The following is a 56,502-nucleotide window of genomic DNA, read 5'->3' as shown; positions in this document are numbered from 1 at the left end:
TTTCTTCCAGAACTGGCATGTTTTGCTTTCCCCTTTGTTTAATTGGACATTTTCCATTTTTTGCTCTTCTAATGGTTGCCCTCACTACCTTAGCACTGATCTGCTTCATCACACCGCTCCAGCAGAACCTGCAAGAGAACTTCAAATCTCAGCATGCTTCAGCTTTTAGAGTATGCTAGCCTCTAACTGAATTTAGAATATACCTCATTGAGTGGCAGACAGGCAAAGTCTTGGGGCTTTGGACATACTCTGGACCTGAGGTTCATTGATGAAGTAGGGCAGGAAGGATGTCACTGGCTATAAAACTCCAGAAGATGTTAGAGGATGTAAGTGAAAGTATTTGAGGGGCAGGCTGCAGGTCAACTATAGCAAAGAATGTAGCAAGACTGACTGATCAGTTTTTTTCAAAACACTGGCTTTCCCTTTTATAGTTACAAAGTGTAATTAGGAAATAATGTATCTTTTCTAGAAATGGAAAGGAACTAGAAGATGAGTAAGTTTAATGTCCTTATTAAAGCAGAACTGCCATTATGTAGAGCAGAAGATATTAACTATTGACTTTTGCCAAAAGACAAAGGAAAAAAAGTCTTTGAATTGCTGCAATTATTTCCGTATTTTACTGTGCTTTTTTCAATTGCCTCAAGGTTTAATTCTTTACTAGTAGTTGTTGCACATGGGTAGTTGGTGATTACTGAAACAGGGTACAGATCTATCACTGATTTATCATCTGAGAAAAAGTACTACAGAGTGAATATGAAGTACACTGTGTAATAATACTGACATGGAATTGCTTCAGTTATCACTGAGTGAATAAACTATAGAACTTTTAAATCAAAGCTATACGGTTATTTTCAATTACCCTGCCATACAAGAAACCTTCTGAATTGTTACTACTTCAGAACTGACTATAAAAGATTTGAATTACCTGAATATTTTGTTTACTCTGACTCGGTTGCTTATTTTGAATCAAAGTATATCTCACCAATATTTGGTCACCAGACAGGAGGGCAACAGTTCTTCAATACAGGTATCCTGAGCAAATGAAAAGACCAAGTTACATTTACATATTAACTTGATAAACCAGAAGCACTATCCAGATATCACTTTTCTGGTCATCGGCCAGGGTTAACACAGTGGAACAGAGGTATTCCACCTTGGGCTGCCACAGTCTGTCACCACAAGCACTAGTACAAAATATTATAGCATTAGTTATGTTTATTTGCAAATGTATTTCTGAATTAACTTAACTTGCATACCAGCTTTCCAATTGCTTGGGTAATAGCTTCCACAAAGCCATCACTTAGAGGTTATTTATTCTTAAAGCTTTAATGGTGATTTTTAGCATAGAAAGATTAAGGCATGACCAGTGGTACTCATTACCTTTTATGGTGACTTTTAAAAGAGATGTATCTTTTGGACAGAAAACAGACCAAAAGAATGCTGTACTGAGACTTTTTTCTTCCTTATCTGTATTTCTAAAATTCCATTTTGAACACTGAATATGTTTATGACTGATTAAAATAACTAATATTTAAAATTTAATATTAACATTTTAACTACCTTCCCTCTAAGTTCCTCAAAGCAGAGGGACATGGAATTACAACACAGACTGCTGTTAGGTGTTTATCTCTCTCTTCCATCTAGTGTTTGCTATCAAATATCTTAGAAAGAGATAAGCATAAACTTAGGTTATAGAATAACCTACCCAGAGACCAAGCTTCTTAATCTTGTCTTAGTGCATTTTGAAAAATAATTGAATGTCATAGTGAGAGACAGTCTCCTGATGCACAGGAGTGTGAGAAGTCTTAAAATACCACCAGGAAGTGTTAATATCATTATATTACTGGAATAGAAGTTGTGCAAAAGGTGTTGAAGGACCCACCCAGAGTCATATAACTATTCTGCAACAGGGCTGGGCACTGATTTGTTTGGCTTCTTAGCCTGTATCCACCTGAGCTCAAGTTTTCTTTCTTTTGGGTACACACAGGGAAAATTGCCTGCTTTTTGCCGAATGTCATGAATAGTCTTTCATTTCCCTTCTGGATGTATGAAATCACTAATACCTTCTTCCTTTCTTTCCTTGTATGTTTATTTGGGATACCAAATAAACACTCATGCTGCATTGTTCCAGAGACAGGAATTCAAAAATCCTGTCCAAAAAGCAGCAGTAATACAAGAGGCTCAAGGTTGCCAAGCCTCACTGAACTGAGCATTGACTTCACATCAAAATCTTCCTCTGAGCCACCAGGCTCGGTGAGCTGATTTCCAGGAGTGCAGAGAAGCTGGCAGCAGGGGACAGTTGGTCACACAGTGCCCACATGTCCTCCATGGCCAGGCATCTGGCCGGGGCAGCCTGGCAATGCCCTGCGCCCAGCCGGGCATCTGGGTTAGCAGACAGCTTACCCAACAGCAGGCAAGAACAAGAGATTAAAGTCTGTGCTGCGAATTGCATTGGTCATGATTTTGCGCAACAGCTCACATGATGTTTGCAATCATGGCAGCAAACACCAGGTGGCAGGAGGAAATCTCCAATGGTCCCGTTAGAGTAGGCTGCTTCCAAGGCTGGGGGACATAATTGCAAGTGATAATCACTGTCCAAAATCACTAAGGTTTCAGCATGACCTCTACATTAAAAAGCAATCCAAATAAGACTGGAGATAATTTAGTGCTGTAGAGAGAGAGAGAGCCAGAAGGTATTACTAAATGGTATCCCTGACAGGCAGACATAGCTGTGACCTTCAGGAAAGTGTATCATTCAAATGAAATAGAAAAGGATGTATATTCCATGCAGCAATTAGGGACTCCTGTTCAATCCCCACCTTCTCCTTGTGCTTCTCATCCTCTTTGCATGAAGATAGATCATGATGGCACAGCAATGCCAAACAGTGAATAAAATGTAGTCTCTCCAGATGAGGTTTGGTTCTTTATTTTCCCAGTGTGTCATCACGAGCCCACTTCCTAAAAAGAAGCCCACAGGAGTGATGCAAATTGCTGTCACGGTGATGAGTAAGACTAGGAGAGAAAGCACAAAGCTGAATATTATTGGTAGAATTGTAAGGGCTGGGTAAACAGATCCAAGCTTGCAGTCCTTACTAAGCCAAACTCATGCAGGGTAATAAAAGACCTACCATATGCTGTAAACAGCCTCCTTTTAACATTTCCAATGAATTATGAAAAAATCAGACTATATTCATCAAATGCTATTGACTGACTGCAAATACCATGGTGGAGAAAGGTTGCTCTGAGTGACCTTTCATGCTTTGCAGTTTTGGGGCCTTGCGCCAGCCCTTCAGGTTGCTGGCATTGATTATTTGCATGGCGAGCTGCCAGGCTCCCAAAAGAACCTGCAGAGCAGCTGGGGTACAGGCACGCTGCCTGTGTGCAGGCGCTGTGCTGCTGGGCAATCCTCAGGGCAGCTTGCTGTCCAAGGAGGGGAGCAAAGCTGGCCCAATGCCACAGGGGGTAGGGTCACTTGCTCTGTCTGTACATGGCCTTGGTGACCTCCTAAGCCCACAGTGGCCTGGGAGTTGAAAGGCTGGGATTTACTGCAATGTCATGTTTGCAGTATCATGGTAACTTATCCAAGATTTAGCCACTCAGGCAGCAATTGTGGCAGTAACACTCAGGTCATTACACTTGTAATTTGCCAGGCCCTCAATTCAGCTTTTGTTGTAGAAAATAAAATGCAAGCTGTTGCCTCGAGTACTACAGAGCAAGCTGAAAAACAGTGGCTGGCTAGAGATGGCCCAGAAACTTGATTTTTAAGATGGCTAGTAACACTGTGATGTTGTTTCCATTCTGTGCTGACATTCAGTCCTGCCTGATATCAAAGCTGCAAACTACAAGCTTAGGGTAGAGTAGCCTGACATCATCTCCTTATGCCCCTCTGCTTTCTGCTGTGGAGTGTATTGCTCTGCCTCTGCCAACTAGCCCATCTCTGTCCTCGTGAACAACTATTTCTCAGCTGTTTATTGAGTTTGGAATTGCTGTCCTTGTTGATGGCCTGAAGTATAAGCTCATGAGTTGCAGTATATGCCTCCACATATTCTTACTAAGTAGAGGTATTTTTCTTTCAGGAAGGTGTTGCTGGCTGGGAAAATGGACTCATTTTGGGCTTTGCAAGTACCTCTGAACTGTAGCACTGATAGAGCAATAAGACAGGGACGTCCTGAGAGTAAACCCTGCCACAAACCACTAAACCAGATAGTCTCCGATCTTTGTTTTCGCACTTTTCCTTCACCAAATATTCAAGGTGAGAAGTAGCAACCTCTGTGTTGTTACTCACTGCTCCTGTTCCTATATTTCTCATTTATTTCATTAAAAAGTGACTGATAAAATGAAAGCCGAGTGCCGGGAGTCACAGCTCAGCGTGGTATGGTCTGGGTCTGCCCTGGTTATTTGAAGGCAGCCGGCAAATGAGATTTAGGAAAACCCTTCAACTCAGAGCACTTCAGGAAGTCTCTGGGGTATCAGCATCTGCACAAGACTCCGGGAGAAATAAAACCATGGCTTAGGTCACCTCCACCCCACTGCACATCGGGTGATACATCTTCCAACCTTTCAACCCACAGGGGAGCTCATCCAGGTGAATATCCCACCACGGCCCCTCCACAAGAGCGCTATTGGCAGGAGACTGAGGAGGGAGCCCCAAACTGGCCCCACATCGCCCTCAGCATGTCCCACTCTCCTTTGGGCTGGTGCTGCGTGCAGAAAAGACACATCTACTGTATTCCCCACTGGTCAGTCTGGAGAGCCACATGGTGGCTTGTAACAGCACCCCTCCTCTCGTCCCTTGGGGCCTATCTTTTTTCTTACTTTTTTCATCTTGCGATGTCATCCTCTGGGGCAATTGCAATTTTATATTTCACTTCCTACCTTTTGTTTGGTGGGTGTTACCACCCACAAAAAAGGCTGGAAAAGGAGAAAGTCACAGGAGGCAGGGATGAATATTTTCCTGCTACTGGTCATTGGAGGCATAGTAAGAAGTCTAGCTGTACCTTTTTTAGTACAGGAGCTTAGCAGAAGAACCTTCTGAAATGTGAATAGTTTAGTAGCACTAGAATTGTCTTTGGCACATGTCTCCGTAAACTACACCCATGCATTTTTGGTGTCGCTCAGAAGAAACTGGAGCTGGATACGTGCTCTCTGTGACTTGGAGCAGATGGTCGGCAACATGGAAGGAAGCGGTGTCAGGGCTGGTGGCTGGTGGAGTGTGTTTGTTCAGAGGCCAAATCACTGCGCAGCTCTGCTCACAAGCTGCAAAAACAACCAACAAGCCTATTATTACTGTTATTATTGGAGAGGTTAAGAAAATGGGATGCATCCATTTCAGAGCTTAAAAGCCTTAACAATCTCCATAATTTACCTCGCTGCTTTTGCTGACACGATTAGTTTTCAAAGGAGTCTGTATGATTGCCAGATTTTGAAAATATCAGAAATTATTTCCCAGAAGCTTTCCTTTTCAAAACTGGTTAGTTAAAGGTTGCATAAATTATATGCCCATTGCTTTAGTAAACAATCCAGGCTACTAACAGGCATTGTGATATCATGGTAATACTTTAGATAGAGATTCAATTTATGATTATGCAGTACTGTTTTACAATGACCTGAAATTGTGTCTTGAACAGGAACATATACTGTTTTAATTACCTTCGTGACAGTCCGCTTTATAAAACTTGTTACAGCTTCACCTATTCGGAGCCAGGTATAATTCATATCAGGCACAAGAAAATTACTTAAAAATACAATGACACCATTAATAATCATTGCCCAATTGTTCCTTAAATGAAATAAAATGATCATGTAATGTTTCAGATTTTCAATACCGGAAGATTAGTCTTTTCCAAAGTGGGTAGAGCAGCTCTGTACACTTCTCCCATGCCTCTATTCATACATTTCAACACCAGCAAGTCCAGTTCTGTGGGTGACATGTTAGCCTCCAAACCTGGTGCACGCAATCTTCTTTGTCTGCCTATACAGGGACATGGTATAAGGATAAGTGCTGGGATTGTGCATCCAGTTTAGCTAATAACTGAGAGAGACTAATAAATCTCCCTCTCTGGAGGCTCTGAGAAGAGCTGAGACACCTGCCGATAGTAGTATAGATCGTCTTTGGACATGGGTGACTTCTGGGAGTCCTGCCCCTCTTCATATTCTATGATACTGTAATCATTTTTATTGCACTTGAACACCTATTTGTCCAGTAGACACAGACTGTCAAGAGTTTTACTGGGGATCTGACTTTTTGAGTCTTTAGTATGAGCCAGTTTTAGTTAGAAACCAAGCTGTAATGTTCTATGATTCATTTGTACCCCTAGTTTTACTCGCCTGAAGCTGTGCCTGAGTATTGCCTTCCGAGGCCCTACCTGCAGGCTTTCATTTCTCCAGTCATTCTTTTTCTCTGTTGTCATACCTGTGCATATGGAAGCTAGCATGCAAACACTCACTGTACTATAGTCACAATATTGTATACAAATAAATCAGTTTAAGCTATACTGCACTGCAGCTAAGAATTTCCAAAGCACACCTGGAACACAAGAATAATATAATTTGAATGGCATTGAATAGGGCTGTTATTCAAAAGATGGATACCAGGGATAACAACAATCACAACAGCAAAGCTCCAGTCTCCTGAATCTTAAAGTATATTTATGGCTTTAATGGATGTTCTTCTGAATACATATCAAATAAAAGGTGTGCCTGTTGTTGCATTTCTTTCTGTGCTACATGCCTCACATCATCTTCTCATTCTCTTTGGCTTTTGCCCTCTTTTTATGAGTTTGTTTCATGCTCCCATATTATGCTAGTTCATGATAGTTCACCCTTAACAATTCCAGTTTTTATTTACCTCATGTAGCTTTCTTATTATATCCTATCAGAATGTACTGTACATTTCTGACTCCAGAGTAGTACACAATGTTCAGAACACCTGGGTAACAAAGTTTGTGCATGTATCTGGGATTACACACACACACACACATGCATGCATATATGCACACAAAATTACAGGATTCTTTTAATGTATGCTTATACACCAAACTAGTGAAGTGAGTATTTTACTTATTTCTTCTGTTTTTTAAACTAAATAATTGTGATGGTGAATAATGCTACATTGCTGCTTGTGTTCATTGCAGTACTGTTTTCTAGTGAAATCCAACCTTGAATTATTGCATTTGCCCATTTATTGAATCCCTTGAAGTTTCACTTGGTGATTCCCTCCCTGATCTACAGCTCAGGACATGTCATCTTGTTTTGTTCAGTAGGAAATAAATATTGCTCCTATATAGAAAGTATATAGGGTATATAGAAAAAATCATACCTTTTTATGGGGTATGGTCCTATATGGTTTGTGGGATCCTAACTGTATTTTGGGTTCCTTCGGGATAGAGGAACCAAGGAACAAATAAAATATATTGCAGATTTATAATAAATACGGTGTTGCATATTATAATGTGTATCATGATATCATATATGTTAAAATAAATTAATATTACTATAATACTACTACATAAAGTTTTATTTCATACATGTGCACATATAAAGAAAGAGGTCAATAAATACAACTTTTTCCCTTTCTTAATCCTGTATTGCTGTATGGCTCTAGAATACTGATAACACTCTCAGTCTCTGCTGCTCTCCTGCATCTGAGAGATGTGGCTTTTTTTTATTAATGCAGGTCAAAAGCCTCTTGTAGCAGGTTGGAAAGAGTTGTGCAGTTTGCAATAAATGGCAGCATATGTAATAGATCAGCAGAGGATGCCTCTAAATATTTATTGCCTCTGACTGAGAGGCACTTTGGGAGGAACAGGGTTTGTCTGCATAATGCACTTGATGTCTTCCTGTCCTGTGTTTCTCATAAGTTTATATATATATATGTACTCTGGAGCACAAGTTCCTGTGGTTTTTGATTCAAAGATATGCAATCAACAGTTAAAATATTGGAAAAGTTCAACAGCTTTGCATTATGCTTTAATTTTTACTCCACATTACAACTTTTAAAACTTTTACCTTCTACTACTTCCTCTAAGCAGCAGGATGTCTGACCAAAGGCCAGAGTTCTAAGCTTAAATGGACGTAAATATGTGCTATTTCTTTGATGTTAGATTCTTATAGTTTTACTTTTCATTTATTATTCATTTTTTGCATTAGTTAAATCCACTGTTTCTGTTCCCTAAAAATTCAACTGATTTGAAAAGGTCCCTGATTCACTTCAAGGTAATGCCAGTGTCATTTAACTCATATATGAATAGCCACAGCTTTCATGGAAAAGGCAATGAAAGTTCTAGGAGAAAAATCTCTCTTAGGCTACCTGCCTGACTAGTGAAGGTAAGAAAGGAATTCTAGGTCAGGCTATTTCTTAAAACCTAGTATAACAAGTGCATTCAGAAGATACTGCTGTATAAGCCATCACAAAGGTCAGATCAGCTTGCCCTCTTAGATCATAAATATGACGCAGTGGACTGGAGCTGCCACTTTCAAAGTCCACCTGCTTGCGACAGCGAGCAATTAAAATCTTGTCTCTAGCTTCTTTGCTTAGCCTCCCTTTAATGCACAAAGGTCTGGCACTCCTTCCCTCCTTGCGCAAAGCAGAGTGAATTTCCCTGAAGCCGGAAGCAGCAATACAGGACAGTGAGAGGGAGGCTTTTCCTCCCCTCAAATGCGGTGTCAGTGGCTGCAGGTGACCCAGTGGTCAGAGACAAAAGGGGCTGGGTTGCCCCGGCTGGGGGCAATAGGGCATGGTAGGGGACTGTTATCCTGAAGGAAATGTTTGGATACAGAAGCTGTGTCTCCTGAAAGCTCCCTTCATCTGTGTGCATCAACCATGGCACTGTGACAGCCAGTTATTTTGCAGCTAATTCAGTTAGTTCACTCCCAGCATCCATAACCCTATCTGTTCCATGTATCTTGGCTAGCTGATGGGGATTTAAACAATGTTTGACTTGGAGGTACTACAGGGCAAACAGACAAGCATCAAAGGCATATTTTATAATCATGGGTTAACATGATTCTTTTCTTTGGCATTTGAGTGAAAAAAAAAGAAGAAAAATAATTTAAGAAGTCTTATAATTTTAAGCGTGCAGAATATCTCAGCCTTCTATCATTGTGAATCTGTTTTCCTATGCCGAAGGAGGAAAGTTTACTAGGGAGTAATAAGCAGGTCTCGTGGGATTGCAATGTGCTACTGAAGTCATGCACAAAGCAAGTCGGCCAGGAAAGGGATGTCAGCCAAGAGCCTGGAGTTCCACACTTCAAAGGACACCTCATGGGCAATGGTTTTATTTTCTTTTTAAGAAAATGATCTGACAGTTTTCTGCACTGCTAGTGATGCTACAGAAAGAGTCTGTCCTAAGCATGTGCAAATCTAAAGAAAAGATTTTCATCTTCTCCACACATGCTGTGGTGTCCCCCAAAAGGTAGGTAACATCACATAACAAATTTAAAATGACCGTACGCCCTAACTCATTACCAAGCCTAACAAGCAGCAGATGAGAATCAAGTCACTGGGACACTATTTCCTGAAGGGAGGTCATTGCTTATCTGTGTCTCATCACTTTGAGCTATTTAGAGGTATTTAATCACTCAAGCACATAAGGCAAAGCCTTGGGGAAATCTATTTTCAAGGGGGCCACCTCCACTTTAGGCTGGTCTTATTTAGCTTGGCAAACCTCAAGAACAGCACTGGAGACTACCTGTGGGTGGGAGGGTTCCCTAAACAAACAACGTGGCAAATATGCCATGCCAAACCTCACTGCCTCCCCCAAACCAGGTTTACAGGGCTTTCGGGGAACTCTTTCTGAGCAGTTTCAGAGCAGTTTCAATGCTGTATCTGCTTTGATAACCATCTGAACTGCTGCTCAGTCTCATGACTGTTTTACTGATCCTGGTCTCAGGATCATAGGTGAAAGAATATTTTCCTAGTACATGTGCAGCAGGATGTAAATAGATCTGAGAGCCTGAGCGACAAATCTGTCTCCTTACCATCACTCTCCTTACCATCACTCTCAAATTGGGATGAATTCACTGAAGTTGGGTAGAATAGGATTCAGGACCTAATGCATGAAAATTCCTAATGCAAAGCAAGCAGTAAGATCCCACTGCAGCAGACAGGGCTGAAATAGTTTGGTTCCTGATTTAGAAGCTGTTAGTCTCGTGACAAACCCTTTAATTAGCACCCGTTGGATTGTGCGACCGTATAGGTAATCTCAACATCTGTTGTTGTGGGAGTTGGCATAAAAAGCGTGGATCTGAGGGCATATGTGCTTAAGTGCAATCTTTATCATGCTAATGGAAGGCTTAGCTATATTTTCCTCTTAGTCTTTTCCCTGACAGTTGGCAGGTATAACACACTCGCCAAGAAATGACACTCTGTCCCATCTATTGCTTTTTTACCTTGCCTTTATGACTACAGAACTTTATTTAACATACCAACATCTACACTTTTTCATCACCAACCCTATGACAAGGTGTCCAATTATCTGACCAATTCCATTAATTGGAAATCAGATTCTGTTGTTTTCAAGAAAAACAATTTCAAATGGGAGAATTAATTAATGTAAACACCTAACTCTAGCACGATCAAATATTAGAAAATGGACAGATGTGAGAAAGCAAATTCCTTCACTGAGTAAGGTTCCAACTTTTTTATTGTTATTGAGTTTTGGAGTTTGAAGAGATAACAAGTCAAACATTCAGTTGCTATTTTCATGGCAATACCACTACATGGTGACAGTTCTCCTTTCCAGTCTAAAGTGGAGAAGCCAACGTGCGATGATCAGCTAATATAATCATCACGGTCTCAGAGCCAGAAGAATCAGAGAAGCAGGGATTTTGCAATTCAAAAATTACTGCATGACAGTTCAAGAAAGCACATGTTAGGCAGCTGTAAAAGTCTAAAATTACATTACTTAAATTATTGGTAGAGGTCAACACCTTTACATTATAATTTACTTGTTTCTTTACATTCCAACTTCAATATCTTTTGCCCTCCTTCCTCTAAGCAGTGGGTTACCGGGCTCACAGAACAGGGTTCAAAGCTAAAACCACATGCACTTACTTCCCAGCCCATGCAGAGCTCTGCTGTCTTTCACCACCTGACTGCCAACTAACATTCAGGCCTCCTCTCCTCTTCATGCCAAAACTGCAAAGAAATAAATCCCTCAGCAGCTGGTCTTGGGTACTACATTAGTGCATTGCTTTGTGGCTGCTGGGTGCATGTGTTGGTAGGTGATAGAAAACAGGTGCTACATGGATAATTTTTTCCTGTCTGATAGTTGGCCTTATTGTACCCAGGATCTTGATTCAGCTACCAGCAGTGTTTCCATATCATTACAAGCCAAGGTAAGTAGGCAGCAAAACACTGATGTCTTCTATTTTATTAAACTCATTTGTTACTAAATATTAATCATGTATTATACAATGCCCTTCGATTAGTTCTTCTGTCTCAGAAAAGTCTGAAAGATCACGAGTCCCATGTATTTAGAGAACAGCCTTTTTCTTTTCTCAACAGAATATGTTAGATTGGTAGAATTTCCTGGAGAAGACAATGGACATGAATCTTTCTTAGAGTATCTTAACCCCTCTTGGTCTCACTAGTCCATTGCAGGTCCTCTTGAATGTTGAAACACAAAGGATGAGTGATGACAGCAGGGCAGCGCTGTTCGAATGACCCCCACACACTTACAGGGGAATGATTTCCAGCCTTCACACAGCTATTAGCAATGCTTTTTGCTGATTGTGCAGCCATGGAGAACCTCTTCAGGCATGCAAGATAGAGGCTGGAGGATGGAAAGAAGTGTGTATAGATGGGAGTGTGGACAACAGGCACAGGGACATCTCCCAGCTCTTCTTTCCTCCCCTGCAGAGGATGCCTTTTCTCCAGAAGCATAGTTACAGCCTGGTCATAGCAATGTGTCAGATTAGTTGCTGCTGGACCTGGCAGCTAGCTCAGCACTGGTACACAGTAGCACTCATTTGCAGTTGCAGGTTTGTGAGATGAGAGTTCCTGCAGAGACAGGCTTTGCGCAATGGACAGAAGGGAACTTAACCGATTTATAGTACCTTGTTTCCTGCAGAAGGCGTCTAGGGAACTCTCAGAGGGGGAAGAATATGAAGAAACCTCATCAAAGGTTCAGTTTTAACATTTTCACAGTGCTGAGCATGATTCACTATGTTTATGTCTCCACTTGGATGGGTGTGGGGTAAATGATTACTAACCAGATAGAGGAAGCATCCAGCACACTATCTAGCTTTTCATCTTCTTTCATCAGCAGACATTTCAAATTAAAGCAAAAATTTTACTTTCTTTCCCTTAAAAAAATGATTTGACGCCACTGGGGTGGCTCTAAATTGTGGTCACATGTGTTGTTAGTGTTACCGGATGACAAAAAATGAATATAAACCTAGTTAGGGCTGAATGTCACAGCCTGAACCACAGCTTCCCTGAATGATCATGACCCCTGTGATGCAAGCTTTTAGCCCTCGGTATCTGAATAAAATCATCAAGTATGTTATATTTATAGCCTGATTAGGAGTAAATGCAGAACATTAATCAGGTCAGGCAGATTGTAAAATTCTCTGCTATTATACCAAAAGGTTACAAAGTGAGTTTTCTAGTATGGGCCTTCTTTTTCTCTGTTTTGGAGGAAAAATGAATCTCTTTGTATTGAAAATTTTGTTCCTAAGGATGTGATTGCATCACAGAGAAAGCACACCTGCAGTATGCACTTTATAGCATCTTGATTTTTTGGAGCTATGGCAGGGGCTCAGAGAGCAGCATATTATGAAAGAAGCATTATCTACTGACTAAAACAGGGAACTAAAATCACAGCTCCAGAGTCACATTTTGGCTGTGCTGTATCACCGTATGGAGAATACTAAATGACTTCCTTTTGTCCTTGTTTTGCACCTTCAAAATCAAGCTAATAATCTTTCACAGAATCACAGAATAGTTGAGGTGGGAAGGGACCTCTGGAGATCAACTGGTCCAATGGCCTGCTCAAGCAGGGCCACCTGCAACAGGCTGCCCAGGGCTGTGTCCAGACAGCTTCTGAGTATCTCCAGGGATGGTGACTCCACAGCCTCTCTGGGCCACCAGTGTTCAGTGACCCTCACAGTGAAGAAATGGTTTTTTATGTTCAGGTGGAATTTCCTGTGTTTCCATTTGTGACCATTGCCTCTTGTCCTGTCGTGTGGCACCTCTGAGAAGAGTCTGGCCTTGTCATCCTGACACCCTCCCATCAGGTATTTATGCACATTGATAAGATCCCCCCTGAGCCTTCTCTTCTGCAGGCTGAACAGTTCCAGCTTTCTCAGCCTTTCCTTGTACGAGAAACACTCCAGTCCCTTCATCATCTTTGTGGCCCTTCACTAGCCTCACTCTAGTATGTCCATGTCTGTCTTGTACAGGGGAGCCCCAGAACTGGACACAGTACTCCAGATGTGGCCTCACCAGGGCTGAGTAGAGCGCACCTCCCTCAACCTGCTGCCAACATTCTTCTGAATGCAGCCTGGGATACCATTTGCCTTTGCCTCAAGGGAACATTACTGGCCCATGTTCAACTTGTTGTCCACCAGGATTCCCAGGTCCTGCAAAACTGCTCTTGAACTGGTTGGCCTCCAGCATGTACTCGTGCATGGGGCTGTTCCTCCTAAGGTGCAGGAGTTCTCACTTCCCTTTGTTGAACTTTGTGAGGTTCCTCTCTGTGCATTTCTCCAGTCCATTCATCTGAACGGCAGTGCAACCCTGTGGTGTATCAGCCACTCCTCCCAATTTTGTATCATCTGCAAATGTGCTGAGGGTGCTTTTGATCCCATCACCCAGGTCATTAATGAAGATCTTAAACACTGTTTGTCCCAGTATCGACTCCTGGGGGACACCACTAGTGACTGGCCTTCAGCTGGATTTCATGCAGATGATCCTCTCTGAGTCTAGCAGTTCAACCAGTTTTTCAGTCCACCTGATCACTTATCTAGCCTGCACTTCATCAGCTTGTCTATGAGGATGTTATGGGAGACAGTGTCAAAAGCCTTACTAAAGTCAAGATAGAAAACATCCACTGCTGTCCCCTCATCCACCAAGCATAGAAGACTATCAGGTTGGTTAACCGTGATTTCTTCTTCTTTCCTCTACATTCGTACTCCCAATCACCTTCCTGTTCTTCAGGTGTCTGGAAATGGTATCCAGGATTAGTTACTCCATCATCTTCCTAAGGATCGAGGTGAAGCTGATGGGCCTGTAGTTTCCTAGATCCTTCTTCTTGCCCTTCTTGAAGATAGGAGTGACATTTGCTTTCTTCCAGTCCTCAGGAACTTCTCAGTCACCATGAGCTTTCAAGGATAATTAAGAGTGGCTTTGCAATAACACTGGCCGGCTTCTGCAACATTCGTGGGTACATCCTGTTTGGGCCCACAGACTTATGTATGTCCAGTTTGTTTAAGTGCTCCCTAACCAGCTCCTCCTCCACCAACGGTGTCTTCCTTGCTCCAGACTTCCCCTCTGGTCTTAGGAGCTTGGGATTCCTGAGGGCCGATCTTAATCAGTAAAGACTGAGATGAGGAAGGCATTCTGTGCCTCTGCCTTTTCTGCATCTTTTGTCACCAGAGCCCCTGCTCTATTTAGTAGCAGGCCCACATTTTCCCTAACCGCCTTTTTGCTGCTTATGTACTTGTGGAAGCATTTCTTGTTGCCCTTCACACCCCTTGCTAAAACACCACTGACCTGGTGAAAGAACTACTCTGAAGATCCCACATAGGCTTCTTGACATCACCATAGTCTGAAATATTTCCTCCGAGGAGAAGCATGCTAGCTGTTTTCTGTTTCTCAGATTGTTTATCCTTTCCATTATACCATAATCACAAGGTTTTATATCACTTCTGCTTTGTGCAATAATGAAATCTTCTCAATGCCTCAGAAACAATTACAAAATTTTGTATTTGGCATCATCTCCCGTTTCACATCTCTCACTGATGCTGGTCACCAAGTAGAGGATAAACCAGGATACGCACCCCTATCTTGTTAGAAAGACACTGGGCATCTGCACTCAAAGCAGGCCTGCTGACATGTGAATAAGGGTGAATTTTAAATGTCTCTGTGAGAAAGAAGCTAGTACAAAAGAAAACCAGGTATATTCTGAAGATCTCAACTGTATTCCCCATTCCTAAATGTACCAGCCTGACCTTCCTCTGCAGTCAATTCAGAGTAATTCCTTTTCTTTATTTCTGGGTTTACTGAGAGCAGAGTATGGGGCCTTACTCACCTGTAAATAATTCCTGACTGTGCCAATTACTCCAGAATTGATATGAAATTACTTTAAGCATAAAGAACCATGTTTTGACCACCCCAGCCAATTCTTAACCAAATAAAGAATGTGGAATTTGTTTTTAATGAAATCAGCGGCTTGTGCAAGTGTGTGTTTCATCAAGAAAGTTCATGGAGAACGATCTAAGATTTTACAAATCCATTTGAAGCAGACCAACAAACAGCTTGGGCTGACCCGTTTGTTCATTCTGAAGATAGGTGCTCCCTTGTGACTTCCTAGAGGGCATTATTAATGTTGCATGACTTCAACACTTTGATCTAGTAGCAGAAGGCCTTGGAGCTGCCAACAGCTGCCTCTAATCTTCTCTCAGTGCTCCTATAGACTTTGGTTGCTGAGAACTTCCTGCTTAGAGTTGAAATGAAAAATAAAATCAATGTGAGGAGGGCAGCTAATTTCAACCAGTCTCCAAATAGTTGCTAGGCAGTGGTGTTTTAGTACCTGGGAAACACTGCTGGGAATAAATGCACACTGATGACCCACCTGTCCTTTTGGTTAGTCTTGTTGTGTCAGCGAGGAAGCTTGCTCTTTCCCCGGAGAGAAGACTGGCTGTTCCTGGCATGGGGACAAGTGACTCAGACATGACTCACAGGTGTAAAACAACCTGTCAGGAGCACACACACATGCACTGTCTTCTGCGGTTGCAGAAGTCCTCTCCGCAGATCAGTCGCAGGCAACTACAGCAAGCCAGCCTTTGCCCAAGTGCTACAGTGTGGCACTTTTTGATGAAACGAAGTTGGTAAAGTAAAGGGAGCCTAAGGGGCATGGAAAACGGCAATGAGACCTTGTGGAACTAACCACGCCAGATGCCTTTTCTGGTTTTGCTGCAGCTAAGTGGAGCCAATGCTTCTGCATGCTGACCGGCTTTATCCTTTGGATAGTTTTTCTTGCTCTGCTTCCTTTGTGATGGGAGACAGTGCCACTGATCTCACATATATCACTAGTCTCTACTAGCGGGAGCCTGCCTGGAGCCCAGCTTCCCTGTGCAGCTCAGGGCTTGGCCACAGCGATGAGGAATGACTTGCCACAGATCAGAGGTCACAGATGTCCAGGCCAGCAATTTGTCACCATTGCCTTTCTGCAAAAGGCACATAGCACAGGCATTTCTTGAAGCAGATCAGATGATTCTGGGGCTGTTCTCCTAGGACCAAACTAAACATCTTTACATGGGCTGGCATTTAATCTGATGAGTAGTCCCAGTAGTTACTCTGGACTGTTTAAAGAGTATCATTACTCCTTGTAAGAATATCAGACTTTGTCTGTCACTAAAGAGGTAGGTCCTTTTTCTCTGAGGTTAAAGGCTTGTCTTCTCTTTTATTATTCTTCATGGATTTTGTAGTTTTCTGCTTTTTACTTGTCTGTCTTCGGAGAGAATGCAAAATATCTGGGGCTAATGATTAGAATAGAAAGTGCTGTTCATTTGAGGAGAGGTGAAGATAAATCCTACACCACTGATGTGAGATCAGGAATTACTAATATTCTTGCTTCAAATGGGCTAACTGGCAAACAAAGAAATGATCTGATTTTCCTGGTTCACATGAGAAATCCCTGTCATCACCAGGGGAAAAAAAAATCGTTGGGCAAATAATAACTGCAGACATGTTTTCCTGCTTGGGATGATGAGAGCCATGCTCACATGGTTAATATGGGATCCTAAAGGAGGAAAGATTAAGGATAGCCTCTCTGTTGACCAGAAATGTCATCAGCTGATCTGAGACCAGATCAGTAGGTCATGTGAGACAGTAGCACTGGATGTTATCTTTGTGATACAGGCTCATTCGCCCTGGGGTGCTGCAAATTACCACTTCAGCTTGTAACTTATCCTGTGCTACCCAGAGCTGAGGCGATACAAGCACCCGCTCCTCAGGTGTGCCTGGGGCTGTGGGGAGAGGTTTCTCTGGTGTTGCTATGGCATGCTAAAGTGATTATTCTCAGAAACCTTTTCACATCTTAGCATTCTTCTCCTCTGCTTTCTGTAAATGTTATTCATTAAAGAAAAAGACAGCTTGTGGCAAGTCAAATTTTAATTCCAGATGTAAAAAAGAAAATTCTAGTGCCAAGTTCCTCCTCTAAGGGATGTCACTAATGTCAGTGGTATTTAATAAGGGTTGGACTAGGTCCACTAATCTTACAGATCAAGGGGTCTAGATTCTCCATTTGGGTCTTTGCCGAACCAGCTTGGCAGTCTTTTTCAGCGAAAGATGTGGAGGATAAGAGAAATGCAGCATTCACTGTTTATCTGGGTTTTAGGGAGACTATGGACATGCACAAGCTCACAGAGACACTGAATGAGCACTGTTTGTAAAATAATATGAAAGAGGTGGATGAAAAAGAAGGCTGATAGATAGGATACAGCAAGCAGTTAGCAATGGTGTTACATCAGAATAGGACTGGCACCAAGCATGACTCCCCTGAGATTAACAGAATACTTCTATGACTAGGATTATTCTGCCTAGTTACTAGCAAGCGGTGAAAGCAATATCATTCAGCAATGACTAAATGTGAAGTTGGTACAAAACATTATTGGATCAGAGAGAAAAGATCTTTAAAAGAAGAAAGATGTGTATGAAATTATGTATTTAGGTAAGAAGAGTACAAGAGAAATAAATAACTGCACTACAGAGTCCTTTTTCAGCTCTGATATGGCTCTGGTAGTGATCTGTGAAACGCTTCAGGTTGGATCCACAAGAAGACTTAGATATCGGAAGGGCACCGTTGGCGGTTAAATCTAAAATCACATCCTCAGAACCTGTCCTTGGCTGCTCTTAGCCTTGAAAACACAAGCAGTCCTTAGACACTTATGTTTCAGTCACTAACACTGCTCAAACTTTGTGTGTGTGCAATGCATGGTAAAAGATGGGTAAAAGATTTCCAGCCTGGCTTTGAATGATGTGGCATGTATACATGCCATGATGCAGTGCTCTGCAGAGATACCAGCCAAGTTCCAGAAGCTGTAAAGGCTTGCTAGCCTGATGCTGTGTACAGGCAATATAACCACGGCAAACTGTTGTACTGCAATGGCCAGTGCTCTCCCAGAGCCCAAGCTAGCTTATCTGCAGCTAGCTTATAGCATTGCAATAGGCAGTTCAGGTCTGCCGTGAGGCTGTGCAGAGCTGAGGACAATTTGGGCAGAGTTGTGCAGCTGTGTGCCTACCTCCGGCTCATGCCAAAGGGGGTTCATAAACACACTGAATCTTCCCTGCCCTCCCTTCTCCACAAGAACTGAGATGGTAAGAATTTCCTGAAAATCGCTATCCGATTAGGCCGCAGGCAAGACAGGGAAGATAGTGACTATTTCGACCTGTTAAGAAATTGCCTAATGGTGAAAGCATTTACTCATTAGGATGGGCGGTGTTTAAAACCTGCCTCCATGAAAGGGATCTGGACCCCTATCCAGCCTCCAGACAGTCACGCCGAGCACAAAGTGACAGTGTGCTTTGTGGTGGGGCTCTCAGTCTCCCCTCTGCAAAGCAGCACAGCCTTAATGGCATAATTAAACATGCATGGATCCAGAGAAAGAATGAAAAAGAGACAGGATTGAGACTTAAAACACATCTCAAAGTGAAGAGTTTTGGGTCTAATTTCTGTTCTAATTTCAGCACTTCTTTCTAACAATCTTGATATTGGTGATGTCTATAAAAATAATTAGTTTGATTTTTAAGATACTCAGCTACACTCCTGGAATATGTAAAAAGTAGAAAAATATGCATTTAGCAATTTCTTCTATTCCCATGTAATTCTGAATACCCTGGGCTGGGAGATGGTGTGAAGGTTACTTTTGAATCCTGGTGTGAAGGTTACTTTTGAATCCATAACTATGGATTTGCCTATCTTAATTGTTTTGAAAAATATCAAATAAAGGAAAGGAAAAATGGTCTTGTGACTGAAACACAGGACTGGAATTCATGAAATTGGAGCTCTATTCAGCTGTTCCCTTGACTTCCTGTTTGACCTTCGGCAAATCACAATCTCTCCATGGCAAAGTTTCCTCCTCTGTAACATGGAGATAAGGGTACTCACTTCAGAGGGTTTATGTGAAGCTAAATTCATTATAATATTCTCATGTTTTCAGGGTTTTTTTTTCCTAAGATTTGCACTCCTATTGGAAACGCAAAGAATTATTTTAATCATTATTGCTAACAAGAATGATGAATACACTTTGGTTTGGAATGTGATTGCTCTCACATGTTTGTTTATAACTTCAGAGTATAATAAATAATTCTGTAGATGCAATCTCTTCATCTTGTGCTCTAGCCCTCTGCTCACCCCACGTGAACCTGCAGTAACGCTGCCAGTCCCAGACCAGAACATCAGGGCTAGCCTGGCCTGCCACGTTCCCACATGCTGTTGATAATCTAGGGGACCATCTCTAAGAATAGCTTTGCTCAGCACAGTATTACCCTGCCGTGGTTCCCTGGCAGCAGTCTTCAAGAGGAAAGGCAGGAGCATGGCTCTCCTACAGGTCAGCAGTGGTCTACATAGTCTGGTAGGCAGCTCCCTTGCTTCAGCGCTTTGAATGATCCTACATCAACTGTGGCAACTCCATTGTTTCATATCCTTGCAAGCACGGGAAGTACTGCCCTCACCATGCTTTTGTGGCCCCATGTCCTGATGTTCCCTCCTTTTACCATTATATCACTCCCATAATTTTATGTCTCCTTCCCTCTGTCTTTTCCTCTCACTCTCCCCTGGGTAGTCCCGAATGACCTGCTTCATTGCTTAGTTTCTCCCTCCCTGTTCTATCACCAATGCCTCCTTCCTTCATCTTTGTGCCACAAACAGATCCTTTGAACTCCTGAAACTGAGGTTATAAGGAATCCAAATATGATTTAAAATGTGTGTATATCTTGTGGCTCTGTCACCACATGCTCTTAACATTTTTTAAAGATTGTATTATCTTTTCACTGGTCTTTCAATCTTCTTTTGTTTCTTTAGTTTTGCTACCTGTTGTTTGCTGCTCTCATTCACTGTGCTATTTAAAACCAGAGCCCTATTCTGTAAAAAATGTGCAGCTGGGTTGCAATGTTTGCTGCTATCCACAGTCTAATCCCACTAAGATTAGGCACTGCAACCACTAGCTCCAATCCTCTCTTTGTCCTTGCCTTGAAAAGATCCCAAGGAAGCGGAGCATTTCCTTCGTGAAGGAAAAATACTAATATTCCCTTTAAAGACCTCTGTAAAAGCTATGAAGGGGGCAGTCCAGCTAAGATCTGGCTTGAGGATAGGTGAGATGAGGCTGTTACTGCACCTTGCTCCTGAGAAGGAGATCCCTTGGCAGCTTGTGTTGGAAGAGGTACACACTGTGGCATGGCCTCCCTTCTCTTGTATAGTGTGGATATGCATCCCAGTGGGTAGGTCCTAGGAGAAGAGGAAGACTGCAGCCCCCAACCCACACGGACACATGTCCTGTCGGTGCTGAGGTGAACAGAAGGACACGGGAGTCTTATTTCCCATAACCCACACTTTGGGCACTGCAGAAGAACCCATTGCCAAATAAATTTGTCTTTCTAACTCAAATATTCTGGTTGGAAACACATATTTACAGGCTTCATCACAAGCTTGGAGTCATGAGATGCCTCCCTCTCACTCTTCTCTCCATCTGTCTTGGTACCTGATGCGGTTTTTCTTATACAGCTTTCTGAACATGCCTGCAAGCAGAGGTGAACTACAATGCCTGCAGCTCCCTGGAACAAGACAACATGAACTGGTGAGAGCATAGTTAGACTTTTCTTTGTTAACATCGTGCATGTAGAAGACAAGTCTCTATCAAGTGTTTGTGTAATGCTTTTGTATCCCTCTTCTTTTTCTAAACTATGTATCACAGTTTTTACTATAAATTTTCCCAGTACTGAATAAGACACCATGTAAAAATCTTACTGAAATGGAGGGAAATTCATCTGCTTGGCTTCTAGCTGAGCTTTTTAGTAATATCCATCTCTGTGTTTTCACTTGAGTCTCTTGGTTCTCCATTTTCATATTCTGGCTAATATGTCTACAGCTTTTGGTCTCAACTCCCAACCAAAGAATTGCTGGTCCTTGCAGACCAAGTCTTGGATAATACTGTAGTCATGAACTTGCTGGGTTGGTTAGAACTGCTCCACAATATGACCAGGCTGCATCCTGGCTTGTTTGTCTTTGTGGGATTCTAGTTCTCAGCTGTTATTTTGTGACCCACTTTTAACAGTGACATCACCCACATTTGTTTATTCCAGCAGTAAGCATGGCTTTGTGAATCTGACAATATTTACTTTCAAGTTGAGCACTGAGACCATAAGGCAGAGAGTGACTGGGTGTTACCCCAGCACAAGATCTCCACAAACAAGATCTGCATGTTCTGGCCAGCCCAGCCCCAATTTTCAGCTCCCCTTACAAGCTGCATCACGAAGGGATTCAGCTTTCTTCTTTTAAGTGTCAATAAGGGAGCAAGGAAGACTATACTAGGTAACAGTAAAGTTAAGGAAACAACCCCTTTTTCAAACAATTTCTCAAGGGTAAAAATAACTACAGAAAAAAATGTCTGGAAAAATTAAAATAGCTAGTCAAAGAAACTAAACTTTATTTAATTATTTAAGAACAAGAAATATCTTAAGTGTAATTTAATTAGCAGGTGGAAAGTACTGCTTATGCATATACAAAAAGTAAAAAAAGTGTAAATTCTTGTCCTCTGCATAATGACTAAATATGCAGTAGACATGTACTGCAATATTAGGTACTTCCACTTATGTTTGCTTGCTGACATATCTCTGAACAACAGGAAAATTTAAGTGTTGCAGATAGAAAGCATCAATATTTTTCATTTATAACTGTAAAAGAAAGTTATAGCCATAGTGTTTGTTAGTATGAAAGTAGACACTTAATGCTATAAAGACAGAGAAGAAACATATACTTCTAGCAAAAATGCCTGGAAAATAATATCTCTGTATATATGCGTATTTTTACTGTAGTTAACACAGCTCAATCTTAAGGCCTGGTAGTGATTACTGGTATAATTCCAAACTTTATGGTAGTGACCAGATACTTCTATAGTACTTTACCATCATATGTAGAATGCTATAACTAGAGGCAAAATTCAGCATTGTACATACAAACACAATATAAATTAAGTGTTTTATGTGCTAAAATAATCTTTATAATGCCTGCATAACTCAAGTTTTCCTTGTAACTTCTCTAACCAGAATTAATGTCAGAAAGATCTGGATATTCTGATCTTGAACTTTTGGTCTGATTTTTATGTACTTCATCAGAAGTACTGAAGATTTGAAACAGCTTTCTCACTCTTTCCACTGTTCCATTCAGAGAAAAAAAACCCACCACATGAAAGTTTCCTTTTAATTTTTCTCCAGATTTCTCATTTTTCCATATCAGGCCTTCAGGTGCCATTCCCTGAAGAAAAAAACCTCAAAGTGACAAGTCTTCTAATCTGACTTTCACATCTCAAGTACTGTTACTGTATAAGGGATTTTGTTCTGTTTAGAGACAGCTTGGCAGCATATGACACCCCATCACCGAAACCTGGCAAGCCTCAGCCATACTATTAGTGCCATTTTGGCATCTTAATCTACAGTAATTTGTCATGTCCTTCAAAAACAGAAATCAGATGTTGAGGGCTTAGACCTATGAAATACAGAGCTTCAGAGAGGGTGCAATTTTTTTCCTTTTTCTCCTAAAACAGTGTACTTTTGAGGAAAACACTGACGAAGAGCTATGCAGTTTAGGCAGCAAGGAAATCAGGCAACAGATAGCTAAGTTGTGAATGTGGTAATAGGAACAATAATACAATAAGCTATTATTTGTATTTACATAATTTAATTTCGTAATTTAATTCTCCTGTTATACCCATGAATTTGTGGCAAGTCCACAGAACTAAACCTGATGTAATAAAGATCTATTAACACAGCAATATCCCACTGTATAATTACACTAAGGCCTTGATAAGTAACCAAATGAACCTACCACCCTTTTCCTTGTCCTTCTTTGGTCACAGTCATTTGTTGGGGAAGTGAATCTGAAGCCTCAGTTGTGCAAGGTGAGTGCCCAGGATAGCCCCTCAGTGTCATGCCTCAGATGTGCTACCCACTGATAAGGCACTCTACCCTGGTCACACAAACAGACTTTGCTGTTAGATGCAAAGGACACTTTTATATATGCCCTTCAGGACAATGACTATTTGACTTAAGTTTGTCAAAAGCCTCCACAGCACCTAACATGAACAGTCTGATTGCATGCCCTCATCATTTCACTTCAGTCCCAGAAAAGGTCTTAAAACAGAGCATTGAATCCAATCTCTTGAATCTACCATCATATCAGCCTTGCTATCCATCCCACCTAAAATAATGCCAGGTATTAAAAATGCTGTTAAGTTGTATTATTTATTTTTTACAGAAAGTAAATCCAGGAAGAGTTGAAAAAGCACTGAGGTAAAGCATGACAATTCTTTTACAGACCAAGCTAATTGCCAATTCCTTACATTCTAGCACAGACTACTGCATATTTATCACCCTTTTATGCAGCATAATGCAAGCTGTCAGACACATGCCTTTCAATCGGATCCCTGACAGGCTACCAGGATCCTCCTGGTAGGCACAGCAATTTATTATTTTACCCGCACAAACACAGATGCTATTAATATTTCACTTTTTTTTTCCATGGCTTGGTACTGAAGTCCTGGACTTCACTTCACAAGGCCTTAGTTGTTCTGGCACACTGGCCTTTGGCTTTTCTTCTTCTTTGCTTCAGTGTGCCTGCGAACACTCACATGGGTAATTCATGGTATCTTCCATGTGGCATGGGCAGGTTATCTAAAATGGAGCACAGAGTTTTCCCTAAGCAGTAAAAAAACCAAGATCAGAACTCTGTAGGATTTGTACATGCATCCCCAACAGATAGTTTCCTCTGTTTTGGTGAAGGGAAGGAGTTTGTACGCACACGTGAGATTTAAGGTGGCACTTACTGGCTTTGGATCATGAGTTCAACCAACGACTTATTTTAAAAAATAAATCAAGCTTAAGGTGGTGACAGGTTGATCTGTATTGGCAGCTGTAATTCTTTTTGGCTGATGGGTAGCAAATTTCATAGTAGGTCTGTGTGTGTGTGTGTGGGTGTGTGTGCACGGGCATATGCACGAACATATGCGTATAACATGTTGGCGTTTTAAGAAAACAATATTGTCCAAAACAAGAACAGCATAGGTTACCTACCATCAAGATAATGCTAGCAAGACTAGAATATATATTTGTTGTATGTTAGAAAAAGAAATAATGACCATTACATTGTAAAGACCTTGTAACTTTTCTTTTTCTTGCTTAGACCAACTACCATTTGCCTGTCTGTAAGCTTGAGGATAGTCAGCAAAATCCCTGGAGGGCTACTGTGCAGGTGCACAAATGCATGAAAGCTCTGAATGCATTTGAACGTTAATTGAAAAATATATATGGAAATTCGTTAGATGCTGCAATAAGCAGTTACATATTGTAACGAATTCGTATGAGATTTGCTGCCTTATTTCACCAATGCATACCACTATTAAGACAGAGATGATGTTTCGCAGGTCACTGACAAATACACTAGATAAAACTAGCACTGATTCTGATGTTCCTAGAAGTTTGTTCAGGAATCTGTTTTTCTGATGTTGTGGCTCCATCACTTTTTGCTGGGTACAGAAAGTAATTTCTCCACATCAGCTAGGCTGAAGCTGTGATAAAATCCTGACCTTATTTTCATTCAGCGCTTGTAGTTTATGAAGCTCAGACAAGTGACTACATACTGTTCATGTGACAGTGACCTGAAGCACCCTGAAGGCAAATGACATCTGCGTTGTGCTGGCAGTGCTGCAGTGCTTCAGCAACAGAGCTTGCAGCAGCTTAGCTCTTGGCGGCTTTACACTTAGCCAGAGTATCCTGAGGGAAGGGCCAGCACTTACAATCCCTTGCCCAGGTCCACAGTCACCAGGAGCCAGTTACAACTAACAAGACTAGCACTTATGACTTTGTGTTTTTGCGTAGTCTTATCTTGTTTGTTTCTCCCATTTAATTAAACTGTAAGCTCTTGAAAGTAGAAGCTGTCTTTTGCTCAGTGTTTATAGAGCACATCAGAGTCCCAACCTGGATTGATGCCTTTGGGTGCTGTTAAAATAGTAATGAATAGTAAGCCACAGATTCATCACACATCTTTTGCATGTGAGCTCTGTTCCCTAGTCTCGCTTGGCTAGGTAAGAAACATGGTGTTATTTCTGCTCCCTAACTGGATAAATACCCTCAGCTGGTCAGGATAAATTAATTTCAAATGTAAGCAACATTCATGTGTCTCTGTTGGCTTGTTTGCTTTTTTCTTTATTCTACTGTGTTATGTTCAATAGCCAATTCAGTTAAATGAAGAAAATGTAGAAAGAAGTGAGAAAAGGTGTAGTCAAGCAGTAAAAACTAGTAAAACAGCCTTCCTATGGAAAGTAAGCTCTTTTCATCCTGTGAGTAGTACTGAAAGGTTGATTCTCTGTTATCCTGTATCTTGTGACATCAGTAACACTAAAGCAAATACTCTTTTCTAAGCTGGTAAATTTTTGTGCCCACTTTGTATTCAGGCAAACATTAATTCAAAGAGCTAGGCAAAATTCTTTCCTGCTTTGTCTCAATTACTACTTGCAGATATGAATTTGGAGTCATTTTTTTAATCCTGATATGTGTGATAAGGCTCTCAAACTGAACACATGTTCCTGTTTCTTTCAAACTCCTTGAATTTAAAAAGCATGCAGGAATAAAAATCATTCTAAAAGAGCATTCATAAGAGAAAATAATATTAGTCAACTGGCAAGATAAAGGTGCAAAATGTATTCACCTACATGGTTCTTTCTTATTTCAGATGAAAGACTAGCTTCACAATCTTATTAATTAATGAGCTGAGTTAATATTCAGTGTTTCCAATCCATGTTTAGGTAATCACTACTCTTCCTACATCTTTCAACCCGTGACATAAGGACATTGCGTGAAATGAGCACTGTGTATGTCACCAGTGTATTCTTGTGTTAAAACAATGTCATCAGAAGTGCATCTATAAAAATTATTCTGCCAGTAACTGCTCCATTTATTTAACCTTCCGAAAACCTGTGGACAGATATTTTGAAAAAGCAAGGGAGTTAGAGAGAGTTCTGGCACAAGAGCAGTGAAGAGTTTCATAGTTCATCTTGTTTTTCTGTTCAGGCCATGAGGAGGGCCTGGGAAAACTCTTCTGGGATGAAATTACATCTGTGTCACAGCAGTGACCAGAGCACAGGAAATAGATGCCTTATAACTGTTTATTAGGGTCCCAGATGACTTCAGTGACGTTTGGTGCAGCTTAAGTATGTACACCAGGAGCATGTAGAGGAATGTTCTTTAAAGCAGCACCCTTTGGGCCAGCAACGTGTTTCTCTTTGCTATTCATACGTCCTCTGAAGAGCTTGCTTGCCCTGCAGAGGATGTTAAGAAACACAAATAGGTTCTGGGAGAACTAGATGATTTTACAGGGGCTGCTTTACCACTGCCTTACTCTCTCTCTCTCCACAGAAAGGTATCTAAAATGAGGGACAATTCTACTGTCTTTTTTGAAGAGGAATATGAAGTACTTATATCCTTTTCCAGTTAATTAGCTAATTATATTGTTTCATGTCAAAAGAGCTTCAAGTGATTAAACAGTTTAAAGTGGTAACCTCAATTATAGGAAGCCTTCAGGGACCACATTATAGCTGCAGTACTAATAAATAATACTTATCATCATCATAATAATAGATAATACATAGGCATGCTACTTCTCAGTTGACCTAATGACTGCACAGCTTGATAAGAACAATAGCTGATAGATGAGAAACACTCGATACTTTACTAGGTCAAATTTAAATTACTCTTAATTTTTTTTTCTTTTTAGATAAAGCATCTTGTGTTTTCAGGTACGACAATTTTGCATGCTTCTCACTGGGAAAATGAATGCTCTGTGAATCAAGACGTGAGAAGTCGCATAGGCTACAGCAGAAAAGACATTTTAAATAGTAAATCACAAGTGATTCATGTGCTGAAAGCTCCCATCAGAGTTGATAGTAGCAAACAAATGAGTGATGTGCACAGTTTTCATAATAGCTTCACAGTTCACTGTTAAGTCTAAAGTGAAAGCAAGCACATGGAAGACAGCTTAATAAAATTGGGCCGATATCTGTAAAGATCAGAAGATATGTATGCACCTATCTGTGTATGTCTATTCTGTTTCTGCCTGTGATTTAAGACATGAACCTAACTCATTTTTATCAAATGGTTATCAAAAATCAAATGGTGTTATCTGTTATTTACTGTTTCTACTTGGCATATTACTGCTGCTATAGTTAATCCAAATGTCTCATTTTTAACATTTTGGAAATACATGGCATAAATTAATCCTTCTCCATTAATTTTAGTAGACAGTTAGAGGAAGCACATTAGGCAAACAAACATAAACCAATAATCACCAGTATCCATTCTGGAGAATACTTTAAAGCAGTTCTCATGTTCTTGAGAATCCTGGAAGTATCAAGCTAGCTATTGACAATTTATGTGTGCTAGCCCTTCTATTTCTAAATTTTGTAGGTTTTTTCCCAAATCCTAAATTACTTCAATTTCTTTGTTTGGTAGTGTGAGAAAATCCTCCTACCAACATCCGTCAGAGAAGGAGGAACTCAGGGAGTAAGGGAGAGAACTTGCAGGACTGTCATATCACCCTGAGTTCAGTTGCTCCTGTCTGTCTGTCATAATGATACAAAGGAATTCTAATTAACAGTTGTGTAAATGTCTGACAGTAAACTAGCTGTTCTTTGGAAAGCTCTCCCTGGCTCTGAACTCAGTTTCACATCACTGTATTTTACCTCAAAGTAGCTCAGATTTCCAGATGAGGAACATGCTGTGAGAGCAAAGATGGTGCTGACAAGCTGGCCGAGAGAGTAGCAAAGTACCTCACAAACAGTTTCTTCTTTGCTTTTTTTTAGTTTTATTCTGATAAAGCCAGTTGTATAGCAGAGGGGAGGAAGCTAATGGTGTGTGGGTGGAGAGGGAAATGTAGATATGGTAGGAAATGGAGAAAACGGCAGGCCCCTCACTTCTTCAAACATACACACAGAAATGCTGCACTTCACAAACACTCCATAATTACAGAGAGATTTTGTAACACAAAAATAAACCCTTTAATTATATGTAGTACTGGCTGCAGATAATGATGGGGATTTAGTCGGGAACGGATTAAAGAGATGTGAACATATTTTTCATTCAGACATTGACGTTTTTCTCCGCCAAACCAGTAGGACAATGTCGGGGAGAGAAACGGAGCAGCTTTGTCCCAGCGTTCATCTTCAGAGTTTGGGAGAGATCATGGCTGCATCAACCTGCCCTTGCCTCCCTTAAAATGTCCTCATGCTCTTTCTGCACAGGGTGCTAGTGCAGCTCATCTTGCAGCTCTTTAAGGTAAGTGTTGTCTAAATTTGCTCAGGGCAGGACAGCACTGCATGGTGAATCGAATGTTGGTTGTCACCTAATCCCTGCTCCCACTGCTGATGCCTCAGTTCCAGGTGGAAGATCTGAAAAGGAGCAAAACAAAATATTTCTGTACTGGCAAGAGTTTGGAGAGCTCTTTTTGGCTGCCCATAAATGAAATGGATAATGTGTTCTGCTGAGCTTGCAGGATAATTCATGGAGCAGAGGAGGCAATAAATACATTTTTCAGGATCCAGTTCAAGTTGGGACTGATTCTTTCCTCTCTATTTTTACCTCAGAATAACATGGTTGATTTCGAAGTGTAAGCATGAGCTTACTTCAGAGTTTAGTAACCCATCTCATCCAAAAATTCCCTTCACCTGGAAATATGTTTAAAACTGCTGAGAGCAGAGAGAGACCAAGAACAATCTTTTCCCACTGTGTGACGCCCCAGGAGGATTGCACCCAGGACAGAGCAGTTCAGACCTTCGCCTAAACTACTGCCAGTCAGGCTAAGGCCAGATCCATAGCAATGCACAGTGGCCTATAAAATAGTAAACCATAAGTGACCCTGACACCATGCTCACTGCACCATGGTCATATCCTTTCTTGTTCCACGCAGATGTCAGAGAGGGAGGGACTTGACCCTCTGCCTTTAGGGAGCCTCCTTGCTGAGTACCAGCCTCCTGCATCTTCCTGGGACTCATTTTACACATTTTGCTGCTGCTGCTGAGTGAGCTGTGATGTGTGTCCCCCGGCCAGTGCTGCTCCTCAGCCGTGAAGCCTGGAGGAGCTGGGAGCTGGCAAAATGGCCACAGTGCTTCTGCCTGCTCTGTCTGCATGGGAGTCCTGGGAGGGGGGCCCAAGAGCGCTTGGGATCCCAGGCTGCTTTTCGGGGAGGGAGGGGAAAGGAAGAGCAGAAGGGCAGGGGAGTCTCTGGGAGTAGCCGTCGCCACCCATTTCCCACACTCAGCAGCAACAGCAGCAGCATGTCTCTCCCTGTAGCTCTCAGCTAAGTGTTGCGCTTTTTCTCTCCCTTCCCTTCTGACACCTCTGTCCTTAAGGCAGCAACATTTTGCTCCTGCTGCTATGATCCTTTGAGCTGGCTTTACTTGGTGTTGTTACAACTTGTTTATTTAGCTTGGAACGTGTTAATGCAGAGCTTGTCTGCAAGGAGCTGTGCAAGGTTTGTGTAATGCTCAACATGTTTTGTGAAGGCCTATTTTGAGAAGGCAACAATAAAGTTAATGAAGGCTGGTTGGCCTTTATTATTCTGTGGTGTAACTTATTAAATTTACTACGACTGCATCATTAGATTTGGCTTATTTTGCCAAAGCATGAATCTAGAGATGATCCCAAGTCACCAGAGGGAAAGGACAGCCAGATGAAATTCCCAGGTTCGGATTGACTTAACAAGCAAGGTTAAGCGCAGCTTTGGTTATTGACTGAATGGTCTGCCCAGTCACAGCATATATCCTCAGCTGCCATGTCTAGCTTTAGTGAAGGTGAGGCAGCTATTTCTACTTACATAAGTTGATAAGTCCAGAAAATCTAACAGCCTCCTGGTGTACTTAAAATTATACATTAACCTGTTTACTGGCACAGTTTAGAAATGTAACATTATTTTATACAGCTTTTATACAGCTCCACATGGAAATGGGAGAGGATGATGTGAATGTGGTCATATTTACAGTGCTGTACAATGGTCTCTACCTGAAGGTTTTTACTGGCATTGTTATTCCAGATAAAAAGATATCATATCTCTAATGATAATAGTTTGACCAGTAAAATATTTTAAGTGCATAGCAGGCTTTGGTGGGTGTGTCTGTCCCTGTAGTAGTCAATGTCAGTACAATAGGAAGGGTCAGTGCTATTTTAAACACAACCATTAGTTACTTTTCCTGCAACACCCCTGCTTGTACATCTAGCTTGGTGAGCGCTTAGCTCCAAAATTGGTGGTTAGGAAGCCAAGAGATTTTGGGTGTGTTTGAACTTTTATAACCCCTTCATCTGGCGTGCTCCAACCTCTGTGCAACAGCAAAAGACTTCTCTCTCCCAGCATCCTGAAGAAACAGGTCACCACTGTTTTTTCTAGAGCTAGAGATGAGAAACATTTTTCATTCTTACTTTTCACTCTTTTTCTGAATGACCTTTCTGGACACCTGTAACTCACTAGACCAGTTATATTCCTTTCTTGATTCTGGCTCATTATTTTTCTGAGTTCTCTTGCATTGTCCTTGGGTCTTTATCTTCACTCAGATTTCTTAGCCCTCTCTTCTGATTTCCCTCCATTTCCGTGCTTGGCCTGTTTCATATCCTCCCTCAGTTTCAGGGGCTTTTCAGGCCTGTCCATTCCTGGTGGCCAGGACAGAGGTTTATCTTTTCGACTCCCACCTCACCCTCACCCTGAAGTCACATGATCTTGAATCCTCTCACGGTCTGGGATTACTTGAAGTCCCTTTACCTCCCCTAGGCACCCACTTTTCCTTTCTTTACACTTATTTTCTGAAGAGATTCGAGCAGAGGACTGCTGCTGAGAGAGGAAGGGCTCATGCCCCACTCTTCTGACAGTCTGCTGGGATGCTGACCTTCTGCAAAGCCCACATCACTCTGCATTCACTTGACTTCAACTTTTGCTTCTTGACAACAGTGAGGAGAAATTGCTAATGGTGCTTTCCATCCAAGTATCTCCACGTGCTGCCCACATATGAACTTCTCTGGGAAGAGTAGGTGCTGCTTTACAATGGAGACAAAGTGAAACATAGAGACAGTTTGGAAAATGGCCAGGATGATGGAGTGAGTAACTATTAATGTGGGAAGGAAAGATAAAGAATTTATGTCACTGCTTAAAATTTTTTCTTTTCCTGATTCTTTCCTACATGGCTATGAATGAGTCAAAACTTTTCTGTGGCCCAGTTTCCACATCTTTAACGCTGCAGTAATAATACCTATTTTCTAGGAATGGTGTGAGACTAATTCTTCAGTTACTATGCAGTGCTTTGAGATCGTCACTCGAAAGGTCATAACCGATAGTAACAAAAATGGTCCAGCCCACTGTCCTCTTCTGCTTCTGTTCTCAGCTTGAAGAACCTTCTGTACAAGTTCACTAGCCTTGGCTCTGGTGATACACTTGGGTTATCTATGTCTCTCAGTGAAGGAGGCAGAAAAATAGTTTTCTGTGTGAGTGTCTATACAAGGCTTATGCGTTCCAATGTCTTTCATGGGCAATGTATGCTGCACAATTACTAAAAGACAAGAACTTACAAAACATGCTAGAAAAGAATTTTTAAAAGTGGCTATCTAACAGTAAAATTAGAATTCTTAAATCTGCATTCGTGCAGGGGAGTAAGTGGCCTTGCTATACAGAAAGGCTGAAAAGTTATCAGTTCCAAGTCATGGTAGGACAGAGCCGCGATTTCTAATTTTATTTGAATGAAGTCTTTATCTGTGATCCATATGTCTGAATTCAGAGGAATCACTGCTGTGCCTTGTCCTGGGGTGGCTAATCAGCCTTTTCTCCAATGATGGGTGTGCGTAGCTCTTGTTAGTGAGAACTGTAGTAATATTTTGGTACCAATGGGAAATAACTCCTGGTGCTTAGCAATACTTCTGAAGTGAAATGGAAAGGAGAAAGCCTTTCTATTTTGTTCCTTTTCTCCTTTTGGGAGGAAACTCACAGCAGCTTACTGTGGCTTAGTCAGTAAATCCCCAGCTGGAATTTAAAACTCATGACATCAGAGAACAAAGCATCTTTGCTGCACTAATGGAGGCAGCAATGATGTGTCATAGGCTGCCACGCACATGTTAGTGTATCGTGAGGGTTCAGTGATGGTTTTGGTGACATGGAGCAACCTAATACTTTGGTACTATTGAAACACTAATTCTATTCACAGCCTCTCTCCCTGTGTAATAGTTCTCACATAAAAAGTAGCAACATGGAAAAATCATTCAGCTGATGAATGAATCACTTTGATCAGTGCATTCTGTTAGTGCTCTTTATTTTTAAATGGTGATAAAAGAAGCTTCTTTTGTATGGAGGAGAGCCATAGGCCAAGGAAATAGAAACATGATTTTTATAAACTGGCATCAGAATGTCACTCATGCTATGGGGTTCCTAGAAAGCAAAAAGTAGGAAGTAGCACCCATACTATTCCTTTATGCTATAGTCAGTTTGTGAATGTCAGATAGAGCAGGAATACATAAATTGCTCTACAAGCTCATGTCAGCAGTAAGCCTACCCTGATATTTTTTATTGAATGGTAGACAGATGCTGCAAAGTTAAAAATAATGATTTTTAGTTAATAGCATCAGGAACCCTAGTCATTGCTCAGTACTTCTGCATGCTAAAGTTTTTATACACAAATAGGTGCTGTCAGTAGCCTGCCTGAAGAAAATTCTTCCTGCCAGGCAATGTGATACAGTTACCCTGTTACCTGTGGGTAGCTGACCAGTTTCCACCCTCCCTAGCAGCCTGGGGTGTAACATGTTGCCTTGCACCAGGCCCCAATTGACCAACTGCTGCTTACAGTTATTTCTGCTCTCCCCAGAAATCTGTTTACAAGTTTTCTGAAGGTGAATATATTGGTGTATTTTTAGAGCCTAGCTTACATATGTTTTATATTTCCTGTATTATTGCTTCACGTGAGTTATCTCATTTCTTCCCCCTTTCCCCTCTCCCCATTGCCTTTGATAATTCAGAACAGAGTGTAGTTAAAGACTGATTTATACTCTTCTAAAAATCTTCCTACATTTTTATTACAGCTCAGACAATTCTTGCTATTACCTCAGCTCTCCAGGGATATAATTAACTACTTAAAGGACCTTAAAATGTCATGCCATATTCATTGTTCCAAGGGGCTTGACCCCTACAATAGCAATTTTGGGAGTAAAGTTGATCTAAGTAACTGGGAAGGTTTTAATAAACTAGGTACTGCATCTTGGCAGGCAGGAATCATCTCCTTCAGAGATAAAAATGAGATAGGGGAAGAGAAAACAAACACGAAAAGATGGTTAGAATGTTAGTTATTAGCCCAGCTGGGCTAATAACAAAAGTGAGGAAATCAATCTGTCCATCTTTTTCAGATCCGTTGATATAGCATTGTTGTTATAATAATGTATGAGGGAAAAGCTCATCTTTAAGTTTAAAAAAACCAAATCAATCTTTCACTTTATCATAAGTTATTGTCATTTCATCCTCTTTCCTTGAGTACTTTATATGTTTCAATGAACAGCACAGAGCTCCTGCATGATTACAAAATTTGGGGGCTGCAGTGTTGTGCATTAGCTTTAAATGACATGTTGCCGTGAAACAAATGAACATAAAGAAATAATAGTAAAAGAAAATGATATTTAAATTACTGCAATAAAGGCTGGAGGTGATATTGACTCTGTTTCTTGGGAATGAATTTACAGCTGTTCTGAGAAGCAGAGATTGTTCTGCTCTGGTTGATTTTGTTTGGTTTGTTTTTAAACAATACATCTCCTACCAGTGTGTCCCAGGAAGAGGAAGGGGAGGGGGAGTTAGAGGACATTTGGACGGGTGCAGCTCGGTCTGCATGGCAGGCTGCAGCATGACACCTGGGCGGCATGGTGACATGTCCAGTCTAAGAGTCCGATTAGAATAGAATAGTACAAATGAGGAGCAGTATTTCTTTTTTTTTAAGGGTAAAAGGAAACAAAGAATTTTCAGTAGCATTTTGATTTCCTTTCACAGTTCTAAAATATTATTTGACTACGCTTTTGCATTGAACTATTTAAATATGTACATTCTCATTTTTTCATTAACAGTGCCAAATGTGATGCTGTGATATTGTTATGTGAAACCCTAGGATTTCATTATTATAAAGTGCAGTGCTCTGTGTCATTACCATAGGGGCTGTAGTCTTTTTAAAGAAATCTGTATTAAACTTTATTATGGGCGGCTAGGAACTTAACAGTTTCTGGAAAATAGCAACAGGTAAACTGCTAGTTCAGTGACAAAAGAATAAGTAACAGAGTAACAGTGACAAAGAATACCATATTCAGTAGAAACTGCTTGGATATCTTGCTGTGGTAGCAAATTTAGACATTGAAAATCATCCTTGAAAAGGAAATAGCCTTCATAATTAAAGTTTTAGGATCATCTTAGAAACAGTCTGAATTAAAAGCTTTGTGTAATAGAACAAAATGCCAGCATTTTAACATAACGATACATTCCTATTGGTACTTGAACATAATACTGTAGAGATAGCCATCAGGGAAAGGGCAAAAGGGCAGTGTACAAATGCCATATGTAGAAGTTTATACTTTAGTTTCTACCTGCCATTTTAAAACAGTGCTAATATGAGAAAACATCGGTTTACAGTCAAAACAACATTTTCTACTTAAAAAAAAAACTAACCAAAAATAGAAAAAAGTTTTATTCATAGAGGGTAAATAACATGTAATTTACCCTCTGCTCTATCTAAAATACAGTGGCTTCACTTTAAAATGTAACTCACTCAGAATTTTCAAAATAACACAGGCATCTGAGGGGGTTTTGTGGCTATCTTTTGTCTAATGGTAGAGTGACAATCTATTAGGTAACTGGAAATAGCCCCAAAGAAACTAGGACAATAGTATAATGTACTGGAAAAGAAAGAATCAGAGCCCATAGAACCTGGAAGAAACCTGAGAACAAAAGTGTTTTAATAGAGATTATTCCCAGCAGAACAGTGAAGCCTGTTTAGCCCCTAAAAGAACTTAGGAAACAAAAACCAAAAATAGTCACCCAAAAAGAAATTAAAGGGTGAGCTGCAGTTAGTGATGGCATATAGGTTTGAAGGGATCTGTATGTCTGGCAGGTGCCCCGCACCCACACCAGGGCAATGCAGAGGGGGCACTGCTGTTGCTCAGGCCTTGCTTGCTTCAGCAATGGCAAGAAGCATCGTAATGCCTTCCTCCGAAAAAGAAAAGGCATGGTTCAGGAAGCACATTTTTCATAACCAAATACACATTTTTTTCTAACTCAGCCTCCTTCTAAGGCTGCAGTTTAGAGCACTGAGTTGTCCTAAAGTTTGTGTAAGCCACAGGCTCAGAAACGCTGTCATTTCATTAGCAGTAAGTGACACCAGAGACGAAGTTGTGAGACCACAGTTATGACCAAACATCCTGAGAAGCCAATATCACATGCTGAGATCCTGCTGTTTGAATGTTAATTAACTGGTCCCATCTTGTATTCCTGAGCTGCATGGGGTGACAGCAAATAGGCCCTTCCTGAAATACACTTTTTTTTTTTTTTTTTTTTTGCAGTTCCACTCCATAAATTACATCTGCTCACAAAGATTCACAGTGGATTAGTCAAAGCTCCTGAAATTTATTGACTGAGGTACAGGTTGCATCAAACCTGCAAAGTGCTAAACTTCCTTGTCCAACCAATGCCAGTAGACGTGGATAACAAGTGGTGGTTTCTAAGAGCTGTTCAGTGTGGCCCAGGGTCAGCTCTAGCCCAGCGAAGTAGATTCGGAAGAATTCAGGGAATCCAGACAAGCTGCCAAGAATGAACATTTAGTTGTTTTTCTACAGTTCATCTGAATTCTGAAGGTTTTAGAATTTTGCACAGCAGTTCTCAAAATAACCCAATGGCTCAAGAGGTTCTTAGGATGAAACATTTCCTTGCACAGACCTTACATTAGACAGGTTTATAAGAGTGAGGCTTTTTGTGTATATTTGTGTGTGAAAATAAATATGTCACGAGAAAACAATATCTAGGAACTGACATGGCCTCACTTCTCACTATCTCAGAGGGCAATGACATGTGAATTCTTAGAAAAGCAAGGAGGAAAAAATACGTCAGATTTGAATTTGGTTTACATCCTCCTCGTAACACAGCATAGATAAGTATTTTGCTTGAAAACCTTAACGACTTATTCAGATAGAACACCTCAGGCATTGATGCAGCAGAAAGAAAGAAAACCCCTGAAAAGCCAAGTTAGCCAAGTTCAGTACCTAGTGTTGAACCCTTCCACAGCCACGAGAGGCAGGCATGAGTTTTCTAAATTTTAAAAAAGCCTCATATACATAAAAGAGCACAGGAATTTTCCATGGGGGTGGGGAACAACAATAGAAAAGTGATGACCTTGGGATGGCGCCTGGAGACTGAACAGCTTGGCTATTGTATGGAAACAGCTGACTTTTGCACAGGAAGCAATCACTGCTGATTAGAGACTCCAAACCCCTGCCTCTATTTTTTTCTCTATCTTTTTTGTAAGGAAAGCAAAGCTCTGGAGGCCTCTTCAGATTCTCCAAATTTCATCTCCTTGCCCGCTACACCCTGGTGCATGCGTCACCAGTGAGCTGACAGGCAGGGCAGAGAGAGACCCGGAGGGGCTGTCCTGTTCCTGCACCGCAGCTCCCGAGGGACAGGGGACTCAAGGGCACAGGGTCAACTTAGAAGGCACTTTTGTGGGTGATATTCACTGCTGTTTTGCTTCAGATCAGTTGGGATCTAGTCTTCTGCTTCTCAACGACTCCGTGGGCTTATTCCCGTGTACCCCTGTTTAAGACAGAATTTTTATTTTTAGCATTTTTAATGTTGATTAACATTAACATCTCCAGCCTCTTATTGTAACAGTCAGGTTTTATTGATTAGTAAGTTGCTAAATTAATGCTAGATGGAAGATGCTGTCAATGTGAGGATGAGCTCCTTAGCAAAAATGTAATATGTTGAAAAGCTTCTGCCTTTACTGACTCAGGGACAGGGATGCAGGGAACATAGTGAAGCACAAAACCTCTCTGATGGAGTATAACAAAAACCATAGGCTGATTTGCACACCATCAGTTTTGTTAAAGCAATGTACCCTGAATGCATGGAGACAAAAAGGCAGCAATGAACAAAGTAGACAACTGGGAGGTCGGTGGGGAGGTGTTTGTAATTATTGCCGAATTGGGCAGGAAAACTAGCTCTTTCTAAAGATGTGAAGGGCCACTGAGCAGAGGTAAAGGTGGAAGCACCAAGTGGGACTGAACTGCTGGCTGAAGCTCCCTCACTACCTTTCCTCCAGTGCAGAAACCAGGCAGGAAAAAGGCAGGGGGGACAGCAAAACTGCAGATGTCTGAGAATTAAGCGAACGGGCTGGAAATGCTGCTGGAGAGGAGAGCAAGGCTTGCACCACAAGACCCCTGGGTGCCTAGCGCTTCCCAGGAGTGAGGCCTGATGCTGCTGTGGTCAGCAATGCCAGCACCCACTGCATGTTTCTGCTCATGCCCGGGAGAAAAATGCGAGTACCACCAAGAATTTGAGCACCTCCAGGCTTAACCAACAGCAAAGCTAAGGTTTTTCAGATTTAAACGCTGGATTTGCATGTCTGTGGAGGCATTTGGGGACTTAAGCTGCTTTAGGCTTACAATATTTAATCTGTAGTCATGCTGATATACTTCATCTAGTGACGCCTGCATTTTATATTCAGCTGCTTACTCACTGCCTGCCCATCCTAGGGTAATTGAGAGATGCTGCGACCGCTCAGTCCCACCGTGGTGCTCCATAGATTTTCTGCTGACAGTGTCAGATGGTGTGGCCAGTTACTAAAGATACAGCACTATGGTAAGCAGTTGAGATCCATATTGATGAAATGTGCTTTCAAAATGAGGCACTTACTAATCACTGAATTTTACATGAAGTGACTCAGACCAGTATCAGCCAAAGGAAAAGAGAGACCAAGAGATAAATATTCCCTCTTTGATACAGATTTTCTTGTAAGGTAGTATTTAACTGAAGCTGTAGGCAGTTCTCTGTGGAAAGAATAAATAATATATGAGAAGTCATGACATGATGTTTACGGTTTTGGTACTCTGCTTGAAGGTTTAGACTTTTGGTTAATAAACTGGTCCATTCGTGGTGATTGTATGATTTAATTATTACCATGCTTTAACACCATGTTAGGTTAAAAAAAAAAAGCATAAGCAGCTGTTGAGTCCTGGCAACCTTGTAGGAGGATGGCTAATGCTGGAACTGCATAAATAACAATGTGACAACTGACATAAGAGATTATATTCTTCCATCTCCTGCCTTTAAATCACTTCCAGGCCATTTCACCTTACTCTTCTGACCTTCCCCCTGTTTCAGGTAAACTCTTAAATGCCATCTTTCAAACTCCCACTTCTTCTAGAAGAGTGAGTTTAGGCAGATGCCTCTTCACAGATGTATTGACAACAAAAAAAGATACAGCGACTCTCTGCATAGAGTCAGCAATCAAAAGAGTAACTACATTAAATATCTCTGAGTTCTACAGCTTACCAAAACAGAGAGCTTTCTTTCAACACATAGGGTCTGAGAAGCACAAAAAAAAGGCTAGGCATACTTTGAAGTGAAATGATTGCTTTCTAAACAGTGCTTAAATTAAAGAAGATATACATTACTTTGAAAAGACACAGTCATGAAACACATTCTTTAGCATACGATCTTTTCCAGTAATCTCCCTTGAGTCCTGCAGTGTGGAGACACTACATTTTAGCAGCACGTAACTCTAACAGGATGTCTTAATCTAAGAAGCCTGGCAAATTAATGGCTTGTTTTCTATTCTATTCTATCCATCACAACACTAATGCCATTTTCAGTATGGCTGCATTTTTAGGTGAAAGATACCGAGGTTAGAATTTATTTCACCTAGATTTAATTGTCTGTAAGTTTGGAGAGTAGTCTAAGCATATCAGCCAGGATCCCCTTTCAGTTAACCTGTATCAAGAGGAATATTCATCCTGTCCCACGACAGATCTGTTAATTTATTCTGAACATCCCTGCATTAAGGTTCTTGATTGCACCTAAATGCCAACCATGGATAAACAATGTGGTGATTAGATGTCACAGTATATATGACAGCATATATATGTAGGCCTACCCGCTAGTAGCCATCGAGTTCGTACAACAAAGACATAGCTATTTAAGACAGCTGAAACTTTAAAGCTGCTCTCAGTGTAGGGTTTTCTATAGTGTATATTCTTGAAGAGGCACTATACACTTACACACCATTTACCAAATGAAGGCCTAACTTGACTTGAGTCTTTGGGCTCCGTTGTAATCATCAGCATTATTATCACAGTTCTCACAGGTGATATTTTTTTCCTAGAATTCGACAAAAGATTTCCTTTGGTCACTGGGCTGAGTTGTTTTCCCCTTGCTGCATTACCATTTTAATAAATTGGCAGTCTTCTGATTTCTCTAATGTGCATTGTGCTGCCCTTTGTTTATCACAATCTGACCTATCTCATTAAGGACAACAAAAACATTACAGATCTTTATAAAACATTTAATTCCCCCCCCCTTTCCCAAAACTGTTCTTTTATAACCTTTTGCATCATGTTTCCTTTCATTGTGCCTTTGCCCTAAATGCTGAATCCATTGGCTCTTCTTCAGCAGCACCATGGGGCAGGCGGCCTGTCCTCCCTTCCCTGCCTGCTTCGCCCCCTGCCCCACCTCGGCCTTTCCCCATAGCTCCAAGCCTGCTCATGAAGCTGCATGATGTCTGCATCTGGACTGAGAAGTGATCAAGAGGAAAAAATGATGTTCTCCTTCCATTCAAGCTGGATGGCACTTACTCACTAGAGGTAGATGGAAGTCAGGATCTTTTCTTAAAGTGCCTGAATAAGTGACACGGAGGGGATCCACCAGCAGTATTTGCAGATATGAAAACTTAAAAATAGATTCTGTTTCCAAATTGGATGGTGAGGAGATGATGCTATTTTTCATGATAATTTCCTCCTCCCACACAACACACTACCCATCCCCACACATACTTGGTGAATTTTTTGTCTGGCGTTTTCGTCCCTCCCTATAAAGCTCTCAGGGTGATTAAGTAGTGCTGCTATTCCCAGCTACTAAGATGTGTTTGTGATCCATGAGCTGGGATAAGGCCTAATGCCCAGTAAACGGTTTGTGAAAAATGGGTTTCTTCCAGTTTCTTCTTACCAAAATTATCTTGCTGCAGTTTGAACCTTTCTCGCACACTTCTGATATGGAGGTGCTAAATAAATAGAATATATGTCTATCTCTTTCCACAATGCCCTATAGCAGAAAGGGTAATTTATTCCTTACGATTTGAGGAGACAATCTACTCCTTATAAATGGCCAGTTTGTTCTTATATGACCATATCTGATTACATATTTGCCTGCCTGGCAAACAAAGAGTAATTCACATGGTACTCATTTGTACTTGCTACCAACCTCGGCTTAGATCTTTGCTGAACATCTACCCTTGTGATTAATTGCAAGACTTCATGAACAAGCAGAAGCCCTGCAAAAACATAGCCTGGAACAGAACTCCAGTTCATGGCTGTATGACATGAAAAAACACTGTTGGGTTCTGCTTGTTGCTTTGGCAGCACTTTAGTTTCATGGCTGAAGTGAATTTCTCTTAGTGACGGTGTTCTTCTCAACTCTATTTCTTGTATAACTGAACCTCTGATGAGCACAGTGAAACAACTATTTGCAACACTCAGCAGTCTCCTAGCGGTTGTCATTTACCCCCATTTGAAGTACTACTCTCTCAAGTGCCTACTTTAAACCTTTTAGCATTGTAAGTGTACATGGCCTTTCCTCACGGAGAGAAAATCCAAACAGCAAAGCACATAACATGATCACTGCTAGATGCGATATGCCTTTAAACCCTTCTATAAGGAGTGTGCTATACATGTGGAGAGTGAAGGAGAAGGAGGAGGTAATTTGAAATGTCACCCACTTCCACCAGAGGCTTCTGAGGATCAGGACTGCTATTGTCCAAAGCCCAGCATATTGCCCACCAGTACATGCTAGTACAATATGCGTCTGCTTTAAGGTGCTGCCATCCATCCCCCTGGAACAAACAGAGGAAATGCATCAGGAGGCTCGGAGGCAGATGGAAAGCACATCACCGAGCGGCACTTACGCTGCAAGATCCCCCAGATGAAAGCTGATTTCAATGCACATTGTGTTTCAGGGCCCACTTCCTCTGGCTCTGGAAAGCTTAAGAAGGAACATCCCACTTGTGTCTGCCGCCACAATGGCCCGCTGTGGCTCAAGTGATGTTATCAGCCTTCCCGTGCCACGGCAGCATGTTCTAGTTGCGTCCCGCAAGAATTGCTCATTGTTCCAAGGGAGGCTTGTCTCCTTTGGGTGGGATCTCGTGCATCAAATTCAGATGGAAGTAGGTGGTGCTGGGAGGTCAGCCAGGCCCATGACAAAGACCTCTGGCGACGGGGGAGCTAAATCAGGAGACCAAGATACCAGAGTCCTTAGTAATCACAGATGTAGAGACTGATTCATAAAATGTGGCCCTTTCTGTTGGTTGCAGTTCTTAAATACAGTTTGGAGCAATCAGATCAGCGAACAAGATTAGAATCAGCTTGTAACACTGGCAGAAAGAGAAACTGAGATATTCTTGTCCTTCTTTTCTGTTAAAACTCACAGTGACTATTAATTCTTAAAACCATTTTGCATAATTGGCAACTTGGAGCTGGATTTTCTCACAGCCACCTTCAGTGGGGACATCAAGAATGATCTATGTTTTTAAATACCTTTATTTGAAATTCAGAGCTTCAGGGAGAAAAATATGAACCTTGAAGGGCTCAAGCCAGGTTCAGTTCCCAGCAGCGTCTTGTAAGGTGGATGCATGTTCACTTTATTCAAACTTCTTCAGTCTCTAAAATTAGACTGGAAATATAAAAAGAAGCTTCCCTGTGAGACTTCCTAGAACTGGTGCTTCCGATGCCCATTGAAGATACTGGGAACAACCACTTTTCTCACAGTGATTTGGCACCACGGCTCCCAGACAGAACCTCGAAGTACAAAAAAGGAAAAGGAAAAATGATCTGAACATTTCCGGATTTAAGTAAAGCTTTGATTTGCAATCTGGCAGATTCACATTTGAACTGAGGTATTTCTCTTTTTTTTCTTTTCTTTCTTCTATCAGACCAGTGAATCCATCTCTGCCTTCTCTTTTTTCCCCCCCCTTTTTCAGGAGGTCAGTGAGAGATAAACTGCAAAGAAAAAATCTCTGCCAACAGTGATTTCTTACGTATAAATAATAAATATTGAAAACATATGTTTTGGAGAAGGATGGGTGAAAGGCAGCAGAGAGGAACAGAGGGAGGCTTTCCAACAAGAAAATGTTGCCTTCCAAGCAATGGAAATACCAATTTTAGTAACTGTGCTACAGGCTAATAATGTACAACATTGTTGGCTATGGCACATGGAAAAAAAGAAGAAAAGAAACCCCTTTTGCAATCCTGTCCTTCCTGCCAGAGGAATGACGTGAAGTCAGTCAAGCAGATCGGGGGAAATGGTAATTTTCCACAGATATGGCCTATTCAGCTAATATCAGTCATGCATTACTATGTCTTGTGCCCTTGCCTTCAAAGTGTATCATATCATTTGGTAAAACATGAACTTGCAAGTTCTCCATGAATGGGAACCCTGCAAGTGCCGATTACCATCCCAGCAATCAGCATTTAGGGAGCCCGGTGGACTAAGGACAGAAGTTAATTGCATAGTTCTCCTAAAATGACATCGTTATTTTGTGTAGCATATGCCATAACTCCATGGCAACTCAGCCAGAGAAGACGGTGACTGAATGGTGCCAGTGATGCTGAGCTACCTCCTGATAACCTCCCTCTCCCCATTTCTAGACAAAGTGCCATGCTATCAGCTGCTTGTGGCATGCTGCCACCAGCCTCTGCCAGATAGAGGAAGAGAGAGTATACGAAATAACTGCTCACAAATAAGACCAAATGTATCCCTGGTCTAACTTTTTAATTTAGTGGCTACCTCAAGAGTGAATTTGGCCTACAGCTATGTCTAACCCACTTTCTCAAGGATGCTGTGCTGTTTCTGTGGAGGCAGGGGAGGTAATCTGAGACACATGGGCACAGTAGCCAGTGCAGTCAGATCCTCTGCAGCTCCCGGAGTATGCCATATGCCTCATGGAGGAAGAATGACACCATTAACAGCTGACATGAAGTCAGTGGGATATAGCGGATGAAAGAAAATAAAATCATTACAAATGCATGGCACAGAGAATCCAAGGTATCCCTGAATGAAATCCACTTTACTTGTAGGCCTGAACTGCAAGTTTTTGGCACAGCTTAATGAAAGTGAAAAGTACAAATCTGTAACTGTTTTTGCTGATTGCAGACTGATTTGTGGGGAGTGACTCCTGATGCGTGTCAGAGAGGCCTGAAAGGTGTCAATGATTATCGTTCCCATTGGCCATGATGGAACAGTTCAATAGTTAGGGATCTAGCAGGGCTGGAGGTAGCTGTGCTGTGCCCACCAGTCCTTGAGTACACCTTGAGATAGCAATCAGTGCCGAACAGCATTCAACAGTGAAAATTCCTGTGGCTGGGGGAGCTGGGCTTCCTCAAAGTAGTTACAATGGACCATGACATCCATTTGCACATGTGATTGTGCAAAATTTTTATATTATCCTATAATGCACTATGAAAATGTAGCTGAAAGTGGAATTAAAGCTTTTGAGTGAAAATATACAAATGAAAAAAAGAGAACTCCTTGCAACTTGCAATGAGGGCCAGACCTTTAGATGGATTTCGGTGCTGTTGGAAACAGAGAAACACATCCATGGATTGAAAAAAAAAGGCAAAGGACAAAAATCTATAGAAGGCTTAAAGTGTCACCAAATTCAGTATGACCACTTCTAAACTGCAGAGGCCTGGCCATGACTCAACCCTGGACCGAGCTGTGTGAAGTAGACCAAGAGAAGCCTAGCTGCTGATCCCGGAAGGGTATTAGCAGGAAAAAATCACTTCACTCCTCTGCTGTGTCACAACAGACAAATTTGTATTTAAGTATCCCAGGATAGGCCTTAGACACGTGAGCTTTGTACATCGACAGTGTCTTAACTCCCACCAATTTGTGAGCTGCACTGCAATGTGTTTTGGAGAGTGCCAGCTGGTCCCTATCTGCATATTTAGGCATTAAACCGCATTGAAACATTCAGCTATCAGTGATTAGCTTTGGGCCATGGTGTAAAAGATGATACTAAATGCAAACAGTAGCTTAAAAAAATCATATAGTTATTTGGAAGTAGCTTCAAGAAGATGTCTCCTCAGTTAACCACAGCTGCAAACTTCTCTTTCTTCTGGAAAAATGCATTTGGGGAGGCTACCTGGAATCACCACCAGGCAACATGAGATGCTCACTTTGGGCCTACCGATAATGAGGGAGTAACACCTCTATTGTGAAAAAGTAAAGAGCTCCTCTGGGTTCAGTGCAGCTCTTCCATCAGATGGTGATAAATACTGATAGTTTCTGGACCAGGCTAGAGAGCTGCCAGAGAAAGTGCCTTGCTGAGAAAATTTATATACTTTTGTCACTGTTCCTAGTCTTCCAGTTCAAAGTGGCTTCAAGGCAATTTCAAACTAGTAAGATTCACAGCACTGAAAATAGGAAGAGACAGAAATGTCAGAATTCCTTATCAGGATTGAAAAAAAAAGCTAAAAAACAGTTGCTAAATGAGCATGATGGCAACAAATTTCTTCCCCACCCAAAGCCCTACTGATGATATGAGCATTTCTTACAGCTTCCTCCATCAGCGTTTCTGATAATAAATTGAAACAAAGTGGAGGATTCTTTTGTGTGATTTCTCACCTGTTTTCTGTCTGTTTCATTTGTTTTGGAGATGTATGCACATTTCAGAAGAGGCAGCAGCTGTGATGCTGCATTAACCCTACTTCTCTAGTTGCCACCTGGCAACATGGGCAGTCAGCATCTTCTGTCAAGGTTATTTATACCGCTTGGGCATTAAAAACATTTGGAGTCCCAAAGAAATATATGGTGGGTCCAAGAAACAAACTAAGGTGGTGTTTCTGCCCCCAAAATACTATCCATTCTTGCCTGCAGGCTGCTTCTTCAGATTGTTTCAAGGCAGTTTGTGTTTTCAAGGGAAAAACATGGAAAAACAGTTTGTCATTGCTGTTCCCTTAGGATGCATCCTGGTTCAGGAATGCAGTAGTCCAGCTTTTCTACTGTGACCGAAATCTCAGCACAGCAAAGAAACAGGAACTGCTGGCTACTCTTTTGCTGTTTCTTAGCTGTTGGGCCTCAGTTTGATCTGATCCATGACACTGGGCAATGATTCTCTTGATCGTGCACCAGTGAAGATGTCAGAATCTGTCAGTGCAGATGTGCAGGCGTTTTGGCACATATTCATTCTGAATACTTCCCATCCAATCAATAAATCTTCCACCAGCTCTGCTATTCACTCAGCTTTACTCCCATCTGTAACTTGCCTGGAAGCAAACTGTACACCTTCTTCTAAGCATATCGCATGGACTGATGCTTTCCATGCACACGGTCAAGACCTTCCATGATATTTTTAGAACACTCCGGTGTTGGAAAGTCCAGTATCCCAACCACAGTTGTAAGCAGTGTAAGGTTAACGTGTACAAAAAAAAATTAATGCCAGATATTACATCAGCAAAATACTATTTATAGCTTTGCAGAAGATAAGGCTGTAATTCAGTCTGATACTCGAAGGCATAAAGTTGTCCCCAGTGAGAGCTAGAAAGAAGTGCTTCATTCCATGTGTAGCAATGCCTAGTTGGGTAAGGATAGCACGTTTTGTCTGGACTTCCATTTGAGTACCACGTGCTACTTGTTACTACCCAGGCTGAATACCAGACAGGATTGACTAATAGCTTCATCCAGGGGGCCAAATCTGTGTTCCAAAATGATGATGATTATTTTTAGGAATGCAAACTGGTACAGGGACCTACTGTATCCAGTTCAGGCTTCTTGTCTTTATCTCAGGAAACCTTCTCAACTTTTTCATTTCTACAATTTAGTTATCATGAAGCTCCTCTTCTTTCTGTCTCACTATTGACAGTTTTGACCTCCCCATCTTCTCTTTATGCAGAACAAATTCGTGTTTTCATGTAAAATCTAACACCATAACCCCTCTGAGATGATCTCATTCTTCTCCATCAACTCCTTTCTCAAAGCCTATTTCTGCTGTGGCTTTTGCACAGTCTTAAGCAACATAGGCAGTGCAGATTAGAGGACTGAGCACTAGATTGAAAAGTTCTGTTCTTGGCTCTGAGCAAGTCCATCAGACTTTTTGTACCTTGCTTCCCTCACTTGTAAATGATACCGGCCTTCCCTGGCAACAGCTGTTAGATTTACCAGTGATCAGGGTGCAATGAGAACCACACACTACAGTGTGATGGCATGACTGGGTCTATCTGGCTGTGACTATACTGCAAGCTAAACTAAATGGTTCCTAGCCCAAAAGCCAAATGGTGCAGACTGCCCTCCATCCACACAGCTTGGACCTAATGCTTTCTAGAGCAGACTAGATACACTTACACTTCGTAGCAGTTGGTGCTTGGTCTTTTTGGGTCCCATGGACTGCCTCCCTGGCTCTAAGACACAATGATTATCTTTTCTGTGGTTTTTCAGTTCAAAGTGACTGAAATAATGGTGGGGTTATTTTGCAGCCCACCCAACTGGTGTTTTTGTGTCCTGAAATTGAGGACATATGTTGCATGCTACGGAGTGAGGCAAGAGGCCATGTGGGGTCATTGCCAGCAGCAAAGCCTATTGGAGCACTATGTAAGGGGGGGCAGCCAGCTCTAGGGCACCTCTAAAAGCTTTAGAGAATGGTCTTTTCAGTGATCTGTCACCTAAACTGTACTGGGGAATTGTCTCAGAGAAAACTAGTTACTGTGAGCAGAGCTAAGGAGTGAGGTAGCAATTAAACAACATAGACTTGCTTGTATGTATCTAGTGCTTAGCTGGCCCTCTTCCATTTAGCAATATAGCTTTCACAGATACCAGTGTGTGTGGGGTCTGAAGCTAAAAGCAACAGCTCACAGCATGAAGCTCTCACAGGATTATAGTCACAGTGGAATGGCAGAGACAGTGCTCTATAGTACCTGGGCACCTTTGAGGTATACCTACTTGTGTGCAAGAGAAGCTAGACTTTACAGAAGAGACTGCCTGGAGGGTAGTCTGGCCTGCCTCCTTCCCTGTTTCCTATTGCTATCCACCTTGCATGGTAAAGGGCAAAGCCAGAAGTTTTTCTATGAGGCAGATGGTGCTTGACTAGGGCAATATCCTGCCGGGTCACCCACTAGCCTGCTCCTGCAAGAGAGCAGCATCAAAACAGTGACTTGAGAGTAGTGCTTACTTCTTCCACAGTTACCTTACCCCTTCTCCCTCCCCCTGCTGATTTTGCCTTTGCTTCAGCCTCTTTGTACCAGTAGAAAGAGTGCTGGCTCTGAAGCTCAGGTAGATAGACGTACATGAGTGCTTGCAGTCTGACTATACACTATCCATCCGGGCTTATGTGGCGCTTCAAAGATGTGCCTTTCTCTCCATGGTGTTTTCTGTTAGTTACGTCAGATATTAATTATGCCAAATATTATGCATTTTTGGCCAGTGTTCTGAGGTGCCTTATGCTTTGTGCATGGAGCTTAAACAGCTAACCAAAGGCCATTCACACACGTCTGGGGACCAGACACCTAAGAGCTCGGAGTCAAGCGTCACAAACTGAGGTTCCTTTGTCCTTCATCCTGCTTCAGAGATTCAACAGTGTGATATGCTGGTTCTGATTTATGTGTATATCAACACTAGATATTCACACTGCCCCCTTAGACCTCCTCTGCTTCCCCAGCCTTCTCCACAGAGACTCTGTGAGTATTAATTCCAGCTGGGCACACAAGTTTAGAAAGCTCTTGTAGAATAGAAGTTGTGAAACAAAAGGAAGAGAGACACTGTTTTGGTGCTGTTTTGTTTTGCTGCAGGAAGTGAAGAGACAGCAGTCCAGACAGCAGAAATGACAGGTCGTGGAGTGGGCACTTCCTACGAGACAGGAAGCCGTATCAACCTTTATATGGAGCTCTGGCTGGCTGCAGACTTTCATGTGCTCCTTTGTACTTTTATTGCCGCATTGTGTGTCGTGGAGGCGCAAAGGGACTGATACAATTGGCAAGAAAACACGCTGTGAAAAAACTGTTCATGCAGCTTTGCATTTAGTGTGAAGTGCCACCATCAAACAAAAGTCTCTGGCTGAGTTATGAAGAGCCTCGTGATGCAAGCTGAAGCACTTGGAATACCAGGCGCGCATAATCACTGGATACCAGAGACACACAGCTAAATAAGTGTGGATCACAAATGATGTTCCTGCAGTGTCTCTGTGAGGAAAAAAAAAGTAGCTGGCAGAAACCCGAACTACCTAAGATGCATCTTCATTGATCTGTTTACTGTTTCATGTCATGCCTTAAATGTCTAGTGTGGTTATAAATGGGAAATGTTAAGGGATATCTGAGGATAGTGTAACTTTCTGTTTTTATTTATTTTTTAATAAAACTGATTTGAAAAGAAATCACAGCTCTGCCTTCCAGGATTAGTTTGTAGGATATACCCTGTATTTATTATTGTTATGGTAGTTGTTTATACTTCAGAAATGTGTGGAAGCTCTGGGCATGGGCCATAATGGTAGGCCACGTCCAAACACAACAAACTTCAGGCTCCTCTGGTATTGATGCATTACAGCCTAAGGAGTATGTGTATGTGTGAGAGACCATATTAATAGGCTGGAGAGGAAATTCTGTGCTCCTGGCAGGAAATGATTTTCTCATATATATATATATATATATATGTATATGTATGTATGTATATGTGTGTATATATATATGTACACACACACACACACACACATTATATATATATATATTCGGTTTCTACTGGTTTAGTTGAAGAGAAAGCACAAGAGGGTCAGCTGTGACTATCACAGAGGGGTCCCAGGATTCAAACAGATTGGTGCACCCTCTTGGCCTTTCTACTCTATTTTGGCCAGTAATGGCCCTTTGCCACCTGTTCATTGTCCCCAGAATATTTCTAACTTCAAGGACTTATAAAGGGTGACAGCTACATTATTCATACCAGCCCTTCAGAGCATGTTTTGCTGCTGATGCAATAATCAGCAAGGGATATCTGTCACAGTTTTTCTTCTCATGGAAGTGCAATATAGCAATTTGGCTTCATATAGCACAACTCATTTGGATTCAAGTAATGCCATGAGTTGCATTATAGTGGTTAATACTGTCAATGCACAGACATGTAAATTAATACCATTAATATTCAGAAATCTGCAGTTAATTTTCTAGACCACAATTATCAGGGCTGTCTTGAGTTCAGGAACCAGATGTGACACAGTGTTTCCAAGTTTAGGCTTTGAATGATCTTCCCAAGGCAATATTTAACATATTAATATTTTAAATTACTAGAAGTATGAAGTTAAAATTTGCAACCTAATATAGGGGCACAGAGACTAAACTATGGAGAAAACCCATCATATCTCACTTTTCTGAAGAAGCAATGAGTGTAATTGTATAACAAATTGGAGAAGCAAAAGGAGCTCTGAAAGCCTCTAGGTTTTGAAATGATTCCAAAAGTTAAGTTGCTGCAAAGCGGATAGGAGTCTGCTTTGCATTTATGGTTTGTGCTGGAAAGTGTATAACTGTCGGTAAGAGGAAATGTGACTTAGTGAGGTGCTGAGATACTTATATTCCACTAAAGAACAAGCTACCAAATGGAACAGACTCTGTTTTCAGGGTTGTGGGAAGAAGAGGAAAACAGCATGAAGAGTTATGTAAGGAAATTACTGGGAAATCGGTTAATCATGAGAGTTATGGAAGATGATTTTATACAAGGATCCATGTATTCATTTACTTACTGAACTGTGTGTTTCCGAATGGATTTTTTTTTTAATCTCATCTTTATCCCTGTTAAGCTGAGAACACTGTAAGAATAGTGTTGTTCATATTATCTTTCATGTAAGTTCATCCAGTTCTGGATAAGCCCAAGGGGTACTGCATTGCATAGGAAAAGAATGTATGAAAAACTGAAGAACTTAAACTGATTATGCTGGGTAGATCGTGCTACTCTGCCCTGTCTCTTTTGTAAACATTTACACCTGGGTCATATACATTCAAAGTGGCCCCTTAAGTTCACAACTGCTTTGTGTTGCCATACTGCCACAAAGCAGTTGGAGCAGACAGATGAATTTCATTCCACTCAGCTGGACTCAAAGGAGAATTGGATAGAGTCCATCCACATGATGCTTGCATTTTAAGCAGGGTATCTGCTTCAGTAAACAATGTGTGAGGTTGGGTACATAGGTTGGGTTTCAGCTCAGGTGTCCTGCCTAGAGAGCAGTCTGAATTCAGCCAGAGCTGCTTGGCTCGCTGTGCAGGGGTGGGAGGGCTCCAGGATCTGCCCTGTCTGTGCTTTCGGTCTGCCTGCAAAAGATGAGAACTCGATATTTCACCACGACAGTGATGGGTCTGCTCCAAAGTTTATTGAGCTTGATGGAAAGGCTCCAGCTGAATTCAAAAGCTTTGGAACAGGCTAATGCATGTAATTTATACTTCAGCCCTTTTTTTTTTTTTTTTTTACTTAAAAATGTTAGATAATCCATTTTCCTGTATACAGCCACACCTTTCCTATTTCTTACTTTTTATTGCTATATTTGACAAATATTTAAAAGCTCTTCACAGACTAGACAAGAGTGAGACAGAGAGGAAGAGACTGGCGATATTAGTCAGCTTTGGGATATTTCTCAAGTCCTAGAGGAAAAAACATACAATTTGTATTTGTGGTTCTATACTTCTTATCTCTTGCTATCAAGCAAAAATATTTGCCTTATATTGCTCAAGAAAAGGACTTTTAGGAAGCTTTGCAAAATTATGTTTATAAGTCACTGTTTGTTGACTACCTGAACATGAGAAATGCTAGCTTGTATTTGCTTGTATTAAGTGAGCAGAATGTCTTCTTCCAAAAGAAGTTGTGCACATTGATCAAACTGATATTTCTGTATTTCTCTTAAAATTGCTTCGCTGATATCCTCCTTACTTTTCACCAGCTAAAATTTATCTCCCTGGACAAACCTAAACAATTTCCACAGCCTTTTGAATCTGCAAAAGTGCTGTTTCTAGGCCTGACAACTTCTCCCTTTGTTGGAAAAATTAATCAAAGAAAGAACAAAGAGCATCCTCCTTTTCATCAAAATATGATGAAGAATAGATACAATTGTATATTATTAAAAATTACTGCTTTCATGCAGTATAAAAAGAAAGAATTTATGAAATATTAAAGAAAATGTCAGAAACAGTGATTCAGAGAAAGCATAACACATATGAAACTCAAAAATCTATTTCATGGTGAAAGCCAATTATTTTCTAAGGCTTAAGGAAGTGGCTGTCAAGAAATTACCTGTTCGCTTTGCTACAACACTTGGCTCTGTCTGTTTGAATGAGCACATTGGCACTCTCTTATCATGATGCCTGTGAATACATTCAGTATGATCCAAAGACAGAGAAAGGTGTCAAATGATGAAATTGGCAGATGCAAAATTCAACAGGCTGCTACATCTTTTCTCTTGGTTATCCAAATCATTGTGGCCAGGTGCTGCACTACTTACCTGGTCATGTAGCAGCACCTCTTCAAATATTCAAACCCATGTGGGAATATTTGGCACCATCCCTAATCAGGGTCTGCTTGCAGGTCCACCACGCTGGTGTCTTTGCATCATTTCAGGACTGGATTTGTTCCAGTGGAGGCTTTGACTTGCTCTGCTCTATACTTGAGTGCCATGCTCTCGCGGTCCATTGTTCTGCCTGTGGTTTCGCATGGGGGACTCTGAGCATGGAGACCTAACACTAGGAAGGACCTGGGGATTTTGCCACGATTTTTGTTATTTTTTAGACTTGGTGTTTTGCTGAGAGGTCATTTTGCTACCTTGGTTTCCCTAGCTTTTTGGGATGATATCTTCCTGAGAGAATGTAGAACTGGAGGGCCGAGGCTGGAACCATTGGCAGAGTCTCTCTGCTGTCATTCACATCATTTTTAGTGTTGGTCACAGGGCACAGGGGAGCTGTGGGTGTGAGGAAGAGTGTCAGCAGATGGGACAGGGAGGATAGAAACATGTGAATTAAGATAACCTTTTTTGCCCATGCTAACAATCACTGTTTCCAACTAAACTAAATGGAAAAAAAAAAATCATCAGGATCAATCAGAAAGATGTGGCTTGGCATGGATAAGATGGAGTGTGCTCTTAATTTTGTTGATCTTCCCTATCTCAAGAGGTCCTATCCACCCTAATGACAAGGAGAAAAAAGCCTGCTGCCATCAAGTGGAGTTATCCCTTGTTAATGATGAAAAAAACAGGATTGAGAAAATGAGGGCTTCTACTTCAGTTCCTGAAACAACTCCTTCATTGTGGCAGCTGAAGATATTTGTTGCCAAGAAAAAATTTTTCTTTATATACATAAGAAATCTTTCAGACACGAGGTAATCTGATACTTGTATAATAAAGTCAGGCTTCACTTCCATTGCTGCAGGTTTTCCGCTGGCTACATTTAAATCTGAGTAAAAAGTTATTACTATTTGAACAATTCCTTCCATTTATGAAAGATACCAGAGTGCTTTACTGACATAGCAAACCGATTTTATGGTGAAAGAGCAATCCTAAAAGATGAGCTTTCCTTTAAAGCTGATTTCCTCCAAAAGGTGTAAAAGACATCAGCATTTTGATACTCTCACTCCCATCTCTAATATATACATTTTCATTACTTGAAAATAAAATCGTGACAATGGGAAGCAACTTCTAATCATATATAGCATTTATGGCAGTTTAATGGACAGCATGTAACATTTCTGTAACATTCTTGTTTAAGTGCCACTAAGAGTGAATACACATGGGTACTCGCTTCACAGGCAGAGCAACAGTCATCCATCAACAGTTGTTTAATGAGGAGGGAATAAAGCTTTTCTGAGTGTAGCTATTTAATTTTTAAACTTTTTTTTCCCCCGATCAAATGAAAACACGTTTCAAACACTATGTCTGTTTTCTTGTTATTCCCACTGGCAGGTTTAGCACTGAATAATTCAGCAGATTGAGTAGCCTATGCCAAATATAACCCCAAATCCCCAGACTTACAAAACTCAATTTCAAGTTTCTCACCTTAAGCAATACATTTAATAAATTATGTATTTTCCCCTCTAATACACATTTTCCAATGGATTGCAAATAGCTGAGACACTATCCCCTGATACTATTCATTTTCATATTAAAGGAAGAAAAAAAGGCTGAATATGGTATAAACATTCCCCTAACCAAAAGCCTTGGTGTTTTTTCTTTGAATCTAACCCTGGGAAAATGTGGCCATACAGAAAAATTATTCTGAATTCCTGTAATCTTCACTAGCTACTATTGCATGAAGAAAATGAGAGGTAAACATCCAATTAAATGTATAATCATCTCTTTGTGTAATTTGCCAAAGATATAATTTATTCTAAATTTACTGAGAAAAGTACAGAAGAAGGAATAATCAGCACAGCCTGGTAATTAGGTATGTGTCCTCTGGCACACAGCCTGGCATATTTCAGACCAGAAGTGGATCTCAGCTGCACATTTTTGGTGGAGATCTTGACTGATTAGAAACACTCCAAAACTCAGGGTGTTTGGCTTAGAGTCCTGGAGGAGCCCAGCGGAAAGGGTACAGCTGACCCCCTGCACCCCAGTCAGAATCTCACGTCTGTCAACACTCAAGGGGTTTCAGATCCGAGCTTTAGCCTTATCCTGCTCTCAGTGACAGGTACCACAGAATGCAATTAAGATGTTGGGCAATTTAAGGCATTGTGAAGCATCAGGGCTTGTTAAAGTGCTTGTTATCCTCCTCAGGAGAAGCAAACATGAAAAAAAAAAAAAGGAGCTCCTAGAGCACCTATGACCTCTCCTTACCTCTCATCTTTTACCTCTGAAAGAGAAGAGTGAAGAAACCTGCAAATGCCTGTCTTAGTAACAGGCCAATGTCCTTGCAGGGTGGATCAATTCATTTCCATTAGCGTCACCAGTGGAAGTGGAGCAGTGATCTAATCTACACAACCTTTTATCAAAGAGCTTGCCTTATTTTCCTCCACCGAGCTTTTTCCTTGAGTCCCTTGCCAAATTAACCTTGAAGGTATAAGATGACTTTCCAGACCCTAGCACTGTCTGTAAAGAAGCTGTTTTTCATTTTTAAATGCTACTGCAGGACAACAACACTCTGACATCATTCAATAAATGACATATTATTCTTCCTTCGTGTAGTCTTCAGATAAGCAAGGTCCTGCTCATTATGCTAGGTGCTTTATAGTCATATACACAATATAAATAGAAATGATAATATGGGGCTTCACATTACTGTAGCCAGCCTCCAAGAGGCAGATTCTGCTTCTTTTACTCATTCCAAGTATTACTTACTACAGGAATTAGTAATTTCAGCAAGACTACTGCCAAGACAAAACACTACACTGCATGTATCCCCTCCCCACCATCCCAGCGATGAAAAAAGACCTCTAGTGAAATTGCTAGGACCAGTTGTACAGGTGACACCTTATTGAAGGGACGAGAGGTCAAGGTGTTGCCAAGTGAGAACAAAGGTTTTTGAATTTGTCCCTTAAGGGAATGTGATTGGAAAGGTGCCTTTGGTGATGGGCATAAAAGAAATCTAGAAACAATTGAAACAATTGGAAGGTCTCTAATGAAACAATGTTCTCTAGGAATACCAAGAACAAAGCATGCATTATATTATTTATTTGCCAGATTGGCTAGGCATGGCACCTGGAAACACACACTAGGAGTTTGCACAGAAACTCTAATTTTCCTTTAAAAGCATATTAGACAGAACTCTCACCTCTCGTTCATTCTACCTTCACCCCATCTGAAGAAAATAAAAAGAAAATTCTTCATTGTCCTTTGTCTTTATTTATAACTTTTGGGTACATTTGAGAAACACTTTATGTGTTATAGGAAATAAGTGGCCACTTATCTTTTCTGGGAAGAGCCACTTGAGTTGACTCAGCTGATTCAGCCCTGTGGAGAGCAATGAAATATGAAAGAAAATTTTCCATCCAGCAGATACAACCATTGTAATTTGCTGTTTGTTTGGAAATAGCTGCTTCTTTCCTAACTGGCACTAGTATCATGAGCTGTTCTGTGTTCTCTTAAGAAATATGTTTCTTAAGAGCAAATAAACTTGAAGACACAAGACTAAATGAGCCCCCTTTTGGGAGAAAAAACTGTGTGCCCAGAATATCAAAGGTTTTCATAACCTTGAGGCAGGCAACATCCAGAGATGGGGATTAGCAGAAGAAATAGTGAAAAAAAGGGATGAGAAGGGCCAAAGATCAGAAGCCACCAAGGTTTTTCCTGCTTAGATACAGTGGCACTGGTCTCCATTCCACCAGTCAGCCCCTCTCTATTTTATTCCTCTGTCAACTGGTAAAGCTTAAACAATTTCTGAACCAAGTCTAAATCTCCTTCCAAAAAAGGTAGCTCATACACAGCTATTTGGTCCGAGCAGGCGTCCTCTGATGGCCTGATGGTGCAAGTCCCATCACACTGCCTGGACAGGGCGAGGCAGCTTCTGAACTCTGATTAGAAATGCAGTCTGCTCCCACTTCTTTTTTTTCAGCTTGCAATTTTTTTGGCTTTCAGAACCAGTTTACAAATTAACAAAGGGAAAGATCAAGACATCTCCAGGATGCTCTACTGTTTGGATAGAACATTAAATACAAGTACTGGCTAATATACTTGGTGTACTTCAGCAGTACATGAAAAGTGAAGATTTTTTAGAATGTAATAAGATCACCTGTACACTCAATTCTGAAAGCCTTTTATTGCATTTCTTTGGCTAGGCCTTGAGATCACACAGAGGTCTTTCCATTAAGAGAATACACT

General features: G+C 41.2%; 1 long non-coding RNA gene across 1 annotated transcript; it reads left to right on the top strand.

Moving 5' to 3' along the window:
• The first annotated feature begins 28,619 nt into the window (after positions 1-28,619).
• On the top strand, positions 28,620-49,093 carry LOC135328026 (uncharacterized). The gene is made up of 3 exons (XR_010388753.1): positions 28,620-28,765; positions 38,228-38,333; positions 48,521-49,093. It is a non-coding gene; the product is annotated as an uncharacterized LOC135328026 (long non-coding RNA).
• Positions 49,094-56,502: the final 7,409 nt, after the last annotated feature.

The sequence above is a fragment of the Dromaius novaehollandiae genome, chromosome 3 (assembly GCF_036370855.1).
Source record: "Dromaius novaehollandiae isolate bDroNov1 chromosome 3, bDroNov1.hap1, whole genome shotgun sequence".
NCBI lineage: Eukaryota > Metazoa > Chordata > Aves > Casuariiformes > Dromaiidae > Dromaius > Dromaius novaehollandiae.
Note: the sequence above shows the minus strand (reverse complement) of the source record. Positions and strands in the feature narration are given on the sequence as shown.